Genomic DNA, 72,089 nt, shown 5'->3' on the forward strand with positions numbered 1-72,089 from the left:
ATTCCTTACCGACTCCACTGTCCATAGTGATTTAATACTACATTAAAGTCAAACCTGGGAGGACATCATAAACAGCTCTTGTTTAAAGGGCATTGTGAAGGAGAGCCTTTAATCTGATTGATGAAATAAATGGAAAGTAATCTATCCTCTATTCAACAGCTTGTTGATGATATGAAAGAATTCCTACTCAAGCAAGCACGGCTTTAAAGAGAAAGACCTCTTTCATCCTGTCAGCCTCTCATTTTTAGAAAAAAGTTAAGTTTTTCATCATGGTTCAGGGGAGTCCTTGTAAAACGTTCATTGAAAATTTAAGAGCAATTACAGTGTCAGACAGCTAGAAAAATTGCTTTTACTGAGTGAGAGTTCTCTGACAGATGCATTGTGGGAGAATTGATTCTTTCTAAGGGATAAGTGAATTGTCATTGTTAGGCTCTTCTCATGACATCTAGCTAGATGTCATCTGCTTTGTAACAGAAGATTTGAATCAGACAACTGTACTCAACACTAGACAGTGTCTAGATTAGTTCTGCAAAGAAATAAGGCTTTGCTCTGCATGGCATCAACTGAGCTTTTAAAGATTACAGATGAGCAAGGGTTTCAAAAAAAAAAGTTAGAAAAATCAAAAACAAAGCTTTATAGCCACTTCAGAAAGCCTGGATGTTTAACCTGTAAGGAAGTCTGTCAAATCCTTGTGGAAACCATATAGAGAAAAGATCAATAGGATACCTACTGGCTCCATTAGCTTGATGTAAAAGGGGGAGAGGGAAGCTGCTTTTCCACAAGAGAAACTACATTATTCCAGGGATTATGCGGGATCAGTTCACTTTGCAGAGAAGAAGAAGAGAAAATGAATGAAGATTCTTGGTGGGCCAGGACTGGAGAGAAAGGGCTTGTCAGGTAATATAACTGGTGATAAGAAAGTGGCTTATTGACTGGGAGGTGTCTCTAATTAGATATTCATTTGCATAGGGGAAGGTGCCCGTTCTAATCTGGAGTGAGGCTGGAGGAGATGTGCAGAAAAATGGCTGTCACTCAATCTGCTGCAAGCTAAATCTAACATAATTCGTGAATTTTGTACTCGCTCGTTATTTACACTGACTTTTAAGAGTGAAGGAATATACTTGCTGTTGAAAAATATGCATTTTAATGAATAAAATAACTCTCCACATGTCATATATTTTACAACCTCATGCACGTTAACCCTTGAACTAGGACTGAAATATTTGGTTATGTACACACGAATAGAAATATTTAGTACAACTTGATGTTATAAAAAGAAAAAGTTTCAGTGTTTTTAGAAAGGTTATTTCCAGGAATTTATTTATTATTTGTTTTTCTTCTTTTCAATTGATGTTTTATTATAACATTTTATATTTTAAAAAGTTCATTTTAACAAATATTTTTCACAAAATTAGTTTTTGAATATTTTCAGTTAAACTTAGTTGAACATAAACAATACTATTGAGTAGGTAAACCGTGAGTAATTTCAATTTGGGGGACATGGTTGGCATTAGCCAAAATATATCTAGTAATTCATAGAATGGTTCAGAAATTCTTTAATTTTTGTAGAATTGTGTTAATAGTTCCCAGTAACACTGTGCACTAAAAGTCCAATAACTTTAAAATAATATTTTTAGACATTTACCTCAGCTTTAGCAAAATAGCAAGAGATTAAGTTATTTAACTTCCTCTTTTCTTTATTGAATTAATTTTAACTTTTTATGGATTAAAACATTCATAAGAATCTGTAGAAACACAAACCATCAGCACACCCTTAGCGAGAAAAGCTTTGTCTTCCCAAAACAGTGGCCTGTGTCTGTATTCCTGTTCCGAGCATTCTTGCCATTTATGTTTCCCTGGAGCCCTTTATCAATGTTTATTTGAGTCCTCAAATGAATTGATAATGATTCAAAGGGCAAACTTGAATTCTGCTAGTAGAGTACAGTTAAAATTAAAGAACACACAAATCTGACTGCTTTCATTTCTGGTATTTTCCTTTTAATATCCCCACACATTTGTTTCACTCAGGTTGGCAAAGTGCATTTAAGTAGTTTACTAACAACTGAATTATTTCATGTGTCTCCACCCTAAGCAGTAATACATTATTCAGTGAATTGCAACATGGAGAGGAGTATGTTATCCAGTCAGTGGTGTTACAATTCAAAGCATTTGGCATGATCAATATCACAATATACACTAGGTTTAAAAGAACTTAGTTGATTGCATAGAATTTTATAAGTGTAAATCTGACAGTAAGATAATGTGGTTAAACTGAATGCCACAAACACACAAATGTTGCATCTATCAGTTATTTAAAAATGAATAGGCAACAGAAATTATGTTTTTCTGGCTTTCATAGAGCACGCTCTGATAGGATGCTTGTGTATGAGTCATTTACAGTTAGCAAATGGCAGAAACAAACTGAATATAATATTTTACAATACATAACAAAAGATAAACCATTCAAAAGTGTATAAATAGAAACATGCAATTCTTGTACATAAAATGTGTTTTTAACTTGTTAGAAAACATTGCAAGATATTCTCAGCCCCAAAGTACAGGAACTTGAAAAGGGGTAGAGCTATATTTGGTCATGTGACCTAAGTGCTCCTTAACTCAACAATGTGAAATACGGAACAAGCACAATCAAGAGGCATTTATTAATCAACAATTGAGCAATCTAAGAGAAACTCATGAGAAAGCAGATAAATGAATTTGTGAAATCTATGTCATCAGTGATTTTAGTAATCCATATAAAATGTGACTATACGTTCTGTTAAATAATTTCAGGCTATTTTCCAGTGGAAAGTAGATTTCACTTCCATTTTGCCTATTGGCTCCTATTACCCACTTATTTCTGACTAAAATTGACAACAGTTAAAAGAATATTATTTTTCTCCCTTCAGGTGTATTTAAATATACTTAAGTGTATAGAATTCTTAAGTTTTAAGTACTTTATGAGGAAAAAGCAAATTTTTAATTAAGAAAAAATGTAACAGAAGAAAATTGTTTTAATAAGAACTTTTCAATTTTCAGAGAAATGTAAAAATTGTTTATTTTAATCTGTCATACTTAAAATATGGAAAGAATCAATTGGTATCGGTTGATGAGTCATTCCCCTGTAAGTCCAATGCCCTACATTACAATGGTCACCATTGAGATTGGTTACATGTTACAGCTTACCATTGTTATTAACAGCCTGTTGCATTCTATGGGGGAGAATCTTCTGCAATTTCTGAGAGACGTGTCAGAAAAAAACAAAATTTCTAACATTTATTGTTTATTTTTGGGGTGGCTCCATGTTTATAAAGAAACAAAATAAAGGCTGTGGAATATTTATGATGGAATGAATGGCTTTACTCAGCAATCAGCTGCCCAGTTGAATATGAAATAATTTGTCTCTATCTATGCTTGTGTGACTCTACCATATGTGGCAAAGTCTATTTCCTGGTGTCATATTATGAAAGACTCAGTAGAGCAGGCTTTTTTCTTCCCCAATATGAGTCCAAGAATTACTTTAATCTTTTTTCTTCTATGAGAAAAGATAAATGTTATCTGCTGTATATACCTGATGAAACACTTATCTATTTTGATAATTAATGAATCCATTTTAAGCACATGTTATACTATCCATCTTTCGTGGTTCAAAAATGGATGACAGTGTGATTACGTCTTTGTGAGATAAGTAAATGTGTATATTCTTAGATCATCTGGCTTTTAAAATACCAGCGAAGTAAAACTGTGGCAATTTAGTTGTTTTTCTTAATCTGGACTTCCAATTGGTAGTGCTGTCTATTTCATCGAATGAGAATAAATTATATCATAGTTGATAATTTAAAAACAATAGAGCTACACTGAAGTTGAATATACTAATCATTTACTATTATTTTATATATTTATATATTTTCCAAAATGTGTGACATAAGATGTTCCTGGGCAGTGTTGATGTAGATATGAGCAAAAGATACAGTCAACCCTATTTACTCCACGGGAAAGAAAGTGTCGAGAATGGAAGACACATGGACCCCTTCAGAGCGCCACTCATGTCAGTGGTTCTAACGAGCAGTGACTTAGAACAGTCAGCATTTTTTAACAATGTGGCCTTCACTCTAAATGCAGCTAAAACTTTATGGTTAGCCAGCACAGTTGTGACCTCAGTTTTGAAGAGGCGTGATGAAACTAAATATCATGTTTTTAAGAGTTAGAAAATTTGTATTCTTAAACGTAGAAAATTAAAGGTAAACCTAGGATACTATTTTATATTCCTATATTTTACCACAATTAGAATGTTTAGAAAACCTGTTTTATATATTTAAGATAATAAAGACCCAAAAAAGTATTTTTCTAGGATACTCTTTCTCCTCATTCCATTCAGTTAGGCACTGTCCTATCTAAAATTTTGAAAATTCTTCCCTAAATCCATTGAAACACATTGCCCCTGATCATGTTACCCAGTATTTGCAGTTGAAAAAATATTAACCACTGGAAAGCATTATCATAATGTTCCAAAATATAGTAAAACTAGATGATATAAGAGGTAAATATATGCCAAACTAAGAATTGTACCTAGAACTGGACATCAAGGTTTGGACAGGTAGGAATTAATAAATTAAACTTTTGAAAAGTACTTTTTTCCTTTTGTTTCATATTTCTTGGTGTGTAATCTGCAAATTTCAAATGACATAGCCACTCCCAGGATGGAATACTCATGTCCACAGCACCTAACAGAACAGCATTCACATAAATCAGTTGAAAGCAAAGACAAAAGCTAAAATATGCCCAGGTTGTCAATTTGTGTTTAATGTGTTATGGAAGTTGCAATGTCTTTTAATTGAAATATATTTCAGGTGGGGAGAGCAGAGAAGAGGACTTAATATAGACTAAGACTTACTAAATGTCTCTTTCAAGATACTTATATTGAACTCATTCACTTTGTGTTTTAAAAAAAATTGTAATTTTAACTGGTGTGATGGGTTCCTTTTTCTTGAATTAATGAGTTATTTTAGCAACATTTAGGCTATAGTGTGGGAAATGATTAGAGAAAAATCAGGTTAAAGTTGAGCATTCCCTACTTGAGCCTTTTTGTTATCATCTTCTGTTGTAATGGCATGCTACCATTGGGATTTGCTTTCCCAAAGTGATTGAAGAAATAGAAAGATAGAAAGAGGGAACTGGTTACAGTGGTGATAACAGGCTATCTCTACGGGTTATATTTAAAGCTGTGATGACACTCAAGTCTTCTCTTAAAAATACATCGTTCTCTGTGATGTGTGTTACAGACATTAAGAATGACAGCGCGCCATATCAAAAATTCCTTATATAATTGTGAATTAATATTATTCATTGAAAATTGATCTCTAATTAAAGAGAGCTTGGTATAGTTTTAAATTATGTATATTTTCATATTAGAGAATGTCAAATATTTTTTTAAGTTTATTTATTTATTTAGAGACACAGGGTGGGAGAGGGTTAGAGGGAGAGGGAGAGAGAGAATCTTAAGCAGGCTCCATGCTTTCAGCGACAGTGTGCTGGATCTCATGAGTGGTGAGATCGTGACTTGGGCCGAAGTCGAGTCAGATGCTTAACTAACTGAGCCACTCAGGTTCTCCAAATGACAAATATTTTAAATGCTGATCAACAAGACCTTAGGTTGGGGTGCCTGTCAGCACAGAGTCTGCTTGGGATCCTCTCTCTCCTTCTCCCTGTGCCTCTACCCTGCTCATGTTCTCTCTCTCTCAAAATAAAATAAACTTAAAACAAACAAACACTAGAGCTTCGGTTAGGCAGCATTTCTCAAAGTCATTTCACTTAGAGGCTCTAATCAAAGAATGTCTAGCTGGACAATATTTCAATGAAACACATGTTGAAAAATACTATCCTACTATAGCAGTAGATAACAAGGTCTAGATCTTTCAAGAGACACATTATACATATAAACCAACTTGGGGAAAACCCAAAGCATTAGATCACACTGCAGATGGCTCCAAACTTTAGAGAAAATGCAAAAGAATTTTTCAAAGACTTGACTTTACTATGGAAAACATTCTAGAAGTTAGTTCTGAAAAAACTGGTTGGCACGTTTTAAATTCTACATTTTATAAATACCAAGAATTCATAGAAGTACCCTTTTTCTCTCGTCTTCCAATTCTCTTCATCAGGCACTAGGCACATATGTTTTAAAATAGTCTCTTTGCTTCTAATTACTCCCCCATCAAAAACTGTCCTACTTTGATTCATATTAAATTTCTGAAAATACCACATATTTTAAGGTAATAGATATTCAAGGACGAAAGCAAGTAGTGAAGATTATAAGATCTCTATGGAAAATAGAAATCACTGTGTCCCAGAATGCTTAGCAAAAGTCCCCAGGAAGAGTGTGAGTTTGAGTGGGAGTATTTCCCAAATGCTAAAGTAAAAGAATACAATGGTCAGGAACATGCATAAGGAAGTGTTCTCTAAAGACTATCAGTACATAAACTAAAATGATATGACAGTGTGTCCACAGTGTGGTCTTTGGTGTTAATTTTCAATATTTCATCGTGAAAGTGATCTTGAAAATCTGAGCTATCTATGGATGAGAGGAATGTCTCTATGTTTCCTGTTCCCTGTTATCTTTCACATTTAACACTACTTGTTTCTTGTGTTCTCTTTTATCAAAGAATATTATAGGTTGCTATTAATCTGAGCCTTGAATGGTGTCAAGAACAAGACATCCAATGGAAAGGATTCTTGTCTAAGACTGCAAATGCCTATGCTTGAACTTGAAGTCTGTTGCTATAGCCCTTAGCCTTGCCTATGTCTGCCCCAGAATTATGCTGAGGTATGACAATGTATGCCTGACACTAGTTGTTAGGAGTGATTTATAGAGTGCCTTGCTTCTTAGGAGCAGAACACAATCTGTACTGAACCTTACATCAAAGAATTTTTCTGTATTAGTCTCTTTATTTACTGTATCACATTTTCAAATGCTACTCACCATCCACTCCACAAATCCATTCGTGGTTTGTGACTTTGTTGATAAACTGTCCACCTTAATTTATACATTATTTTATAATCACAACATTGCTTTACACTATTGGCAATTAAATCATGTTTAAATGAACCACATAAATAAAGGTGGTAAATAGTTTCCTGGGATTTAATGAATTTAATTAATTAAGACCTGAGTAATCTTAGTTTTAAATCCCTAAATTTCCTCATTCTTCTTTTGCTATGCCTTTCATTTACCACATACACACACTCACACACACACACGCGCGCACGCATGCACGCAAATAGCTTGCTGGCTAGCCTCAATCTTCAGAAATTCTCAGGTTTCCAGAATTATTCTGACATGGAAATAACCTAATAAGAGTCTTGATGGTTGACATGGTTCTAATATATCCAGTAATTACAAATATAGTTCCAAAATCGTTGAAAAATAAAGGCTATATTTAGTGAACTCTGGTCTTTACTCTTATGGAATAATGTAGAACTTCGCATTAGGTGGTGACATTCACAGCTCATGTGCAAAACTGCACATTACACAGTAGAGTTTCAAGAGTGGAGAGAAGTGATCAATTGGTATGGTAATCTACAGAGCTGAGAAACAGTGGTGGCAGCAACGACCACAATGAAAGGGATTTACAGTAGGGTTGGGGGCAACAATAGCAACAACTGTTTCTTATTCCAACCAGTGCCAGGCAGCAAATTGCAGACACTCAGACAATGGCAAGTGTTAAAAAGATAAAAGATAGAGCAGCTTGGCACTTGAGTAGATAACTGGATGCTGGGGAGAAGCAGCCAATTGCAACCTGATACATATCCCCTAAAAGGCTTCAATGTGTCATCTGTAAGCATGCCAATCACTGGAATTCAGAAGCCCTGAAGATACACAACGGTGCAGTGAAAGCATCAAGTACTTAGTAATGCAAACCTGGGTTTGGAAATGAGACTCGGTTACTTTACTATCTTTGTCACTTTGGGCCAGCCTCTCAAGCCTCAGTTTCCAAATCTTTAAATTAAACTGAGCATATATGCCTCTTATGTTTATGATAAATATTAAATGAAACCACATAAGTATAGCACCAAGCAGAAAGCACATAATAAATACTTAGAAAACAGTACTGTGTCATTGAGCTCTGGGCTCCCTGCCATTTGTTAGAACTATTGATTTTTATTATAGAAAATACTTTGAAAAATCCAACAATAAATTACTGTTAATAGATGCTTTAATGAGAAGTTATGTTGAACATGTATAATGTAAATTATTATTTAAACAAAAACTGCAGAAATTCATTTATCCTCTCAGTATCTGGTAGTAGGGATTCAGTGTGAGTGATTTAGAGATAATTGAAGGTTATTTTTGAATATTTTTAATATATTTTGGTCATTTGGTATGAAAAACCCTCATAAAAATGAACCCTTTCACATTTTCTTGGAAAAAAGTCAACATAATGAATTAGATGTCTGTTTTGGACAGATACAATCCTGCTATAAATGGCTACAGATTACGGCCATTTGAAAGATTTTTTCTTTTTTGGTGTGGTTTCAGGATTTTTTTCTTTGTCTCTAATTTTTGCTTCTCACCTGCCATCAAGTACTATTTAATCTATGCCTCCAAAATGAGCCCAATCAAACTCTAAAGCCCACATACAAACATCCCCCTGCCACAAATACGCTCAGTCACAGTGTCATCGATCATCTACCGTGACTACCAAACTTGTTTAGATTTTTGATAACATACAAGTCCACAGGATTTGATGAACAGAGATGTGAAAACATTTTTAGGAAGTTACACAAACTTTGATGTGGAGACTTAGGATATTTATTTGACTTCTCACAAGACATTTTTCTCTTTATCTGTGAGTTCTTAGCTGTGTTCCAGAGAAGCAAGTATGCCAGATGAATAACCTTCAGATGAGTGAATTATAACTATCTCCTTGCTTTGGTTTAATAAAAATAATTTGCTTGTCTGAAAAACACATTACGTGTTCATTAGAGAAAACAGTTTTCCCTCTTAAATTTGTAGAAAAGGCTAAATAATTTGCACACATTTTCACACATCAGCTTGGAGGTATGTTTTTCCAAGTGCTTTTTTGCATCACCATGTGATCACCCAGACGATTTGGGAATTTATATGATTCTTCACAGTAGGTCAATTGTGTCAAATTGAATAGAACAAAAGATAAAGTCAGTATCTTCAAAACTGACTAGAGGGCACACGTAGGTTACATAATATTCTGCTGAACTCTTAGAGTTTCCATCTGCTGCTTAGAAAGTCTTTTGACTTTAGGATTTGGCAGCCACTGCAAATACGTTTGTACCACATCCATATTGAGTCGTAGAAATTGAACCCGTACAGGTAGAACATGTTAGTGCCTTCAACTGTCACAGACACGCTCTGTGCATCCTGAGTAATGTGGTGCAAATTTGTTGTTTCTAGAATACCAATCTGATCATGTCATTCCCTTTCTTAAAATTTTATAAAGATGAAACATGGTAGAGGAGTTCCTTCATTATTCTAGACCCGTATCTTGCTGCAGCTCCCCTCCCTACCCACCTCACACATGGTCACACAAACACCTTACTCTTCAGTTACATGCAAGGGCTTAGAGTTCCCAAGCACCGAGCAGTATGTCTCAATGCTTTCAAACATGTAGCTTCCTATTCCCAGAAATCCTTTCCTCCCCAACCTCTTTGCTTCCTAATCTCATTATGCTCCACTTCTGTACCCCCTACCCCTTCTACCTATGTTTGGCTATTCTCTATTTGTCTTTTGACTCTTATCTGGAATGTCATATTCCCTAAGAAGGCTTTCTAACCTATTCCCAATTGCTAATTGGATTCAGTGATTCTTCAGTGTTCTGTAATTTCTTACGCTTACCTTCATCATAGCACCTAGAACAATAAAGTACATCTCTACTGCTCTTTATTGATTTTTTCTCTATTAAACTGTGAGTGATCTGCAGTCAAGGACTACATTTCAGTATGTTTGTGTCCCCAACACAATGTATGAGTTTTAGTAACTGTTCAATAAATGTCTGTTGAATGAGGGAGTGAATCAAGATGGAAAGAGATATTTGTTAAATGCAGTTGAAGATGTCTTTCATTTTTTCCTTCTCATGCTTAACCCAATCAGATTTTCTAAAACAAATTAACATGTGAATCACTGTCTAGAGTTTATATTTCATTCAAAATGGCCAGTGGTTATTTTCTAAACGTTTGTTTTCTGTCTCTCCTTTTAAATGTTCTCATTTTAATAATTATAAAAGAATTTCAAAGATAGTGTTCTGTTTCTTCTAGAGTGGGTTAGATACAATTCTGGGGAAACATAAATTATACCTACAGGAGTCATAACCAAGGTGAACAGTGAGAAGTGAAAAATATAATCATGCTGACTTCACAGCCAAAGCTAGGGCCAAACAAAGTAGTAATTAATGTAAGCAATTGTATGTATATATCCTTCTATCGTTATATTTTTCTCTATGAAAACATCAACCTTTTAATGAGACGGGCAAAATTACACTTATTGTAAGACAGTAAAACAAAATAAATTTAGATGATTTTACATACTAATGGTACTTAGAGTGCTATTGAACCATTTTAGGGAAAGAATATAGGGTGCATGTGTTTCCTGAAATTTTATTAAAAAGTTTCAATTTTCGGGGGCGCCTGGGTGGCTCAGTCGGTTAAGCATCGACTTCAGCTCAGGTCATGATCTCACAGTTCGTGAGTTCGAGCCCCGTGTCGGGCTCTGGGCTGACAGCTCAGAGCCTGGAGCCTGCTTCGGATTCTGTGTCTCCCTCTCTCTCTGATCCTCCCCTGCTCATGCTCTGTCTCCCTCTGTCTCAAAAATAAATAAAACATTTAAAAAAAAGTTTCAATTTTCAAAAAAGTGATACATTTCTTGAGTCATACCTATGTAACCCCATAATCAATATTTAGAGAAATTCTGCACTAGATTTTAAAATTATCTTTTCTGAGCATAGAGAAAGAACTATGACTGCCAGGAGTCAGCAGGGGCAAACAAATGGACAGAGGTAAATCTCATTTTGTACCGAGTCACTATCCAGGCAGAGACGGAGACTTCTATAGATTTAGCATATCAGAATTCTTGTAATACATTTGACAGCATTTCTGATGGTTTCTCTAGTAGTAAAGAGCCATACATGTGGTGGTAAGGAAACATTTAATAAATCTGAGAGCAAGACCATACCAGAAGAATGTTTATTTACAGTTGTTTTTATCCTGAAGAATGATATTTTGCAAGGCTTTACCCTCAGTCTTGTCCTACTCAATTTCTTAAAAACGGTTTGGATAAGAATGTGCACTGATTTTGCTTTTTGATCCAGCTTCTTAACATTAAGTTAGGAAAGACAACAAAATATCTCTGCAGATTTGAAAGTGGAAAGGCTCAGGTATAGTAGTGTACTGTAAGCCTAATATGAATCGACAATGGAAGAGACTTGCAAAAATAGCTAAAGAAACATTTATCTGCAATAATCACCCTAAACCATCTGTCAAGATCCAGTGCCATACTCTTTATGACACTGAAACATCAGAGCACGTCTAGGGGTAGTGATCAGAATGGAAACATCTTCAAATTTGAATATATCAAAAATTGATTTCCCGGATCTGGAAGCCAGAATGATTGCAGCCTTTCCATGCGTGAAGAACTGTCGCAAGGAAAGAGGACTATAACCGGTCCATGACACCCGCATTCAGTTGAACTGAACCCAATGGGTGATGTCCACAGAAGGCACATACGGTGGATATGCAGAACACATAGACCCATATGCACATACATGGACACACTTTCTGTTAGTCAGAACTATCCAAAGATAAAATGAATGTTCATAGGAATTAAACAGTTCCCAGTTAGGGCAGGTTTCAAGTCAAATTTGACAAGAAGACTATATGGGATAGTCATGTATCAGGGACAGTGTAGAAGAAATTTAAATATGGGATGGAGTAGAAAACAGAAGAGTTGAGTTAGGTGACCTCCAACAGCTTTCCAACCTGAGATCATGTTTCCCTAGAAATAGCAGTAGTAAGAATATTCGCCATAATAGCAGCAATGGTGGTAGTGGTAGTCACAGCTCTCTTTAATTGAGTATTTTCAATTTTCCATGCTCTGTACTTAGCATTCTATAATCCTCACAAGAAACCTACGAAGTTTGTATCACTTGTTGTGTTTAATCCATAAAAGGAACGTGGAGGTTCAGGAAACCCTAGAACACATGGAGAGTGGATCAAGATTTAAACACATGTATGCATGACTGTAGACACCTCCCTCTTACACACTATTTAGTGCAATACAGCTGAATCAGTGAGAGTTGAATAATTCAAAGTCAACATTTGTGCAGGAGAGAAAATCCAAAGTTAGTTATGTCTAGGAAAACATTTCCGACCCTCATCAGTTTCAAAAACTGATCTCAACTCTGCTGCACTTACTAAGTGGCAAGGCATAGACCACTAGGTAGCAAGGCATATGTGTCCCATGTATATATGGATGTGAACAAGTTACTCACTTGAGTACACTGAGCTCTATGGAAGGTCCATTCATCAGCCCTAAGAGTCTTAAGAAAAAACTAGTGAATGAATTATTGCTAGAGTATACTAATATACCATTGTGTACTAGTATAACTATGTGGACTCTAAAATTGAATTTCTTTCCCCTAGAGATTAACCTCTCTTTCAAAATAATAGATACAATGTAAGAGTCTTAGTGTACTTTTCCTCTCCAACCCTCACTTTTACACATATCCAAAAGGGTAACATATTGTTAGAATAAGCATCAAGTTTTATTTGGAAGGTAATTGCCAAATATTGTATGGATACACAGACAGGATTCTGGAGAAATTAATTAGTATTTCCTGCTTCACAAAGCAAATGTCTAGCATATTTAAGAATAAGATACAGGTTTGCATATGCATTCAATGAAATTTTATAGGATATTCTCTGTGCTGTAGACATGTGAATAATGAACTAGGGCATACTCCCTGCTCTCAATGAACTACCCTCACATACACATACAAACAAAGCAATACTTGTATGTCCCAAATACCCTTGGACTTCTTAGCCTCAAGTAAGAAAATAAGAAAGACTCTTTGGAGAGGATGATTCTGACCCACTTCTGAAGAGGAAAATAATTGCTGCTAGGAGAAGAATAATGAAGTTTTCTAGGCCAAGGAAATTAAACAAGCAAAGATTCTAAAAAGCTGAAGGGACACGGTCCAGAATGAGATGAAATTAGTTGCATGATGAAGGGGGGTTGAAAATTTCTGATCTTTTACATTCTATTTCCATTCTTCTAGAACTCACTACTATTCGTCATGTACACAATGCATATTTCACTAGATTACCCATACTCATTCTCACTCACATTCCTATAAAGTTTTTAGCAGTAATTTGATATATAGTTTAATGATAAATACTTATTCTAAAATGAGAGCATAGAAAAGGAAGAGAAAATATCATGTTATTGTTTTTATCCTGGGGCAAAATAAATTTCTGTAACTTTAAGGTCCAGAATACTAAAGGCACTTGATCAATATACAGAACATTTTTTACACAATAGGCATAAGATGTGTAAAAGCCATCACACTCATATCCTCTCCCTTCCCCACCCTCACATCACAATCTTTTTGAAAATTAAGAGGTTTGAATTTTTGCTTTCTGGGGCGGTTCCACTGTATGTATTCTTGGAAGAGTGGAAAGTCCCCTTAAATCATAAATTCTGGTGGCTCCCTCCACCATGACAATAAACTGCCTGTGACATTTTCCTTTCTATGTCTGATCTGACTGGTTTCAAGTGGCTGCTTTCCAGAAACTCCCTGCCAGAACAGGATCCCCTCACAATCAAGTCAGGACACAGAACCACCAGACCCAAAGTTGCTCAAGAGAAATAGTTATCTGGTATAAGCGCAGGCAGAGGAGATTGAGCAGTGTCTTTCATGTCAATAAAAGAATATAACTAGAGAGATGTAGTAAAATGCTGTAGAATCCAACTGATGCTGCGATCCATTCCACGTGAAAAGAAGTAGATGGGTAGACTATGGGGCACGGAGCGGAAATCTCCCCCGAGAGAAAACCCAAGATAAAAATGAGTATCCGTGGTGGCCTTGAAGAGAAAAGGAAATCTCAGAACAGAATCTCCTGGAAGCAGAGAGGAAGTTCCTCCTCTAATAAGCACTTTGGTAGGGTCAAATAGGTATTTGTCTGTATCCTCTAATAGACCAAGACCAGTCTTAGTCTAAGATGGCAGCAATAGTGTTCATTTATTCCCTTTTGTACCTTTGTTGCTTAGCATAGCACCCAGCATATGGATGCTCTGTGGTGAATATTAAGTGAATCCATGAGTGAATGAAGGATTTACATTAGCCTGGAAATCCACTTTGGGGGGCTCTGTGATAAAACTATAAGGGCAATTATAAATGATCACCAATACTCATTTACTTATATTGCCAGGCACAGTGTCAAGCATATTAAATCATTATTTGATTTGCCCCCACAACTATAAATTAGACTACTATTATCCCCATGTTCCAGATGAGAAAATTGAGATTTAGAGAGTTAAGACAAATTCCCTATATCACACAGCTTAAGAAATTTGGAAAATGGTATCTTGGTTGAGGTTCATCTAATTTCAGAGGCTAAGGTCTACTTTAATTTAATACAAATTGTTTCCAGCAATTTCTTGATATTTTTAGGATATACTAATAAAATCAATTATTTATTGAGAACTTCCTAAGTTTGAATGCTTGTGCACAAAATTTTATTCTAGCAACAATAATTGCCTTTTTTAGATCTAAATACCTGCCTTATTTAGATTTACTATTGTACAATTAGGAACTGTTGTCATAAACCTGGCTACAGGATCATCAGCGTGAAAATAAAAACAGTCCACAGTAATAGAAATTAAAGGTTACGCTTTTATTCGTTAAAATGTAATTTAAGATTAAACTTACAAAACGCTGAATCTTTTTACCAATGAAGGGAAGACACCAAGTGCGGGCCCCTTTATGACTAGGTCCTGAGCAGCATTCCAGTGGTATGTGTAAAACCACTGTTTTAAAATACTGGAATTACAGGCAAATCTGAGCTCAAAGGGAAGAGGACAGCTACACTCCATATGCAACCATTCACGCTGGTGTCAGAAAGATGGCATGAGAGCAGGGCACCTGGTAGGTCTCAGCAGGAAGGACCCCCAGCCCCGCTCAAGGTCGGTACTTTCAATGTTGTGGTCCGAGGGGAAGTACCTTGTAAGGGCTCATCTACCACCTGTTGTCGGGCACAATAAGTGATAGCGAGAGCCTTCGGGATTCTGATTACCAACTCCCTTTGGTAGGAAGTATTGTGAACAGAACTTTTTTGTTGTCTTCACAAAGAGATCTGTTCTGTCGATTCTTACTGAAATATACAGAAGAGCTTGGGCATCAGGACTTCCAAGAAACAGAATCTTCCGGGCTGGCTAAAATAGGTACTGGGATGAAGAGAAAGAAATCTCAGAAAGCAAAGCTCCTTACTCCAATTCTGGAGTTTTAGGCATCCAGAATGTTAGTGGCTATGCTAGAGTCACAGCCTCCAGCCACAGGTAGCTCTTGGAATCCTGAGATGTAGCTTGTTCGAATTGAGATGAACTGTAAGTGAAAAATACACACTGAGTGCTGAAAACTTTTTATGAAAAAAGAAAAAGGGAAGAATTCATGGAAATGTTTATGTGGATTAATGTTAAAATAATATTTTAGGCGCATTGAGTTATGTGAAATGTTACTAAAATGAAGGTCACCTGTTTCTTTTTAACTTTTAACATGACTGCTATAAATTGTAAATGTACATCTATGACTTTCGTTTGCAGCTTACTTTACAGGTCCATGAGATAGCACCGGTTCACAGGATGGTTATATTGGTTATATATAGAATGATGTATTACTTTTATTTAATCTTCAGTGGGATCTTTAATCCTCTTTAATCTCCAAGTTTTGATTTAGGGAGTCTGTAAATCTTTAAGTGAATTGCAAATAGCGTTATCAGTCCTTAAAAAAACCCTATTTTTTAAACTTCAAAATGTCACATAAGATGGTTTCTCTTGTATTTTAATATTTTTCAGTCAATGTAACTTTTAAAAACTAAACTCAGCAATCCTAAACTAAAGGATGAACAGCGTGAAAAAGCTGAAAAAGTAATAGTGACCCTGAACACCAGCAGCTTTTTGTTTTCTATAAAAAGAAATGGAACCAAAATGGAGGTGAAAATACAGGAATCTATGAAACCAATTATCGATCCCTTGCCTCTGCTAAAATTTTCTTATAAGAAGTATTTTATCTGAAAAGGTATGTATTATCAACATAAATCAATGTGAAACACAAAGTTTTTGTGAATATATTTGCACATGATGTACATTTAGTTTGAAAATGTACACATTAGCAGAGCCTGGGTGGCTCAGGTCATGATCTTGGGTTCGTGAGTTTGAACCTCACATCTGGCTTGCTTTTGTCCATGCAGAGCCTACTTCAGATCTTTTGTCTCACTCTGTCTCTCTCTCTCTGTTACCCACCCCACTCACTCTCTCTCTCTCAAAAATAAATAAAACATTTTTAAAAATTAAAAAAAGAAAATGCACACATGGACCACATATTATCAAGATTTTTTAAATTAAAATTACATTATTATAACTTACAACAGTGTTAATTTTTTTTTAATTTTTTTTAACGTTTATTTATTTTTGAGACAGAGAGAGACAGAGCATGAACGGGGGAGGGTCAGAGAGAGAGGGAGACACAGAATCCGAAACAGGCTCCAGGCTCTGAGCAGTCAGCACAGAGCCCGACGCGGGGCTCGAACTCACATACCGCGAGATCGTGACCTGAGCCGAAGTCGGACGCTTAACCAACTGAGCCACCCAGGCGCCCCACTTTTTTTTTTAACTTTTATATATCAATCTGGGCTCTGGTGGAAGTGGAATTTTCCCTAGATGGTTTATAATGAAAGGCGAAGTTAAGAACAAAACAAAACAGAAAACAAACAGCAGCATCAATATGTCATTACCATCCTCAAGACTAATGGAATAAGATTGTCACAGAGTTTTACCAGAGTGCAAAAAAGAGCTCGAGCCATGGCAAAGGGTGTCCTCTAAGCTACCTGTGGTCAGAAATTAGGTGCCACCCAGGGAAGGAAGAAGTATCCTGAACTCTTTCTCTTCCTACCTTACGATCTACCATATTGGTCAAGCCCAACTGGAAGATCACCACCTTCATGTGCAAGCATTCAAACGAAGGTTGGAGAATGAGCAGCAGATGGGGATAGATTAGAGAACAGTTAGCAGACTTGTAAAGCATTTTTTACCCAAGATAATATTGTGTAAGGTCTAAAGCAGTGTGAGTAGGCATAGTGAGTGATAGGAAAAATAGAATGGTGTGATAAATCCTAACAGAAAAGCAATTAATTCGCTAAGGACACTAGCTACATCAGAATGAAGGGCATTAATGTGGGATATGTTATGTAGTGGCAGTGGAAATCCAGGAGAGTCAAAATGTTATAGAATAAGTGTTAGATGTGGGGAAATTTCAGTGCTTAAGTTTCTCTCAATTAATTTATGAATACAAATTATAATTTCTTGCAATAAATTAGAATTAAAATAAAAGATAATGAAGATTAATTATATATCTTGAAAATGGAAATAAATAATTTGGAAGAAACTGACAAAAGATTAAAATGTAATAGTTAGAGAACACTATTCTCAACATCTGCCACTGGACATCTATTTTGATCATAGTAGTGATTTGGGATTAGTTAAAAGAGAAGAAAATGTTAAATATCAAGTATGAAATTGCATAGAAAATTCAGTGCTTTATCACATACCAGTACCCTATATAATCTAATTTTATAGATTAACAAAATGAATTCAAAAAATAAATATGTATATAATATTGTGTTTACTAGTCTCTAAACATTTCTTACGTTGTAAGCAACTGAACCTTAACCTGAGACTGGTCCTTCTCTCCCATTCTCTCCAGTGAATTGGTAACTTTCTTCAGAAAACCTTCCCTCATGCCTTCCCACGTTAGCCCATTCCTACTCTCAGGTGGGGTTAGACCAACAATATGTGCCATAAATTGTTGAACTAAAATGAATACTTAGAGAAGTGGATGTTTTATTTTTTATTTTTATTTTTTAAAGTTTATTTATTTATTCTTGAGAGAGAGAAAGAGAGAGCGGGAAAGGGACAGAGAGAGAAGGAGGGAGAGAATCCCCAACAGGCTCCATGCTGTCAGCAGAGAGTCCGATGTGGAGCTCGACCTCACAAACTGTGAGATCATGACCTGAGCTGAAATTGAGAGTCAGATGCTTAACTGACTGAGCCATCCAGGCGCCCTGAGAAGTGGATGCTTTAAAATATGCTGTTTCTGCCAGTATTTGTTTGAGATTTTGTAATCAGTTATGGTTCCTGACTCAGAAACAGCAGGGCTACCATTCTATATCTTTGAGTAGGGAATATACATACCATGTTGATATAACACAGAAAAGTGAGGAAGATAACATTGTATTCTGACAGGTCTCATCTTTGTTCTCAGTCTGCTAGATGATCCCAGTTATACCTTCTGGCAAGACCACCCTCTTCCTCATGGTTTGCTTCAGGTGTCCAAACAAAACTCCACTGGACCCTGCAGTGTCATCACATTATGCACGAGGAGGTTGTTTCAATTTGGGTAATTTCAGTACATGTACTGGTAACAGCCTGTCATATATAGAAAACCTCAGTTACGCTGTATGGAATATCTGGCTTAAAGCAACTTCACAGATGTCTGATGTGCCTGCCAACTTTGAAATATAACCCTGAAAACTGAGACAGTTGACCCATTGGATTGAGTTATTTAAGGTAAGAGTTCTTGCCATTTCTGATATCTTTTAAGAAAACCTTATAAATCATCAATTCATAGCTACAGCCACATTATCTGGGTATGCTTTTCATTCAATGTTCCCCAGACTTCCCTAACCCTAAAACATTGTAGGAATACACAATCTACCCCCCTAAAAAAATAAATTTATAAACTTGGACCAAGCATCTTAAGATTCTTCTTCAGCAAGTCCAGGTGGAGTTCAAGACTAGGTACTTCTAAGAAATCCACTTGTCCCCAGCCTAGAGGGATAGCATGATCAGGCAAGTTTGGGGAAAACTGCTTCAACTGAACTACAGTTGGAAATATTTTGAATTCTATTATTTTAAAGATATACTTTGAAACATTTAATTTTATTCTTTATTAAATAAAATTACTAACTTCCTTTTTCATTTCTTTAATGTTTTATTATTTATTTTTGAGAGAGAGAGAGGCAGAGCATGAGTGGGAGAGGGGCAGAGAGAGAGGAAGACACAGAATCTGAAGCAGCTCCAGGCTCTGAGCTGTCAGCACAGAGCCCGACGAGGGGTGCAGACTCACAAACTGCGAGATCATGACCTGAGCTAAAGTTGGACGTTTAACCAACTGAGCCACCCAGGCACCTCAGAATTACTAACTTTCTTAAATACAATTTGTAATATATTTATTACAAATTCCAGAGAAAAATTATATGCATTTAAATTTTCATTTTCAATATAAGATTGCATACATGTGCTTTCAGTTAGACAAAATTCCTGATTTAGAATTTTTGTGTTTATATGCAACCAGTCTTAGAAAAAAATTTATGGTTTTTCTTGCATTTCATGGAAAAACCATCAAGCATCTAAGTCATTCAGAGTAGCCACCATTCATTGAACATGTACTATATGTAAGATGCTTTTTACACATAATTGCTTTTATTCACCATAAAAAGGTGTGCATTGTTGTGCTTATTTTTACAAATGAGGAAAGCAAGTTTCAAAAATTTAGTAATGTTTCCAAAATCCCACCATTGATATTAGAACATTAGTCTAAAACAGACACTTCCTGGGTATCACATTGTTTTACAGAGAAAAATACTACAAAAAACTAATTTACATGCAAAACCAAATCAATAAGGAATTTTTCATTCGTGCATTTCTGTGGGCATTCATTTTCATTATCTAACCATTGTAAATTTGGTATTTAACTTAGTTACATAAATATATAGTTCATGTCTAGAAACATGACAACTTAGACAGCTTTTTAAAAATTTTCAGTCATCCATAAAGAAGAGATGCTGATATCACTGATTGTGAATGGCTATTAGGATGTACACACCAAAGAGAAAAATACATACTTAAATAGATTCTTACAGGAAAAATTTTACAATATCTTCCTAGTTAAATAAGAATATCCCCAGGGTTCATAACCAAATCAATGAATCTGAAATCCTCTATCAAGATGTTTAGAAATACAAGGAAGGAACCACACTGTTTAAATAGTGTCAATTTTTAAAAATTACTATGCTTTTCCGACTCTGCTTCTGCTAGCTATATAACCATTCATTTCATAACAAAGTAAACAGAGAAATAGTTTCAAGAAACTTTTGACTTGTCAGCACAATACTTCCAAAAGCATACAATAACTGATAATACAAGCTTACACACACACACACACACACACACACACACACACACGCAGGGTAGGTAGGAGAAGAGTAGGTGACAAGATCTGGTCATTATGTACCTATTTAAACACAGTTATTTGATTTTAAAATGGTTCTTGAAACTTGTCAGCTGAATTGTTCTATTATTGATTTAGAAGATCTTTTTTGTGGAAGATCTTTCTTGGGACTAACCACTAGAAAAACATTTTTTGGCATACAAATAAGCTAATCCTTCTGTGAGAGAAATTTCTGGCTAATTATATAGAAAATACAAAAGAAAGCCAGTCTCCCTAATTTTTGTAGTCTATCCTATCCTATCCTGTCCTATCTTACCCTATCCTATCCCATTCCATTCCATTCCATTCTATTCAGTTTTATTCTATTCTATTCCCAATAAAACATATGAAATGTAGAGAATTCATCTGGGGGTTAATTTTACTACCTTACTAGGTCAAATTCTTTTTTCATAATTTTATTCAGTATAATTTAAATTGCTGCATAAATCATGACCATTAAATATGTCTGGACTCTATACAGAAGCGAAGGATTTTAGACACAGAAGAAACTTTAGCATTCAGTTAGTCCAATCTCCTCACCTTTGATCTGGAAAAACTGAGAGATTTGATATTAAACTATTTACCCAAGGCCATGCTACTAGTCAGTTGTTCACAAGATCAAGCACTAATTCCAGAATCATGTCAACCCAAAGATCTTTTAATGTAATATGAAAGTACTCAGACCAAGACTGAACTGAAAATTTAAAATCAATCTTTTTAATATGATTTTATATTATTTTTATATTCTCTAAGAGATTCTACTGGTTGAATAATGTCTCGCAAAGTTTATGCCCACCCAGACCCTCACAATAGGAATTTATTTGGAAATAGGGTCTTTGCAGATATCATTAGTTAAATTTTAAAATGGTCATTCTGGATTAAGGTAGATCCTAAACCTAATGACAGGCCTCTTAAAAAGGCCATGTGAACACACAGAGACAGAGAGACACAGAGGGAAGAAGACTATGTAAAGATGGAGGCAGATTTGGGGATGATGTTGTCACAAGCCAAGGAAAACCTGGGGCCACCAAGAGTGGGATTAGACAAAGAAGGATTCTTCCAAGAGTCTTCATAGGGGCATGGACCTGCTGACATTTTGGTTTTATATTTCTAACCTCCAGAAATCCGAGAGCATCAATTTGTTATTTTAAGTCACTTTGTTAGGCAACCCTAGGGAAGCAATACAGAATATCACACAAAGTAATATCTAAACATGGTAGATAATGCCAGGAATTCTGTTCACTGAATGTATTTTCATTTCATGTGGTGGTTTTATTGTGGTATTACATATATGTCTATGTGTGTGTGTGTGTGTGTGTGTGTGTGTGTGTGTGTGTGTATACACAAAAAAATATATATATTTTTTCTCTTTTTTAATTTGTTGCTGTAGTCTTTGGGGATTTGAATTTTGAAGATTCCAATACATAAGGACTGTTAAAATGACCCTCCTTCCAATAAACTGTAGCTTATTATTTACAATGAAGTATTTCTAGAATCAGACTCCAATTATATCTGTGCAGCATAATTATTCTCTTAAAAAAAGAATAGCAGTTAGATGTTAGGTGGCAAGCATTACAGACCTATACATGATAGCACATTGAGAACTGTTGGGTAAATTTCACTAACTTAGAGAAAAAAACAAACCTAATGTCAGACTTGCAAAAATTTAACATAAGAAGCCACAAAAATATATTGTCATATTGATTTTTTACATTGTTATAATAATTAATAACTTTTAATTTTATATGTATATTTACATTTAACCTAATTATTATAGCTGTAATTTCTGTTGTATTGTTATTTAGGGGCAAGTAGACAAATACTGTTGTTTCTCCACAACCTTATTTTTGTGCTGAGGTAGTTCCAAAGAACATTTATAAATTTAGTACTTTATCAGGGAGCCTCTTCATAAGTCTTGTTCTTCATGCTTGAGCAGTCCCTCCAAAAAGCAGATTCTAAAATGAATGACTTAAAATAGTCGGGGTGGTTCAGTCTGTGTTAGAGTCCAGAACTATAGTTGCATCTCAATTACTCTCCAATTAAAAAATTCTATCTAACACCTTCTATATAAAAAAAAAAACTTTTATAAAAAGATAATAGAACAAAACAAAATATTAAAATGAAATCACATGGAAACAAAAACATAAAATTTAAAACAACATTGAAGGAAATAATGATAAGCTTGATAAAAATAAAATATCAAGTCATGAAGTAAAGGTAGATTCATGAATCTAGTACTGAATCAGAAGCTGAATACAAAATTGCTTTTGAGTATGCATGTGTGTGAGAGAGAAAGGAAAAGACAGAGAGAGATAGAATTTTTCTTGAATTTCCACTTAAAAAAAACTCTCTGGAAAAAATGTTTGTAATATATCTATCTGAAAAAAATCATACTTAAAATCAATAAAGAATTTCTACATATCAACAATAAAAAAGTGAACAATCATTTATAAACTAAGAAATAACTTGAAAAATTACTCTGTAAAAGAGGAAATATAAGTAGTAATAAACTTGAGAATGTGGTCAATATTATTGGCATCAGGGAAGTGCAAATTTAAGCCATAGTGAGAGATCATTCAACACCCATGAAATGCCTGAAATTCAAAAAGACTGACATGAAATAGTGATGGCGTTGAACAACTGGAACTTTCATACACTGTTGGTAGGCGTGTAACATGGCTCAACATTTTGGAGACTTTTTGGACAATTTCTTATTAAGTTAAACATACGTCTATGTTATAATCCTGCAATTCCACCCCTAGGTATTAATCCAAGAGAAATAAAAACATAAATCCACCATAAAGACTTGAACAAAAAGTTCCTAGCAGGCTCAATAATAACAGTAAAAAACGATAACCTTTTATATACCCATTAAGAGGAGGAACAAACCATAGGGTAGTCACACAATGAAAGACAACTCAGAAGCAAAATGGAATGGGGTGCCTGGATGCTTCAGTTAAGCGTCTGACTCTTGATTTCAGCTCAAGTCATGATCTCACAATTTGTGGGTTCAAGCCACACATCAGGCTCTATGCTGACAGTGCAGAGCCTGCTTGGGATTCTGTCTGTCTCTCTCTCTCTCTCTTTCTGTCCCGCTCTTGCTTGCATTCGCTGTCTCTGTAAATAAACTTAAAAAAAAAAAAAAAAAGAAGTAAAATGCAATGTCTTACTGATGTATGAATCAACAGCACAAACATGCTGAGTGAACGAAACGTGTCCCAAAAGAATACATTCTGTATGATTCCATTTATATGAACTTCTAGAATTGGCAGAAGTAATCTATGATAATAGGTGTAAGAAAGAGGAACAAGAATTTTTGATACGTATTTTGGATGACAGTTAAATTGAATTGAATACTAAACAACTGACCATTTTAAAACATCCATATGATACCTCGATAAAACATATTAATTACAATAATAAGAATATTTAAAAATAAAGATAAAATGAATCAAGTATTAAAAATATAAAGAAAATTAATTGATCATATCTTCAAAGAAAAGACCTAAGATGTGGCCTAAACTTTCTCTTGTTTATTGTGCGAAGAAAAAAAATAATAAAATGATTTTCACTTTGTGTTAACCTAATTATTTAACATTTAAAGTTAAAAGTTTCTCTGGTAGTCAACAAAACAAAATGGTGACTCACAAGGTAAAGAAAATGTCAGGCTGGCTCCCAATTTTTGGTCCATATTAAACACAATAAGAAACCGGAGGGAAGCCTGGCTGGCTCAATTTGTAGAGCATGACTCTTCATCTCAGGGTCATGAGTTCAAGCCCCACATGGAGCATGGAGACTGCTTAAAATAAAAATTAAAAAAAATAAATAGAAAAAGAAACTGGAGCAGCACCAATACAAATTTAACAGTAATGTGCTTTATATTCTATATTCAGCCAAGGAATAATTCTTATATGAAAGCAGTGCAAAGATATTCTCAGTTGTGTCTGAACTCAGAATGGACTCCATCCAGATGTTTAAAAAAAAAAAAAACATAACTTTCAAAAATGTTCCTTACAACATTTTTTTTCCTTCCAAATAGGTAGCAATAACAAAGAAAAAATTGTTGGGTCTTATCTCCCGGTTGAATTACTAAGGATAACATTAGGCAAGGGTGGAGTTTGGGGTGGAGGAAAGTTATATTCCAAAAGGTGGATAAATTAGTACAGTGTTATTCTTAACTTTGAGAAATTGATTTAAGAAAAGTTCACAGTTTTAATATAACCACATATAAATAATTACCTAACTGGCCATATTCCAAGATAGTTAAGAAGGTAAATGAAAAGAAAATAGCATCAACAAAACCCAAACACTTGAAAATTTTTGTATACATCCTTATAAATAACAATTAGTCAAGGAGAAAATTGGATTAACTTTAACAGAATAAGTAAAACGACAACAACAACAAAAACTCATATCAGACCTATGAGATGCAATCAAAGTCATATTCAAAGCAAATGTTATTTTCATTATTTTTAAAATAAGTGAAATATTCTTTTAAAGGTTTACTCAAGAGATAGCAAGAAAAATAAACAAAATCTAAATAATTCAGAAGAAAGTAAATAATGGAGCTCCAAGTAGAAATAATTACATAGCAAAACAAGGGAAATGATAAACATGAGATTTTTATAAACAGTTATATGGAAAAGCTCTGGTTAATAAAATTACTTTAATATTAGAAAGGAAATATTTTAACAGCTCTAGAATACATTTTAAAATTAGAACAATTGATACTAATATATTTAATAATCTCAAGAAAATAAACAACTATCTAATGAAAAACTTTAGGTTCAAATTCAACAAGGACAAATTCAACAAAGACTTTAAAAGGAAAAAACAAAGCAAAAAAACTAGAAACTGTCAAAAACAGCACAAACAGAAAAAACATCTCCAGCAACCAATACTTTTACACTTGACTTATTCTAAGTTTTCAAAACATGGATAATGTCTGTGCCACAAAAATTACTGGGAAACAGATTACAAAAAGGAAAGTTGCCAAATTCACTTTATAAAATAAGAACTATTCTAAAAATAAATGAATGACAAAGATACAGAGAAATCTGTATATCCAATTCTTTATGACTGCAGACACACAAAGTCTTTAACAGCCTACAACAAAATGGTCTTTAGTCCCAGAATCAAACAATTCATCATTATGAAATCTATTAATAAAATTTATCACATAGACAAGATGAATATAAAAAATAATAGAGTCTTTCCAATTGGATACCCAAGACTATAGCAAAAATCCAAAAACCATTAACTAGTATAAGTTTTTAATACAGAAAAATAAAAATGTTTCCTCAACATGATGAAGACTATCAAGCTTGATCCAAGAGACAGTGTGGGACTTAATCCAAAGCTTTAGGAAGACACTGTTACTATTGAACATTGTCCTAAGTCTAGCTAGTGAAACCTGGAAAGAAGAAAGCAAATAATTATTTGCAGATGATATGATGTTAAATCTGGAAAACCCAAATGTATAAAAGATGTAAAGCAATGTAACACTTGAGCTCACTTAAAATGAAATGTGCATGGAAAAGCCTAGAATACAAAAGGTATCTTTAGATGGAATTGTAGTCTGTCCTTTTTTGCCACCTTTTGCTGATTTCCAAAATTTCTTTTTTTTTTATTTTTTTTTAACATTTTATTTATTTTTGAGACAGAGAGAGAGAGAGCATGAACAGGGGAGGGTCAGAGAAAGAAGGAGACACAGAATCTGAAACAGGCTCCGGGCTCTGAGCTGTCAGCACAGAGCCCGACGCGGGGCTCGAACCCACGGACCGCAAGATCATGACCTGAGCCTAAGTCGGACGTTTAACCAACTGACCCACCCAGGCGCCCCGAAAATTTCTTAATGCATTTGTACTGCCTAAGCAATGTAAACAAAAACAACAAAATTATCTGTGAACGATAACATCTGGCAAAAGGGGTAAAAATTTCCCATGAGGCTGAAACTATTAACAGCCTTATGGGGCGCCTAGGTGGCTCAGTTGGTTAAGTATCAAACTCTTGATTTTGGCTCAGGTCATGATCTCACAGGTTTGAGGGATTGAGCCCCACATGGAGCCCCACATCAGCCCCTCATCAGGCTCTGTGCTGTCAGCATGGAATTCTCTCTTTCCCTCTCTCTCTGCCTCTCCCTTTCAAAATAAATAAATCAACTTTAAAAACAACAACTAAAAAAAAAAAAACAAACAAACAAAAACAAAAAAAAAGCACAACCAGTGGGCTCCTGGATGGCTCAGCCAGTTAAGTGTCCAATTAGGGCTCAGGTCATGATTTCAGGGTTTGTAAGTTCAAGCCCTGCATCAGGCTCTGTGCTGACAGTGTGGAGCCTGAGCTTGGGATTCTCTCTCTCTCTCTCTCTCTCTCTCTCTCTCTCTCTCTCTCTCTCTCTTCTCTCTCTTTCTCTCTCTCTCTCTTCCTCTTTCTCTCGCCCTCCCCCACTTGCACATACAATTTATCTCTCAAAATAGATAATCAACTCTTTACATCATTTTATACAAATATATATCCCAGTCATTTCAACAGACTTATGTGTTATAGATTTTTATATGGATTTGCTACAAATTACTTGTCCCTTTCTAATGGAATTTAAATTGTTCCAGGTTTTAATTTTTATAGTTAAGGCTTTAATGAGCATTCTTGTATATATGTCTTTATGTACTTATGTATTATAGTAATCAATTACTATATAACAAACTACCACGAAATTTAGCAGCTTAACATCATAATTTATTTTGTCTCAAGGTTTTGTGTGTCAGAAATTCGTCGGTGATTCTTCTGTTTCACATGACATGAATGTCAGTCATTCAGCAGAAGTTAGGTGCCAGATGTGCTGTCTGGGGTTCAAGGCAACTTCCCTCTTATGACTGGTGCCTTGACAAGTACCGTTAGAAAGCTGGACTCAGCTGGGACTATTGACAGAATTGCTTATACATAGGCTGTTCTACATAGCAGACTCAGTGGATTTGGGCATCTATGTAGCAACTCAGTGCTCAAAAAAGAGTGTTCCAAAAGGCCCAGATGATAGCTAGCTGCAAGGTGTCTTATGACCCAACTTTAGAAGTTCCATGACATCACTTTTGCTACTCTCTGCTAGCCAGGGAATTTACTATGGCCAGCCTGAAGTTAAAGGGCGAGAAAGAAAACTGCTTCTCAATAGAAGTAATAAATAATTACAGCCATCTTTCATTTAACACAGTAAATAAATTAGAGTTCCTGGAGGTGTAATTGCAGGGTCAAAGGGTACGTACATTTTAAATCACATGCAAAGAAGTTTATACCAAACAAATTTTTAAAAATTTTAGTATGTACTTTTTTTGAGAGAGAAAAAGAGAGCACAAGTCGGGGAGAGAGACAGAGAGAGAGAAAGCATGGAGCCTAATATGGGGTTCCATCCCACAACCTTGGGATCATGACCTGAGCTGAAACCAAGAGTCAGACATTCAACTGACTAGGGAGATGCGACCCACATACCTAACATTCTCCATCACACAGTATCAATTAGAAATTACATCTTCTATAAGTAATAGAAAACTCAACTAATAATGACTTGAAACATAACACTTACTCTTAACAACAAACCAATTCCAAGATAGTCTCAAATTCAGTTTCTTTCTATCTTTTCACTCTACTATTCTTAAATGTTGGCTCATTATCTTCATGATGATTGCCTTATGGGAAAGAAATGGCTGCCTTAGCACCAGACACAATGTTCATATTCAAAACTTTAAAAAATGAAGAATGAGCTCTCCTGTCACATTATTCTCCTTTGTAAGGTAGCAAAAACTGTCTTAAAAGTTCCCCCGTAAGCATCTTATTGGTCGTACATGGTCACCCTTTGTGCCCAAGGAGGCTGGGAGATACTTTACCTGACTTTCCAGTCTCTATTTTGAATTTTTAAAGGAGAAAGAGATTGGGAGGGCATGATTTTTCTGTTAGTGAATCAGCAGCTCAGCCATACAAGACAAAACAGAAAGCAGACTAAGTCTTGGGAAAAGGTTGAAGAAGTTTATCAAAGAATGTTTCTAGAATAGAAATAAGAAATTTTTGTGGGTTACATATGGTCCAGCTTAATTTCCTGGTATAAGGCTAACAAGTAATGGACCCCAAGATTTTCTTAGTCTTTATTCAAGATCACTTTTCTTGTAGACTCCAAAAGGGTAGATTTTAGTGAACTTGCCATGGACTGTGGAATTTAGAATTGTCTTTCTTTTTTTCCTCTTCCTCTTCCCCCTCCTCTAAACCTGGCCTTAGTATCTGCTTTCCATTTGTGTAATTTATGTTTTCTTTTTTAATTTTTGGAGAAAAGGACAAAGAAAGTTGTCAGGAAAATAACATGATGTAGAGGAACAAACAAGAACTTTGGAGACCCTGAATAAGGACTCAAGGTTTTATTCTTATATCTGCTGCTAATTATAGAATCTGGGGCTCCTGTCTGTCTTATTGAACTTTCAGTTTCTGGATCTGAAGCGAGGAAGTGGCAAAAGACTGCATTCAGGGCTATACTCTATTATTTCATCATGATCCTGTCACATACTGGCCAAAAGCATGATTAAGCTTAAAGAAAGCTGGCTTCTTACTAACTGGAGTCACGTCAATCATCATCGTCATCATCTTCATCACCATCTTCATTGTGCATGTAATGCTGGGCAATATGCAAAGTACTGTATGGAGATTATATCATATTCAATCCTTACTATAACACAGATGCCGCAAATTTTATTCTTATCCCCGTCTTTAGAACTGATACAGTTGAGACTAGGAGTAGTTATTTGCCTAGAAGTGCTTGGAAATTTACAAGTTCTGGAATTAAACAAAGTTATCATCGATCACAGTAGCTAACTATCATTGATTAACTGAGGAAGATCTCAAAGAGCTATAAGATTAGTGTAATTGTTTTGACTTTCAAATAAAACTTGTTTATGAAAATAGTACCAAAATACAAACATACAAACTCTTGATATTTTGCCAACATAATCTTGCCAGAATGATCCAACGACAGGACCTGTGTTCACTTTGAATGTTTGCAAGCAGTCCACACAGCTTCAGGAGATGCAAGGGCACTCAAGAACAGCCATTTACAAAGTTGCCTAAATATTGATGAGGAGTAAACAGACTGATTTTTTGATAGTTTTCTAGCTCCAAATCCCAAGAGATAAACTTTAAAACAGAAAAAAAAAAGTGGCAGAACAGCCTGTGATAAGATAAAATAATCGAAGGATTTGTTATATTGCCCTCATGCACTAAGTAGATTAAAAGGTAGCCGTGGTCAGAGCAGAACGATAGACAGCAAATCGAATAGAGCAGATACAACAGGAAGCTTGTAATAGCCTTAGGTTGAGAAAGAAACAGATCCTTTGCCAAAGCAAACTCCTGCCAATGCTACTTCTACACAAAATGGTTGGCAGTCAGCCTGCAGTGTGCTGCTTGGGGCCAGGCGCCCATGAGGGGACAGTGTGGAACTGCTATTTACATGCTCAGAAGGTAGAAAGGCAAGACTGTTTCTTTCCCCTTTTTCTTTTGTTGCTATAACTGAATAGGAAAATATTTTTATTTTCTGCACAAGGCTTGGAAGGGTGCTCCAGACAGCTGTGCAGAAACATTTGCACCTGAACAAAAAAAGAAACCAACTCCAAAGAGGGAAGGGGTGCTGACGTGAATCAAAATTTATCCTGTATTTAATGACAGTTTGGTGAAAATATCTGTTTTCAGAGACAGAGTCTCCTGCAAAGCTTAGAAACCAGCTGTGCCCAGAAGTATACACCTGAAACCTAACAAGCAAAATAGGAAGCTAAACAATTTGTGAATAAAGGTTTTTCTTTCCTGTTTAAAGCTAGATTGGCAAATATTTGTATTTTCCATGGGGAAAAAAGAAGTATTCATTGAATGGTATTTCAAAACATACTGGATAGAATTACAAGTTTAAAAGCCATTTATACACTTGTACACCAACAAAGCAGTTCATTTACAGCAAGAACCACAAATCTTTAATGAGTTTAAATTTGAGGATGAGAAGACAGAGAATAAAAACTGGTATCTCCATAGGCATAACTACGGTGTAGAATCTGACAATGCCAGCAAATCAGAGGCATGTCTAAACAATGACGTCACTTGCCAAGGCACACTGGAATTAGATGTAGGATCTTTTGTGTCAAGTAGCCACCAGATGGGCTATGAACAACCATCAGAAGGAAATGGGGAGACAAACATATAAGAAGGGTAGTACTGGACACTTTCTCTTCAACTTTCGTCAATGCTTTGTTTGCTTACTTGGAATCCCCTAGTTGGAAAGAGAAATAAGAAATGTGTCATAAGCTCACTTTCAATCATAAAGATGACAATAGTCATTATCTTTAGATCGCAAGCTATTCTGGCCACCACTGCATGTGATAGAGATGTAGGACAGGGCATTGAGGGCAAGAATGGTGGTTGCACTGCATTCCGAGATGTTGAGGTAGAGTTAGCCCACTAGAAAGATGATGCTATGTCGGTGACCCACAGTGTAGTAACCTTAATAGGTATTTTCCTGAAATGGAAATCCTACAAACCAGGATTACGTAGATAATTTCCAGTGGTACTTAATTTTTTACAACCTGCATTGACATTTTCTAGGACTTGTATTTTACAACCCTGTTGGGAAACTGAGGTGATTTCTTTTTCCAAAACTAGGCCCCATACATTTTAAAACAACTCTGAGTTCATTAGTTTTTTCCAACTATTAAACCACATTATTTATTTGGTGGAAATGACCCTATGTCTCCTTTTTATTGGAATGTCTCAACTGGAGAACCCAAATCTGAGCTGGCCTTTTGTATATATTAGGCAGGTAATCACCCAAAGGGTATGATTTGAGGAATGCCAGAAGACTCCCTAAAGAAAAATTCTACCTTCCGTGTTGCCCGAGTGTCCATTATTTGGTGATTCAATGACTTACATAATCCTCTTTAACAAAGCAAATACCATTCCTGAGATAGGTAAAACCTCGGCATGAAAGAAGTTAGCCAGTTGTTTTGCTCCCTATATTGTCAATACAGAGACAGACAGCCTTTTTTCGCAGCACTCCAGCAGACAAACTCATTTTTGTCTTTTAAAATCCAGTTCAGTTGTGTGACTTTAGCATTTCTGCCTCAAGGGAAATCAACTGCTCCTTTTTCTTGGCCACCACAGACTTCATACACAGCATCCTCACAGTGTGCGTCCACATGTTTTATAATTTGTTGTTCAGTTGTGTCTATTTTCCTACTGGATTGTGAGTTCCTATAGGCTAAAACTGGGTGTGGCTCTTATTTATCTTGATATCCCCAGGATCTATTGTAACACTAATGAATCGCAGTGTTTCTTTAAAAGAATCAATGACGTAAGAAGTGCCAAACACAGGTAATTCCTACATTACTCTCTTGTTTACAGTATAAGTCAGTCCTACATCTAACTTTGTGTGAGTTCAGTCAAAATGGCTGATTTGTTTATTCTGCACATATTTGCTAGGCCAAATTTAAGAAAACACATTATCCAGATATTAGATAATCAAAATACAGTTGTGTACCAAAAGAGGAGGGATGGAATGGGTCTGCCTGGGATCTACCCATTAAGGGTTTGCATTATCCATAGAGATTGTAAAAGAGTGATAAACTATCTAACCACAAGTCTGTCTTTTATTATAATTACCATGTGTTGGTAATTCTAAGCAATCTTATTGATAAAATTATGCTCCTCACTAGGGAAGACTATGCCCTTAACTCTTTCTCCTGGGTTCACTACTGCCTAAATGTATTGCTATCATTTATATTCATTTCATTCCATATATTCTTATGTTCCAAGGCAGACCCTGATTTCTCAACTTCATCACTTGTATAGTAATTTCGGATCAGGCTTTTAGGTATTTTATTGGATTTTCTGTTCCACAAGGTATAAAATTTGGTTGGGAGATATTCCGACTCTCTAGGCTCCATTTCCTACTAAAACTTGAACAAATTATACAATTAATTAGAAAACGTGAGTTACATTGGTTCTCAGCAGGTCAGGGATTATGAGTCCAACATTTCTTCAATTATATTTTTATTTATAATCTATCTTATTTTTTTATTTTACCATAAAATTGTGTAAGTCTCATTTATATTGGCAGGACAAATCAATTAGTTGGCATAAATAAATAAATGTAGGAAACATTTGTTGTTAGTAGCTGCTCAGCCAACTCAATTTGGACAGTCATTTCTCTAATGGTGAACACCATAGGAGAAAATGTGCAAAATGTTTTCAAAGACCTACACATACTGTTGCTGGATTACATATTTAAAGGAGACAAAGCAATGTCTCTTTACCTTCAATAAATGTATGTCCTGGGGTGCCTCGGTGCCTCAGTCGGTTACGCGTCCAACTTCACCTCAGGTCGTGATCTCAAGGTTTGTGAGTTCAAGCCCCATATGGGGCTCTGCACTAACAGCTCGGAGCCTGGAGCCTGCCAGATTCTGTGTCTTGCTGTCTCTCTCTCTCTCTCTCTCTCTCTCTCTCTCTCCCTCCCACACTTGCCCTCTGTCTTTCTCAAAAATAAACATTAAAAAAATAAAAAAAAAAGAAACGTATGTCCTAACAGTACAAATAGAGAACATGTATTTTTCCAATAATCTCAAGTCCAAATCTGAATAAAAGGAACATGTGTAGCTTATAAGAATTGCCAAACTGAAGTCACCCAGACATTTGTATAGTTGCCAGCTAAGGATGTTTCGTGAAAAGATTTTGGCATCTTCACTGAGAAGAATCTTATGGGTTAGAGACATCCTGTTTCTATGCGAGCCCTTCACGTATCTTTTCTTCAAAAAGAGTTCAAACACTGGCAGGTTAATATTTTGATATATTAGCCAACAGGATCTCTCTCTGTAATTACGTGTACCTCATGACCTTTCCCAGAGCTCTTACAACCAGGGTCTTCCAAGTTCATTTCTCAGGGAAGAGATATAAGAAGAGAAATCCAGAGCCAACAGAAGAGTCAAATTACTGGCTTTTGAGGAAGCCTGGATTTACGGATGGGAGTGAGAGGCAAGAGTCCAGAAACTTCAGAGAAGTAAGAAATGGCAACTAGTTTTGTCCAGCTGAAACAGAGGACTTGCTCTGGAGTAATCAAAGCTGTACGTTCAATACATTGTGTATCAGTGTTTGAAGGCTGATGTAGGTAGATTTGGATTTAGTAGGAAGCAAGAAATAGTATTCTATGCAAGGGCAAGTGCATTTATTTACACAAATTTTCTAGTTCTGAAAAAGTTTGAGAGCAGCTGGAGTACTCATTCTTGGCCAACTCTCCCTCCCAACAACCTTCTGTCACTATTCTATGACTAACATAACTGTCATGAAATGCTGGAGTATGCAGGAAAGTTCAGATATATCCAAAACACAGGGTCCTCAGGAAGAGGATGTACAAGTTGGGTTTTACTGTTTATACTTAGGGGAAGGTCTGAGAATAGGTTTCTGATAAAATGCTTTATGTCAATGAAGGAAGTTACCTGTGCTGAGAAGGGTATCATGGAGAAGAGCTAGTTCAGGCGGAGGATAACCTTTACCTGTTTCAACTTGTGAACAGGGTAGTCTTAAACCAAGATGCCCAAGCATTTGCCACTGGCCCATTTATGGAAGAATCCCACATAATTGTACACTGATTGTTAACCTGTCTGCTCTAAGGAACCATAACAGCTTGAAAAGAACAGCACCCACGAGGCAATACAGCAATGTTGTTAACTTGGAGCCTCTGGAATCTAATTGCCAGACTTAAAATCTGAGCTGCTCTCTAGAATCACAGTAGTATGATCATAGGCAAGTTAATTCATCTCTCTGTGTCTCAGTTTTCTCATCTATGAAACTTTAGAGTGTCATTGTGACAATGAGAACTGTGAGCACTTGGGAAGGACTTTGGGACATATGAGCATGAGCTCCTGCTTTTCAAATTATCATTACACAGCCCTTACCTACCGTGAATAAGATGGAACATTGTAAGCTCTTTTATGGGCTGAATAATGCCCCTCAAATGGGTCATGTCATAATCGTCAGAATCTGAGTATTACCTTTGAATTAGACTTTGTAGATGGGATTAAATTAAGAATCTTGAAATGGGGAGACTATCCTACATCCACTGAGTGGGTCAATATAATCATTATGATCCTTAGAAGGGAGCACAGAAGTCAGAGTCAGAAAAGTAAGCAATAAGATGACAGATCTGAGATTGAAGTGATGGTCTTCAACACGAAAAGACAGCGCATAAGCCAAAGGATAGAGGCAGCTATAGGAAGCTAAAAAAATCAAGACATAATTATAAGTTATCATTTTAGTGTTCCGAACCTTCAAATGAAGTCTGGCAAGGTATTTTTATGCTCATTTTACAGAGAAGGTAATGAATTTAGAGAGCACTTGTAACTTGCTCAAGATTAAGTGTCTACAAAGTGGGGAATGAGAACACCACCTTGGGATTGCCTGATTCCACACACAACACTTGTGATTCCAAGGTGTTCCTATCTCAAGGTCCCATCTTAGGGAAAACCAGTTACTTTATTACAACATATATGTACAGGTACAACGTATCTGTACATGGAACAGTATCCACTCACTTCCAAATTCCAGCTTATTTTCACCAAATTTAAAAAAAGACAGCAAGAGGAAGTCTTTTGTTAATACATGCACAACTATTATCAGCAGCTACAAGGATGAGTGGCTATAGTCAAAAGATTTGAAGTCAGAAGAGATTTGATTCCCAAATTGGCCATACCCCTGCTATGTGACCAATAATTTTCTTAATATCTCAGGTACTATAATTAACACACAAGATTTCGAGAAAGGGTGAAGGATTTAATCAATATTAAATCTGTTTATGTGACGTGCATATAATTGCAATCATGCTTAACCTTTATTGAAAGCTGATTACACGCATGAAACTTTTCTAACCACATTACATGGACTATCTCATTTATTTGAACACTATTGGTAGCCTGCAGGCATGCTTGAAGCAGTATAAATAATGACTTAGAGCACAAAATCACAGGCCAAACTATGGACTTAGACAACTTACTTCTCTATACCTCAGCTTCCTCATCATACATTGACGATAATCATTATTCACATCGTAGATCTGATATAGAAGAGAATGTGTGTATGTGTGCATGTATTCAGTTTTAAGAACTGTATGTCTGCCACAGAGTGCTTCCTGTCTAAGTATTTGCAGTTATTATCAAGCCCACACTTTACTGATGAGGAAATTACTTGCAGTAATTACTTCTCCCACATGAAAGAGCTTGTAGGGACTGGGGTGCTGAAACCAAGTTTCAAACCTACAAACTTTCCATGTTGTTTCCTAGTATTAAAAAAACACCTGATGTTCATATAATATATGTTATATAATAAAAATTATATCAAGATTTATAAAAAGGATTTTAAAATGTTGTTATTTACTGGGGGAGGAGCCAAGATGGTGGAACAGCATGGAAGCTTTTTGTGTGTCTCGCATCCATGAAATACAGCCAGACAAACACTAAACCATCCTACACACCTAGAAAACTGATTGGAGGATTAACACAACAATCTGCACAACCTGAGCCACAGAATTCAGCAGGAATTCACCCCAAAAGAAGGAGCATGAAGAAACGACAGCCAGGGATTTAACCAACACAGATACAAGCATGATGTCTGAACCAGAATTTAGAATCACGATAATAAGAATACTAGCTGGAGTCGAAAACAGATTAGAATCCCTTTCTGCAGAGATAAAAGAAGTAAAAAATAGCTAGAATGAAATTAAAAATGCTATAACTGAACTGCAATTGCGGATGGATGCAGTGGCAGCAAGGATAGATGAGGCAGAACAGAGAATCAGCGATATAGAGGACAAACTTATGGAGAATAATGAAGCAGAAAAAAAAGGGAGATGCAGGCAAAAAAGCACGATTTAAGAATTCGAGAAATCAGTGACTCATTAAAAAGGAACAACATCAGAATCATAGGGGTCCCAGAAGAGGAAGAGAGAGAAATAGGGATAGAAGGGTTATGTGAGCAGATCATAGCAGAAAACTTTCCTAACCTGGGGAAAGACACAGACATCAAAATCCAGGAAGCACAGAGGACTCCCATTAGATTCAACAAAAACTGACCATCAACAAGGCATATCATAGTCAAATTCACAAAGTACTGAGGCAAGGAGAGAATCATGAAAGCAGCAAGGGAAAAAAGTCCCTAATCTACAAGGGAAGACAGATCAGGTGTGCAGCAGAACATCCACAGAAACTTGGCAGACCAGAAAGGAGTGGCTGGATATATTCAGTGTGCTGAATCAGAAAAATATGCAGCCAAGAATTCTTTATCCAGTAAGGCTGTCATTCAAAATAGGAGAGATAAAGTCTCCCAGACAAACAAAAATTAAAAGAGTTTGTGACCACTAAACTAGCCCTGCAAGAAATTTTAAGGGGGACTAAATAAGGGGAGAAAAGATGAAAAAATATATATATTTTTATATTTATATATATATATTTATATTTATTATATAATTATTTATCATATAATTTATTATATAATATAATATATTTATATATTATATATTTACATATATTATATATATTATATATATATATATAATATATATATAAATACCAAAAGCAACAAAAGATTAGAAAGGACGAGGAACACCACCAGAAATTCCAACTCTACAAGCATCATAATGGCAATAAATTCATATCTTTCAGTATCACTCTAAACATCAATAGACTCAATGCTCTAATCAAAAGACTTAGGGTAACAGAATGGATAAGAAAACAAGACCCATCTATAGGCTGTTTACAAGAGACCCACTTTAGACCTAAAGACACCTACAGATTGAAAATAAGGGGATGGAGAAACATCTATCATGCTAATGGTCAACAAAAGAAAGCCGAAGTACCCATACTTGTATCAGACAATCTAGACTTCAAAATAAAGACTGTATCAAGAGATGCAGAAAGGCATTATATCAAATCAAGGGGTCTATCCACCAAGAAGACCTAACAATTGTAAACATTTATGTGCCAAATGTGAAAGAACCCAAATATATAAATCAATTAATCACAAACATAAAGAAACTCATTGATAGTAATACCATAATAGTAGGAGACTTCAACACCCCACTCACAGCAATGGACAGATCATCTAATCAAAAAATCAACAGGAAACAATGGCTTTGAATGACACATTGGACCAGATGGACTTAACAGATACATTCAGAACATTTCATCCTAAAGCAGCAGAATATACATTCTTCTCCAGTGCACATGGAATGTTCTCCAGAATAGACCATATAGTAGGACACAAATCAGCCCTAAGTAAGTACAATAAGATTGGGATCATACCGTGCATATTTTCAGACCACAATGCCATGAAACTCGAAATCAACCATAAGAAAAAATTTGGAAAGGTAACGAATACTTGGAGACTGAAAAACATCCTACTAAAGAATGAATGGGGTAACCAAGCAGTTAAAGAGGAAATTAAAAAGCATATGGAAGTCAATGAGAATGATAGCACCACAACCCAAAACCTCTGGGATGCAGCAAAAGTTGTCATAAGAGGAAAGTATATAGCAATCCAGGCCTTCCTAAAGAAGGACGAAAGATCTCAGATACACAACCTAACCTTATGCCTTAAGGAGCGGAAAAAGAACAGCAAGTAAAACCCAAAAACCAGTAGAAGACAGGAAATAATAAAGATTAAAGCAGAAATTAATGCTATCGAAACCAAAAAAAAAAAAAAAACCGGTAGAACAGATCAATGAAACCAGAAGGTGGTTCTTTGAAAGAATTAACAAAATTGATAAACCAGTAGCCAGTCTGATCAAGAAGAAAAAGGAAAGGACCCAAATAAGTAAAATCAAGAATGAAAGAGGAGAGATCACAACCGACACAACACAAATAAAAACAATAATAAGAGAATATTATGAGCAATTATATGCCAATAAAATGGGCAACCTGGAAGAAATGGACAAATTCCTAGAAACATATACATTACCAAAACTGAAACAGGAAGAAATAGAAAATTTGAACAGACCCACAACCAGTAAGGAAATCGAATTAATAATCAAAAATCTGCCAAATAATAAGAGTCCAGGACCAGATGGCTTTCCAGGGAAACTCTACCAAACATTTAAGGAACAGTTAACACCTAATCTCTTGAAACTGTTCTGAAAAATAGAAATGGAAGGAAAACTTCCAAACTCTTTCTATGAAGCCAACATTACCTTGATTCCAAAACCAGACAGAGACCCCACTAAAAAGGAGAATTATAGACCAATTTCCCTGATGCACATGGATGCAAATATCCTCATCAAGATATTAGCCAACCGGATCCAACAATATGTTAAAAAAATTATTCACCACAACCAAGTGGGATTTATACCTGGGATTCAGGGCTGGTTCAATATCCACAAAACAATGAACGTGATTCGTCACATCAATAAAAGAAAGGATAAGAACTATATGATCCTTTCAATAGATGCAGAGAAATCATTTAACAAAATATAGCAACATTTCTTGATAAAAACCCTCAAGAAAGTAGGGATAGAAGGATCATAACTCGAGATCATAAAACCCATATATGAACAACCCAACGCTAATATCATCCTCACTGGGGAAAAACTGACAGCTTTCCCCTTAAGGTCAGGAACAAGACAGGGATGTCCACTCTCGCCACTGTTATTCAACATAGTATTGGAAGTCTTAGCCTCTGCAATCAGACAACCCAAAGAAATAAAAGGCATAGAAATCAGCCAGGAGGAGTTCAAACTTTCACTCTTCACAGATGACATGACACTCTATATGGAAAACCCAAAAGATTCCACCAAGGAAACTGTTAGAACTGATTCATGAATTCAGCAAAGTTGCAGGATATAAAATCAATGCACAGAAATCAGTTGCATTCCTATACACCAACCATGAAGCAACAGAAAGAAAAATCAAAGAATCGATCCCATTTATAGTTGCACCAAAAACGATAAAATACCTAGGAATAAATCTAACCAAAGAGGTGAAAAATCTATACACTGAAAACTATAGAAAGCTTATGAAAGAAATTGAAGAAGACACAAAGAAATGGAAAAAGATTCCATGCTTCTGGATAGGAAGAACGAGTATTGTTAAAATGTCGATACTACCCAAAGCAATCTACATATTCAACACAATCCCTATCAAAGTAACACCAGCATTCTTCACAGAGCTAGAACAAATAATCCTAAAATTTGTATGGAACCAGAAAAGACCCCAAATAGCCAAAGCAATCTTGAAAAAGAAAACCAAAGCAGGAGGCATCACAATCCCAGACTTCAAGCTATACTACAAAGCTGTAATCATCGAGACAGTATGGTACTGGCACAAGAACAGACACTTAGGCCAATGGAATAGAATAGAGAACCCAGATATGGACCCACAAATGTATGGGCAACTGATCTTTGACCAAGCAGGAAAGAATATCCAATGGAATAAAGACAGTCTCTTCAGCAAGTGGTGCTGGGAAAACTGGACAGCGACATGCAGAAGAATGAACCTGGGCCACTTTCTTACACCATACACAAAAATAAACTCAAAGTGGATGAAAGACCTCAATGTAAAACAGGAAGCCATCAAAATCCTCAAGGAGAAAGCAGGCAAAAACCTCTTTGATCTTGCCTGTAGCAACTTCTTACTCAACATGTCTCCAGAGGCAAGGGGAACAAAAGCAAAAATGAACTACCAGGACCTCATCAAAATAGAAACCTTCTGCACAGCCAAGGAAACAATCAACAAAACTAAAAGGCAACCGACAGAATGGGAGAAGATATCTGCAAATGACATATCAGATAAAGGGTTAGTATCCAAAATCTACAAAGAACTTATCAAACTCAACACCCACAAAACAAATGATCCAGTGAAGAAATGGGCAAAAGACATGAATAGACACTTCTCCAAAGAGGACATCCAGATGGCCAACTGACACATGAAAAACTGCTCAACATCACTCATCATCAGGGAAATACAAATCAAAACCACAATGAGATACCACCTTACACCTGTCAGAATGGCTAACATTAACAACTCAGGCAACAACAGATGTTGGCGAGGATGCAGAGAAAGAGGATCTCTTTTGCATTGTTGGTGGCAATGCAAGCTGGTGCAGCCACTCTGGAAAACAGTATGGAGGTTCCTCAAAAAACTAAAAATAGAACTACCCTACGACCCAGAAATTGCACTACTAGGCATTTATCCATGGGATACAGGTGTGCCGTTTTGAAGGGACACCTGCACCCCCATGTTTACAGCAGCACTATCAACAATAGCCCAAGTATGGAAAGAGCCCAAGTGTCCATCGACTGATGAATGGATAAAGAAGATGTGGTATATATATATATATATATATATACACACACACACACACACACACACACACACACACACACACACAATGGAGTATTACTCGACAATCAAAAAGAGTGAAATCTTGCCATTTGCAACTATGTGGATGGAACTGGAGGGTATTACGCTAAGTGAAATTAGTCGGTCAGAGAAAGACAAAAATCATATGACTTCGCTCATATGAGGACTTTAACAGACAAAACAGATGAACATAGGGAAGGGAAACAAAAATAATATAAAAACAAGGTGGGGGACAAAACAGAAGAGAGTCATAAATATGGAGAACAAGCTGAGGGTTGCTAGAGGGGTTGTGGGAGGGGGGATGGGCTAAATGGGTTAACGGCATTAAGGAATCTACTCCTGAAATCATTGCTTCACTATATGCTAACTAATTTGGATGTAAATTTTAAAAAATAAAAAGTAAAGTTAGAAGCAAAAAAATAATAATAAAATGTTGTATTTACTGAGTAAATGGCGTGAAGTTTTTGCATAGGATTTCTTTCACTAAAGACTTTAAATCCCTCTAATTCATTTATTTGTGAACATTAGATATTTTAAAAAGAAAGGCAACTGCACACAGATGTTTATAGCAGCTTTATTCTTAATTGCCCGAACTTGGAAGCAACCAAGATATCCTTCAGTAGGTGAATGGATAAATAAACTGATACGTCCAGACAGGGAATATTATTTAGCACTAAAAAGAAATGAGCTATCGAGCCATGATAAGACATGGAGGAACTTTCAATGTGTTTTTCTAAGTGAAAGAAAATACTCTGAAAAGACTAGGTAATGTATGATGCCAACTATATGACATCCTTAAAAAAAGACAAAATCATGGAGACAATAAAATCAATGGTTTCCAGGGACTAGGGGAAGGAAGAAGCATATAGGTAGGACATGGAGAAATTTCAGAGCTGTGAAATGATTCCATAGTATACTATAATGTTAGACATATGTCATTATACATTTATCAAAACCTGTAGAATTCACACCAATTGTGAACCCTAATGTAAACTGTGGACTTTAGGTGATAATGATGTGTCATTGTAGGTTTGTGGATTTTAACAAATGTACCACTCTGGTAGGGGATATTGGTAATGGGAAAGGATGTGGGTGTGCTAGGGTAAGGGATTTATGGGAACTCTGTATCTTCTGTTTAATGTTTCTCTGAGTTTCAAACTGCTCTAAAACAAAGTCTATTTAATTTTTTTTAAAAAAACATTTTCCATCTGACATCTGTTCAACTTTCCTTACTTTTAAATGATAATTGCCCTAATTTAGGGCTTTTGTGTTATGATCTATAATAATATCAGGTCAAATGCTTGTGATTCTTCTTAAACTGTATTTAGGGTATTGACAGACCATGTTGAGTTAATGAAATATTACTTACACAAAAATTGTAAAAATTAAATTCTTGCATCTATTTCTATCATTATCATTCTGGAATTTAAACAATTCAAAGAGAATATTAATAATTTGAAAAGGCATCCAGATGTACCTTCCCCCAAATCCGACCTAATTTTACTTCAAATTAAAGTTACATCCTGAGTCCTACATCTAGAATGTTAGGTTTAAAGGGATTATCATTTTCACCAAATTCAACCATGTCTTTGCTGTGTAAACTCATTTGTTTCATGATATCACACCTCCAGAAAAAAAGAAGGCCAGTGACAGTCAACTCTATGCTTTATTGCCATCATTGCTTCATCTGCTATGAGTATCACCTCATCACAAGACCTTTCTTCCTTCCGTTTCACTGTCTCAAGATACTATCAAATCTCTTAGGAGCATCTCATTTTTTTTTCATTAATTCTGCCACCCTCTCAGAAACATCTGCTCTCTGCCAACCCTAGACTAGGGCTAAGAAATGTTATCATTTGTCCACTCAATCTTTGCCAATCATCTCCATTGGATTTTGAAGAAATGCATAGGATTTGTTTTTCTATTGTTTGTTTTTAATTCACAAACTACTTACTGGCAGGGCGAATGTCAAAGCAAATTTGGGTCTTTTTCCAGCACTGATTTCTGTAACTAATTCTTTTTTCCTCTTCTTTCTTCCTTTCATCTTCTTATATTTCACACTCATCTTGTTTTTCTACCTCTGCTTTATTTCTACAAGCTTTTTCATCATGTGTATATTTAGGAGCCATTGAATTAAAAATCAGTTTTTAAAATTTACTAACTCTAATGGAAGACTGTTCAGTGATTCCAGGGACAGAACCCTCCCCATAAAGATTTTCTGCAGTGTGGTTGTATGTGTGTGTTGCTGTGCCCCTTGGGGTGCTCAATAACAAGACCAACACAATTACATGTAGTTGATGTAAGACTTGATACAGAACTTGGGAGAAATAATACTTGTATTCCTGGGTGATGTCATTTTTCCAGTTGTTTCTTGAGTTCTTCAAGTGTAAATAAAAGAAAAGATACACAAAGTTATGTCAAGGTGTAAAGAGAAAATTTACCTTTTTTTTTTTTTAATAAAACCAAGTACCAAGCAGGGGAACATTCTTCTAAGGTGAGATGGGGCTATTTGGAACTGAAAGTGGCAGCATTCCTCAAAACCCAAGAATACCTCAAATTTTCAGAAGACTTCATAAAGGGACAACTTGGGATGATAGGACATTTGTTGCACCAGTACCTATTTTCATTCAGAAAAAGTTGACAGGTTGTTACCATTTTTGACTCAGACAGGGTTGTATGTCTCTTGTTGCAGCCGACAATACACAAAGATGGCTGAACAAGATGTTTAGTTCAGCCATTCACCTGTAGTAACATGTCCGGAAGCATCACTTCTGACTGAAAGAATCACTTAACCTGAAACATTTAGTGGAAATAGAAATCAAGTGGCTAATTCGTGTATCAGCTGAGACCACCCACAACTGTTTCTCTGATTGCTATAGTGGCCACCTTAGAATATGAATCCATCAAGAGGTAGTGTTAGTAGCAAGTAATAGAGTTTAATAAAAATGACATTAACTGGAAATATATATATTTTTTAAAGCTACACTTTGTAAAAGGTAAGCAGACTACCTAATTCTTTTCCTACAGCAAATCTGCCTATCATACAGAATGGTAAAAACAAAAATAAAAGATGAAAGATTGTGACTACTGTGAGAAAGAAAAAGCAACAACCAAGTTAATTAAACACAAATTCTAAAACTAGGTTTGTTTTCGTATAGCAATGTCTAAGCAAATGCTGAGTTCACAGTGATAGAGAACTTTCCAAAAGAAAAACTTTAAATGGACATAGGAGACTAAAAAAAAATAATAATAATAAGTGATATTAACACATTTTTAAAAATGGTTAAGTAATAATCATATCCTTGGGTACTTTGAAGTATGAGAGTATATTGTAATTTATTTACAATTTGCAAATCTGCATATGCTGGTTTCCATGTGATGAGAAATACACAGACAAATGAATATTTGGTTCAGTGAACTCATTCATCCACTGTGAAAGTGCACTACTTTAAAAAGTGTGAAAAGTGGAATTGGAAAACATGCAAAACCCATTTTGTAACTTTTCAGAAAAGATACACTTGCCAAGAACATAGAAACGTTGGGCTGCAAATGGCTAAGATTAAAAAGACAACAACAACAACATAAAACCAAGAGGCTGAGTAGGTGCAAAGCTATTTTTCTTTTCCTCCTAAAGCAGATTAACTAGTTGGGTATTTCTTTGAATAGCTTAAAAGGTTCAAGTTATATCTGGCAGAGTGAATAGGTAATGATATATGCCTCATTCAGCAAAGAAACAAATGTTTTGTTTCCCGACTCTAATTCTGTATTTTGTAGTAAGCTAGAGTGATATAATATACACTAGTATTATTGTAAAACAAGAGTTTATTACTTGGCTAAGTAAGTTGATCTTTGGAAAAGTGTACAAGTGCTTTGAAATAAAATAAAAACTACTTAATCCAATCTTCTCTCATACAATTTCTTTCAAGGAGAACAGACACAGCCTGTTAAAATAACAAAGAATGTAGAGTTTCCATTCATGGCCAAAGTGTCCTCATTCAAACTCCCACTCTAAAGCTACCTTGCCCTCCTTCTCAACTTTCTTTCCAGTAGGGAAATGTGATTCCATGAAACCTCCGGGATTTTGTTTTATGTTAACTGGCAGAGCTTTTCACGTCTCACAGAACTGGTGACACCTAAATGACACACACTTTGGATTGTCTTGTTGTGTAGAAAAGGCAGATAAAGGGAGGAGGAGAAACCTAACACAGGTGGGCGAGGGCAACATGGCGGTAACAAAGGTTCCTGAGATCAGGGCCAAGCTTAGGATCGTTTGGGAGATAAAACAATCGCTTCAGTGAAATGATTTCACAAGAAGTGTTAAATTACAAACCCGAGAATTCTCCAAAATCTGGCAGCCCTAGAATGAAGCTTGGCAAAGGAAAAAATTAAACCTTCAAGATCTTTAGCCAGGATAGGAGCAGAGTAACATAATTTCAATGTAATTAGCAGATCATGTCTGGTTTGCAAAGTGAGTATTGGAATTGTGTCCACGTTTTACGCGTGTTAGAGACTTGTGTAAAATGCCAACATTTCCAGTTGTACTGGGGGATAACATTGAGTATTTTGGAATAGAATTATATTTGACCAAGCATCTATGTCACTGCTACGATTCAGCTATAGACTTACTTTGTGGTATATATCTAGTTTCTTTGTAAGAAATCATGAATGATGCATGTTTTCTAGTTTCAGAGTGATTTACAACAATAGATTTCATACTGATGTGATCAAAATATTCCTATACCTTCTGACTTTCTGACTTTACAGCAATGTCTTTAATGTATTCATTCCCGAAAGACTTTTTTAACGTGTGTTCAAATGAAAAAATCATAAAAGGTTGAGATGTGATTTCCACGAGATTACAGAATGTAAAACAAATGTCAAAGTAAATTTTTGCAATTGCTTTTGATTATAGCATTTTGAGATTCTAGAGCATTTTAGGAAATTCTTAAACCAGCATTTTTTTTTAACTAAACATAACCTCCCTTGAACCCAACCACATTTCTTTCCCCTCCTGTCAGTCAGTTCCTTGTACTTCTTTTGAATCACTATTTGTAAGACAGGCCCCTAGGGCAGAAAGCATTTGTTGGGCTAGCTCCCATTATGAAAAGACTTTTCTGAGGGATCCTCCTCAGCATTAAGAAGGCAAGGCCTCTTCTAGAAGCTCTATTTTATCAAACTCCTGTTCCCACTGTCAGTGTGAGCAGCTCACAACTTCTGAGAAAAAGAATGAAATCGAGTGAACCAAGGGTACAAACCAGAGCTTTTATAGTAAATGAGAATATTTATTTCCTTCTGTGAAAGTTCTGTGGTGGCTAGAATTACTAATGGTATCAGTCATTACCAAAACACATCTGTATCATTAGCTGCTTTTTTTTTCCAAGTTAGGAACACAATTGTATTATACTACAACAATAAAATGCCTCCTTTCAGCAAATGAGTTCAAAAACTGAATCTACTCTTAGTAGTTATATGAGTAAAGCACCATGGCTCATTCCCATTTAGAAGAGTGTTTCCGTGTATCACAAAAGAAGGGCCAAGTGGGAATAAAATGCACATCTACTGAATCCCTTCTCAGTGTTCCAGCTACTAGAGAGCATGAGCTCTGAGTTCCACTCAACTGGCTGCTGATTTGACATCATGATTACATACATAAAGTTATAACTTTCTGTTTATCAAACACCATAGATTCCATGAGGATTGTAATTTTGAACTTGGTCTATTTGTGCCAAATTGCCTGAAAATAATAATTAGAGACAATTTAACATAATGAGTATAGTAGTTTCAGATAAATTACCCCTACAGAACATTAATTGTATTCATTAAACAGAAAGGGATAAAATTCCAAGGTCATATCTATTATGGTTTTATTTTTAGAAAGCATCTTCAATGTCTTTCTCTGAACCCATAAAACATTTATTTAGACAGAATGAAGAGATATTTAGCTAGTAAAATGATTGAGTTAGGATGTTATTTTTAATTAAAATTCCACTTAAATTCACCAAAAATCACATTCTAGTAATTTTCCTATGATGTTTCTTCTTGCATTGCTGTGAGTTTACAATCTTTTTAATATCTAAGCAATAAAAGATTATTCAAGTTTGAATCTTTTCCAGTTTTCTAGTTTCATTAACCTAAATGAATGAATATAAAAGTAAATACATGGAGAAAAGCATATGATTTCCACATTGGGAAGTCTAAGGAGAGCATCCTTTTGGAAATTAATGATTAGGAAAATTTAAACAGAATGAATATCCTTAGACATCCATTAAGTTAATTTATTCTTTTTGTTATTGTAATTGTTGAACCTGGAGGATTTACCAAAGTTTAACCAAGGTCAAGGTGTGGCCTTAATGACTAGACTGAAATGTGACTTTTACAGAGAAAGCTGTAAATTGCATTTCTTTTGACCTGAGGTCAACCTGCATTGACACAACACAAGGAGACAGTATATATTATAAATTTAATGTTTGGCACTAGGAAGGTTTCAAAAATTTGGTACTGAACAAAGCTGGTCATTCATGCTTTTCTTAAATGAAAAACCTCATAAAATAATGAGATTCTCTTTTCTTCACATTCCATGTTCAACCTATAGCATTCTTGTTGCTAATTCTTTTACTGTTGCTAACTAACAAGCAGTGTCCTGGGGATTCTCACCACTTGTCTACAGAGTTCATTTTCAATCCATTCTTAGGAATTGAGTTAATTACTACTGAAATGCTTAGTCTTATCAACTCAGATTGACATAGTAATGTAAAAATTGTACCCTTGGCAAATCTGGACCATTTTAAGTCCATCGCATCTCTCTTCTTCTAGTCTGAATATTATATGTATTTGCTTATCCAATAGGTATGGCAAAAAAAAAAAAAAAAGAAAGAAAGAAATTTTGGCTTTCAACTCCAAATCTGTCTCTCCATATAAGAAAGTGGCACAACCATCCCATCAGTTTTCCTAATGAAAAGCAAACATGCACCAGAAACTCTCCTTGATTTCTCTCTTTTTCTTACTCTACATACAACCAAGCAGTCTTGAGTGATTCACCTTGAAAATACAACCTATCTCATCTACCCATCTTCAATCTGCCATCATCTGCTGCCTGGACTCCTTTGATAGCCAGCCAATTAGTTTCCCACATTTCTTTCTTGTCCTCCACTCTACATACTCAATGGAATGATGCCTTTATAACATAAGGCATGTGGTATCTTCCCTCTATTCAGAAATTTCCAGTAGCTCCCGTGTCACTCTCAGCACAGTGAAAGTCTGCCGTGCCTTCTATGATCTGCCACCAACTCTGTCTGACTCAGATTTTACCTCTCTTTCAAGAGCTCAGCGTGCTTCAGGAGCCCTTGTCTCCTTGCTCTTCTCCACTAATGCAACCTCTTGCGTGTTTCCTGTCTGTTGTCATTGCCGTTTTAGCAGTTAAGAATGATCTTTTTCCAGACAGCGCCATCTTCCTCCCTCAGGTTTCTACTCAGATTTTTACCTCCTCAGAGAGCCCTTCCATGATCAAACCAAGTAAAATAGCAATACCCCTTTCTTCCCTTTTCTTTCCCTTGTCCTGTTTCTGCTCAGGGAAACTTATCACAGCATTTATCACTACCTGAAATACGAAGTGTTAATTTGCTTGTTTTTGATCTGTCTCCCACACTAACCATAAGGACTATGAGAGCAGAGACTCAGCCTGTTGTGCTCAATCCTCTATTTACAAGAGTTAGAGCAGCGCCAAGTATAGAATGTAGATGGTATAAATATCTGTTTAATAAGCAAAATAATGATTTGCTCAAATGGACTAATGGTTCTGTCCTGGGCATTAGAAATGCATTTCTAATCCAATGATATCACTTGGCCCACAGAATTATCTGGGTTTTTTTTTTTTTCAACTTTTCTTTATTGTTCATGGTAATATGGAACAATAGGCCCTTATTTAGGTCTAGTGCTTTGGTCAAGCCAGACTGAGTGATTTGTGTGTCCCCTTACTCCTGATGTGGTTTCAGTCCTCTGTGAACTTGCTCAGGAGCTGCCTGCCTCCAGCGCCCTCCTCAGTCTGAGTCCTCCTGGACAACACCTCCCAAAGTATCTCTTGGAACTTAATTCAACAAACTTCTCTCAAGTAAAACAGATGACTCCTCTCTGTAACCTTACAACATCTATACACAGTTTTTTCATACCACCAGAATATGTATTGTTCTTGTTTGTTTACTGGGGCAGTTCTTTCTACTGGGCTGTAAGTTTCTGGAGGTCAGAATCTGTGTGTTGGTCGTCTTTCTTATATTTGATCAAAACAGTACTTCATTTATTCCACAAATAGCCATTATGAAATATGTTCCCAACATGAGTTTTGTGTGTGTAAGTGATAGAAAGGAGGCCAGTGTAGCTTGGAGAGGAGACAACAAAGCAGAGATGATAGGAGATGAGACAGACCAGGAATATATCATGTTGGGTGTTGTAGGCAAAGATAAAAAGTTTGCTTTTCATTATGCTAAATGAAATGGGAAAGCCTTAGAGGTTTCAAGAAGGGAAAGTTATTACTGGATTCTTTTTTTTTTAGGATTACTCTGGCTGCTGGGGCGCCTGGGTGGCTCAGTCGGTTAAGCATCCGACTTCGGCTCAGGTCATGATCTCACAGTTTGTGAGTCTGAGCCCCACGTTAGGCTCTGTGCTGACAGCTTGGAGCCTGGAGCCTGCTTCTGATTCTGTGTCTCCCTCTCTCTCTGCCCCTCCCCTGCTCATGCTCTGTCTCTCTCTGTCTCAAAAATTAAAAAAAACTACAAAATAAATAAAAGTTTGGAGAACAGACTTTAAAGGAACATGAAGTTAGAAGGCCTGCCAGAAGGTTGCTGAAGAAATGAAACCAAGAGATACCAGTAGGTCAGATGAGGGTAGCAGTAGAGGAGATAAAGAGAAGTTGGATTCCTATGTTTTGGAAGTAACATGATAGATTTATGAGAGGAGGGAAAGAAGGGAAACTAGGATCATGGATAGAATTTTTGATTCTATTGTGATGTCATTTACTAAGAGGGGGTGAGTAGGAGAAAGATGCTGGGGCTGTGTGTATGGAATCGAGGGGTGTTGTTGTTTTGTTTTTGCTTCATTTAATTTTGGTTGCCTTTTAACATCTAAGCGAAGCTGTGAGGTAGGCAGTTGGATATACAAATATAGAGCTCAAGATTGATGAATGAATGATTAATGAATGAACACATTATGAAAGGTTCTCGTGCTATTTTTTGTTAGAACAGCAATGTTTTTTGATCGCACAAATTCAATAAATGTATTTGTTATTCAATAATCAGAAAACACATTAATGCAAGGATTTTCTCAAGTGTAAATTTTATCCAAGTATGTTTTTTTAAGGTTGCACTCTCTATAGTAGAATCTAGATACATATACATATATACATCCACACATTTATACACATCATGTTTTTATTCTATGTTTAATCTTTAGTTTTTTAATGACTTTTTTACTAAGACGGCAATGTCTTTCAAGTAATATATCACTTGAATGCATTAGAGGACCACTCTCCTGGGGATTTGAAGAAGTGTCCAGGTACTCAGCTGTAGTAATCTACAAGATTCTGCCTTTCTACTCTGTATTTATCCTCTTTAAAGACTTTGGAAACAAGTAGCACCAGATCCACTATTAAAGACAATGTGCCCTTCTGAATGATACTGAAAGGGAAATGATGGAGACTTTGGGTAAATTTTCAGAATGTCTGTAATGGAACTTTCCATTAAAAGTCATTGCTTCGATCACTAAGATCTTAGCAACTACATGTTACCACCAAGATACAGAAATTATATACAGAATTAGAAATGAAGTAAGGATTTTTATAAAGAACAAAATGTTACCCAAAGTGAAAGTGAAAGTAGCAAAGAGGAGATAGTAGATAGATTTATTTTATGGGCTTATTTGACTACACATTGTTAATTCTCAACAAAGCTGTCCCCCACCTCATAATGTTCACACCTGGTGCTGTAAAAAATTCATAGAATTTTATGGGCTGAGGCTGTCAGTGCTTCAATAATTTTGGCTTATGTATTGTTGATGTTATTGTTTGAATATAATGTAGGGGACCTTTATATCTTATTCAGCAAAATTTTATTTCCACATGAACACTCTAATAGCTTTAGATTATGTTTAATTTGCTTCCTGGGAGATTTCTAAACATGCTCCCTCAAAAAAACAAAAAACAAAAACAAAACAAAACAAAAAAAACAAAGAGCAATTTCAAAACCTGCTAGACATTGACACTGATCTCCTTCAGTTCAGTAAAACAAAAATATAAATCCAGGTAGTTTGATTTTAAAATGCTAGGGAAACAATTTAAAAGCTATATGAACAAAACAAGAGTAAAATTGTGGATTTTATATATAAAAATAGTCCTCCAAATTGAGTCCTAGCTAACATGTCCACATAGAAGAAGGTAAAAGTGTAAAGAAATGCTTGCTTTCTCATGTCCCAAGGAGCAAAATGATGTACTTCATTCTTAGATATATTTTAAATTATAAAAACAATTTTATACTTGTTAAAAATTTTTATTCATGTTAAAAGCAAATCAAACACTAAAGAATTATGAAGATTAATAGTAATAACCCAAACCATTTGTCTCCCCAAAGGTGATAACTCTTAATATTTTTGTGAGCATTCTGCTCAATTATATTTTAGATATTTCATATTATCTATAATACAATGTATGTATATATTTTTATAAAGGGATTATATTATACATATCAGGCACCCTGCTGGTTTTCAGATTAACAAAATATCTTCATTTTTTAATGCATACTTCAATTTTTATATTTATTACACAGCTTCAATGATGTAATTTGAAAGGATACATAGCACTTTTTGCAAATAGTCTCTTGATTCCAAATCGGTGATGTATAGTAAACAAGGCTGTGACCATTTAAATCCCTTTACTTCCTGAGTTACAGAGAAAGGTTTATAAAATATATATATATATATGTTATGCTCTAACTAGATACATTTAGACAAACAAACAGATGGACAGATAGACAAATAGCAGGGCGGATGTCAGGATTCAACAGTTGCCCTATTTGTTGTAAAACATTTCTGTTAAAATTGAGATTATACAAAGAGTCCCAGATGGAGTCGAATTAATCTCTTTTTTTTGATATCTCATTAGATGTTTGCCAGAACAATCATGTTGTTTTCTAGATATGCACAAAAGTTATTAATTAATACTTGGTCTAAACATTTACACTTGCCATGATATGCCCTATTCTTAACCCTCTTTGTAAAGGAAGCATCTGCCTTGCTTAAATGTCATGGTCAATAAATATCTGCCTGGAAGAGCAAAATCTCTCTATATCACTCTACAGTGTCAAACACATAGTGTATACTGATTAAGATAATGTACAGTCTAAAAGGGGAGCATGGGTAGGAATAAGCCATGCAAGATTATTCACCAAGGAAACTCTGATTCAATCTTACTCTCAGAGCAGGACTTTTTGTAAATAAAAATTTAATCCAGAAATTGTTAACAGGCCATTCTCTGCAAATTATGTAAACATTACTGAAATGAAAAAGAAAAAAAAAACAGGCATGATATAGAAACACCTCTTTTTATCTCCAGACACAAGCAATGGTAAACAAATCAGGTTAAAAACAAAAGATGAAACATTACGTTAAAAATCAGGAATAAAGCAAGCATTGTCATTTGGAATGCTTTCTTTATACAGAATATTTTACACTTCATTTATATTACTCATTTAAAAGAAGGTAGTAAGCCATTTGGGAATGTGTTGGGGGTGAAATAATATAGCATCACTATGGACTGAATGTCTTTACTTAAAAATAACTTTTGCTATTTTCCCTTAATGATGTAGCAATCCTAGTCGTAATATCAACATGGACATAAGATTTTTCAGAGCAAGGACTATGAGAATAATATAGATGAGAGTTGTGCATATCATGGCTGACAAAATCCAATTAAGTCATCCGCACCAAATGTGAGGTGGCAGAAAACACAGCAGATGCGATGACTTCCCAAGTAGGATGGTGAAATTTTATTACACCTGCTACCTGGATCATTGAGTGTTAAAGATATAAAAACAAGAAATGGACTCCAACTGTCATAGAGGGATTTATTTAAGACTAATGGCAAAAACTTTTAAATTCTGCATTTCTCAAAAACTTGGATTTTCCTTCCTAAGAAGAATTTAAGTACATGGTGGATAGCTGTTTGTAGTGAGTCTTTTTACAACATGTTTGCTGTGAATACCGCTTCCTACTTTGTCACTATATCACCCTATGATTTCTCTCCTTGCTCTAGGTCCTTTCACCCTGGCAGCTAGTGTGTTTTTTAAAATTTTCTCATATTTAGTATAATCCAACTTTACAGAGTTCTCAAGTATCCAGTGACAAATTACTAGCAGTATCCATGTGTGAGGGAGTGGACATGCTCTAAATTCAGATACCAGGTTCTTGTTTGTTTTGCTAAATGGGTTAGAAGGAAAAAGGAACTGCATTTTAGAGAATGTTCAGAGTTAAAAGACTGGGTTAACATCATCATGTGAATGTTCCTAGTATTCGAATCCACAGATTATGCCTAAAAATTTTGGCAATTACTTATCTTTGAACCGTTAACTAATATTCTCAGAATTTCCTTAAGAACTGCCCATCCATATATACTGTCTTAATCCAAGATCAGAAAGGATAACATTATAAGAAGATATGGCCATAAGCTGCTTTATACTATTTTTGTGTTATTAGAACTACAGATGTATACCTGTTTAAAGAACTAAGAAGGTAGCTAAAATACTAACTAGCCTACAGATGCATAGAGTATCTTTGGAAGAACATCTTGTAAACACAGACTAGTATCATCTCACATGCTTCACAGAGACATTGCATTTTCCCAAGTTTATACACATCTGCAGACTGTTAATCATGAATTTGGTTGTGATCTGGGGGGATTCTAGCCTCAATCTGGATCAATGCTCTTTTCATCAGTTAAATGTATTTATTGTGTGGTTCAGAGGCAAGGGCCATCTTGTTTTTATTATGCTCCCAATAGTAAATAGTATGATTTTCTATAAACACTGGATGTTTAATAAATCCATGTTAAATTGAAATGACTTCAGTTGAATTTAAGAATGTATGAAACTTGGGGTGCCTGGGTGGCGCAGTCGGTTAAGCGTCCGACTTCAGCCAGGTCACGATCTCGCGGTCCGTGAGTTCGAGCCCCGCGTCAGGCTCTGGGCTGATGGCTCAGAGCCTGGAGCCTGTTTCCGATTCTGTGTCTCCCTCTCTCTCTGCCCCTCCCCCGTTCATGCTCTGTCTCTCTCTGTCCCAAAAATAAATAAACGTTGAAAAAAAAAAAAAAAGAATGTATGAAACATACCTCTTGGTATATTTGAGACACCTGGCTAGCTCCTTCAGAAGTACACGTGATTCGGTCTCAGGGTCATGAGTTCGAGCCCCATGTTGGGTGTAGAGATTACTTAAAAATAAATAAATAAAACTTAAAAAAAGAAATATACTTATTTATTTATCATAAACATAAATACTACTAGTTACCAACTTTTCAACACACTTATATTCTCCAATGTTTCTCAGATGTCTGTTTATCTTAGGTTGGGTTTCCTGGGAAGAGTCACAGGCAGAGGGACTTCAAGAGAAATACCAGAAGGAAAGTAAAGTTGTATTTACAACTTTTGAGTAAAATGAGTAGACGATTTGCAATGTGGTCACAGCAAAGACTTCACTGGGTATCACTAATGGCTCTCAAGCTGGGATGGTCCCCCACAGCCATCCCACTTTAAGGCCTTCATGTCTTCTCATTGACTTGTTTTGGATGCAACCTCTCAAGGTCATGCTGCCTTCTCTGAAGGCAGGTTGCATCCAAACGCCTTCAGAGAAGGCAGCATGGCCTTGAGAGGTTGGGCATTCTTTAGCCAAGAGCAATTTGGGGAGAGATTCAACTAAGAACTGCCAACCACCAACATTGTCAGTAGCTGGAAGAATGAGAACTTCTCTCCTGAAGGAGATTGTGGTGGTATACCCATCATCTTCTACACTATTTTTTATCTTAATCTTGTTTCTTCACTCACTAGAAAGAAAGAAAGAAAGAAAGAAAGAAAGAAAGAAAGAAGAGGAAAGAAAGAGAGGAGGAAAGGGTAAGAAAAAAAAGATTCAAAAATCATTAATTTTGATTCCTTCTCTATCAATAACCAGCCTTTAGATAGCAATTCTTTCTCTGTAATTCATCTCTTCTTTGTTGTGTTCCATTACCTTTTGTCCACAAGATACTATAAATCACTATAACACACTCCTAGGTAGTCTTCTTTTCTTAAACTTTTGCAACTTTTTAGCATTCTATGTACTCAAACCATAATTTGGGAAATCAGTCTTCCCATAACACATCTTTAGCATAGCTTTTACTGTCAAAAAAACTTCCATACTCTTCCCAAATCCAAGCAAACACAATTCTGTCTTTGGCCTACTGCTCAAAGCTTTCAAAAAAAATTCAAAATTAATGAATATTTATTGAGCAATGACTATGTGGCATGAGCTCTTTTAGGCACTGGAGTATATCAATGAGCAATATGGACAAAAATTGTTGCTTACATCTGGCAAGGGGGTAAGACAATAAGCCAAATTAAGTAATAAATTTATGCAGTGTATGTAAATGATATCTTTATAGTGAGAAGTGCTAAAAGGAAAAATAAAGCAGGGAAATGGCTATTAAGTGTTGAGATGAAGGTTGAGATTTTATGCCTGGTAGGATTTACTGATGTGGTAACTACAAGAAAAGCCCTGAAGGAAATAATAAGAGCACATGTCTTATGGATATCTGGCAGAAGGGATTACAGGTAGAGGGAACAGACATTACAAACATCCTGATGGGGGACCTTGTCTGCATGTTTGGAAAGGGGAAAAAAATGGCAAGAAGAATAATGTGAATGGAGTAGAGTGAACAAGGGAGAAACAACTAGGAGACGGGGTCAGAGAGGAGCAGGGTGCTACATTAGTAGAACTTTGTGGGTCATTGTGAAGAATTCAGCTTTTACTCTGAATAAGATGGAAGTCATTGAAAGATTTTGAGCAGAATTGTGACATGATCTGGCTTTCATTTTAAAAACTGTTGGGCTGAGAATGCACTGAAAGGTAGAAGCAAGAGGGCAAGTTAAGAGGCTGTAGTTATCTAGGAAAGAGATAATGGTTGCCGGGATCATGGGGTGGTTGTAAAGGAGTGAAGATGGGTTGCATTCTGAATGTATTTTGAGGATAGATTCAACAGGGTTTACTGATGCATTGAAAGTGTGACAATGAGGGGAACTGGAAATCAGAAATGAATCTAATTTCTTGAGCAATTGTAATCATAGAGCTATAATTTAATGAGAGGGGGATACCTCAAGGGAAAGAGATGCTGATGGGAGATAGAGTAGACAGCAGACATTCAGTTTGGAGCATGTTAAATATATGAGAGATGATATCAATTAGGCAGTTTATAGATGAATGTGAAATTCAGGGAAGTACAAGGTGGAAGTATTCATTTGGCAGATATCAGCGTATATACAGCATAAAGCAATGTTATTGAAATTATATTACTGCTGAAATAAGTGTAGAAGAACCAGGAAAGGAAACTAAGAAGGAACATTCAGAAAGGAAAAATAAAAACTTGGCATGCATAGTGTTTTGGAAGACAAGTGATGAATCTGTTTCAAAGGGGAGGGAGTGATCAACTGTATCAGTGGCTGGTGATAGGTCAAGTAAGATGATGAGTATAGATGTATCATTTAATTTAGACTGTGGAAGTCATTAGAGGCCATTAATGACAAACCAAAGCTCTCCTTCCAAACAATTATTTCACAGACATTTACATATACAGTTGTTCCTCAGTCAGATTTGCCTACTTGGTGTCTTATGAAAATGACATCCTTGCTTATGTTTTTTTCAGTACTCTTAGACATACATTCTCAGTTGAAATAGTTTCTTTTCTGCCTATTCAAAAGCTATCCATCTTTAAAATTCTAAGTTTATCATCCATTGGTCATTCTCTCTAGCATATTTTATATTTAATGTCCAGAACAACAAAAGGCTTTACTGCCAGAGTCATATATGTATCAATTATCATTGAAAATACTCTTTGATGGACTATAAATTTATAGAGAATTATAAGTAATAAACTTCAAGAATATTTAGGTAGGTTTCCTGCACACTGTTGACCTAGAAGTCCTTTTTCTCCCTAAGTTTGCATCTAAATCAGAAAAACAATTTAATTTTAGAATTTTTAAATTTAACAAGTTTATTTGTATGTCAAGCCCTGCTTCCTTTGAACTTAATCTATATTACTAGTGAGTCTCTTTGTGACCAAAAAAAAAAAAAATCCTCTTTATTTTGTTGGTCCTGTAAATGTTTAAAGATAGATGGCTATCATGTTCCTCCAGCCAATCCACAGCCCCATCATTCTTTCCTTTTGCAGACTAAACATTCCACTTTTTTCTAAACATTCCTTATGTGACACCATGTCTAGCCCTTTTACTATCTTGGTTGCCCTATGTATTAGGTCCAATTTGTCAATGTCTCTCTTATAGAATGGCAAACAACACTAAACCCAGCACTCCAACATGCCTCTGGTCACTGTGTGCCAGAGTGGGACTGTGCACATCAGTACTCCAATCACTCAAACTGGTTAAGGCAGCCTCACATTTAGCTTACTATTGGCTTGCTAATAACTTTCTATTAAATCTTTCCACTGACATGTAGTCAACTCACATAATGACTACATTCCAATACAGATAAAATTTCATTTTTAATCATAGATGGAAGAAGCTACACTTACATAAACCATTAAATCTCCCTTTATTTCATCTTTACTTTGTGGTGTTTAACAATAGATGTTAGTTAAATTCACTGAGTCAAAAATCGGAAAAACACTGTAAACTGAAATGAGTTGAAAAACAAATTAAATTAAAATAATCATTCTTATAGTCATATAACATGAAGTTTATATAAAAATAATACCTTAAAGAGAATATTTAAAATATCAAAGTGATAAGATGTAATACTCATAATTTAGGTTCAAATCTGAAAGTCTTTTAGTGATAAAGAGAGAAGAGGAAGGCAGAAAAATATGTAAAATTCTTATCTTTCAATAAATGGAGCACTCTATACTGGCATCTATAAATATACTTAAAAATCTTGATTTTTAACTACAAAATAATAGTAATAATAATAATAGTCCTATGGCTTTAGAAATTTAATAAGAATCATTCAGTTCTACACTTATAATGAGTAAATTATAGCACATAAAGCTACAAAAAAAGCATTTTTGACAAAGGACTTATACCCAAAATATAAAAAGAACTCTCGAAATTTATAATTAAAAAAAGACAATTGAAAACAAGCAAAAGAGATAAACAGAGTCTTCACCAAAGAAAATGTACCAATGACAAACATATCAAATGATGCAGTCATTAGTCATCACAGATATAAAATTTATAAAACAATAAGATATCACTACAAACCTATTAGAATGATGAAAATAAATAAAAACTGAAACCAAGCACTGGAAAAATTGCAGAGCAAATGAAATGCTCATAAACTGCTGATGAGAATGCAATATTGTATAAGGACTTTGAAAACCAGTTTTGTACAACGTATGTCTACACACAAACCCATACATGAAGTTAAACATAGCTGTATCCTGCAATTCAGCAATTACGCTCCTAGGTATTTACCTAACTAATTTGAAACGTACGTCCACACAATACCTGCACACAAATGCTTATAGCAACTTTTTCTAAAACTTGGAAGCAATGAAGATGTCCCTCAGTCGGTGAATTTATTAGCAAATCATTGTGCATTCATATAATGGAATGCTATTCAGTGATAAAAAGGTATGAACTCAGAAACCATGAAAAACATACATGAATTTTAAATTGATGGTACTAAGTGAAAAAAGCCAGCCCTAAAACACTGCCTATTGATTTATTCCATTTATATGACATGCTAAAAACAAACAAACAAACAAACAAACAAGCAAAATTGTAGAGATTATAAAAAGGTCAGTGTTTGACATGGATTTGGGGAGCTGGGAGGATTAAATGGAGGGGCCATGGAGGATTTTTTAAGGTGGTGAAACTATTCTATATGTTACTGTAATGATGTATACATGACAGTATGCATTTTTCAAAGCCCAGGAAACTGTACAACACAAAGTATCAACATTAATGTTTGCAAATTTGGAAAAATGAAATCATTTAACAAGTCAGACGATAACAGGATGGAATGAAGAATGGGGCAAAAGAATCTAATTGTATCATAAATTATATAACATAACCTCGCTAAAGGGGATGGAGAGAAATTGCTGGCCTAAGTAACTTTGGAGAGGAGTGGAGATGGTAAGGCTAAAAGCAAAAGAAATTGTACATAAAAACTGTATTCACTTGATAATGTTGTTTCCCACAAGCATACAAGTTAATAGTTCTGAAACTGCTAGGCATGTATACTGGAACCCAGTTAAGTAGATGGATGGAGGGTGGTGGAGCCAGATTTGTCACTATGGGAGTGAGTGGGTACAGATAAAAAAAGGAGAGGAGGCTAGAATCATCCATGAAGTAATGGATTACAGTAGGAGACATCACTATGTTGAGCTAAATGAACTATGTTTACCATAATATAGACAAAGATAGTTACACGGAGAAGTATTTATAGACATCTGTATACACAAGAATTAGTCTATATACGTATATCTTCTTGCTGTCAGCTGAGGGGACCTATAAACAACACTACCAGGGATAACTAGATTTTAGTTTCAAATGGCATTCTCTAATTAAAAGAACTATGGTTCTTTGGGGCAATAGCTAAATCTAAGATGGGATAGGGAATATACAGAATAAACTGGGAGCATTTTGTAGTGCCAGAAAGCAAGTAGGTACCAAAGTAGGGGATGTAAAAATCCAACAATAGGAATAGGTCAAAGAAGCACAGAACCAGCTAAAAATGTTCCCATTGGCTCCATCCGGTACAGTATGAGAACAAGGTAATGTAGTATTGAGTTATAATCCAAAGTATAAAATAGATATTCATGAGCCTATATGACATAAATAAATAATTGATAAGTAAACATATCAGAGGAAATATCTATTTCTAAATCTCCTATGGAAAGAAATTGAAATAATTTACATAGATACTTCCTATCAGAGACTAAGCATAACTCCCTGCCCCTTGAATGTGGTCTGTGACTTCTTTCCAAAGAATACTGCATGGAAATCAGGGAAGAAAAAAAAAAAAAGAAAGAAATTTTATAGTGAAGAAACTCAGCAAGCCTCAATCAGGTGATCATCAATGATACCATGTCAATAATCTGTGCCCTTGATATAATACGATGAAAAATGACACTTCACTTCTTCCTCAAAACCTGGTAACTCATATTTAATGAAGAGAGAACCATCAGACAAGCAAACCTGAAAGACATTCTGTATAATATCTGACCAGTACTTCCCAAAACTGTCAAGGTTATAAAAAAACATGAAGTCTGAAAAATTATCATAGTCTAGAGGAGCCTAAGGAGACATAATAATTAAAAGTAATATGATGGTCCAGATAAGACCATGGTCAGGAAAAGGACATTAGGTGAAAGGGAAAAGGAAAGGTTTGATGGTAGAAAAAGGATGGCTGCGAGTTAATTATCATTAGTGCTTCTTAAACTTCATAGTTTTGCCTCTAGAATCCCTTTGCCATTGTGGGGAGTGGAAGGTGATATTTAGGAACTGCATGTCCTTTTTTGCCAGCAACTCTTTTATAGCCAGATTTCAAAAACTCAGTCCGTATTTTTTGATATATTCTGTATATACCACTTACACTTCAACTAGAAGGAAAGAGAGCAAATGTTACTGTCCAATGTTCTCAACCCAATGTCCTAGCATGATTGAAAGTCAAAATACTCCATTCCTCTCACATTCTCGTGGTTTTACAAGTGTCCTGCAGTTAGAATCCTTGTAATTCCAGAAAAACAGCATAAACGCTGAATATTTGATGTCTTCATTGAAATGTCACAGGGAATCGGATTTTGCTTGCCTAACTATGTGAAAATCTGTCCTAATCAATTTTTAAGTAATTTTGTTTCAGTGAAACAAACCATTTCCATTTGACTACTATAGAGAAGTTTTTCAAAACTATTTAAAAAGTTCTAGATGACTTACACACTATTACGCAGTGCAATAGTTGAGAAGCATTAACCGGGAGAAACAGATGTTGCAAAGGTTGCCAGTTTCATTCTATTCGCTACTGAAACTTCTTGATCCCAGAATCACCTCCCTAGTGAAATAGCAGGACTTCTTGATTCACTCTGTAATGCATTCCCATAGCCTCATGATTAAGAAAGCCCACCAGTCTATTTTGTTTACAATATTGCACTCACCCAAGCTAGTAAATACTATATTCATGTGACCTTTCCAAGCAAAACCTAAATTTACACATGTTTTTCAAATAAAAAAATATCCATCTTTGTCTGGGATATTTTGATTTGGTTTTCATTGTGATTAACAGAAGTTGTATTCCAATAATGACATGTGGTCCTAGATCAGAACCACTGCCAGGAGCAAGCAGAGACCAAAATAGTGCAGATGGGGAAAAAAATGGCTTTTTTCCAAGTCAAATCTCCCTTAGACACATACTCTCAGTGCATGTTAAAAAGAACTAGAATGTCTGATTAGTGTTCAGATCATCTTATGAGATCTCACTTGTAGGCTTCAGATTGTGTGCAGTAGTGGCCCTTTAATTAATCGCCTGGCGATTTTAACCTTGCTTACATTCATTCTCTTGCCCATCATTCAAAGGATCTCACTTGATTATATTTGTAAGGCTACTGCGGAATCTCTTCCTTCTAGATGCCTCATATGGGTGGAGCTGTTCAAAAGCCAGGAAACAGCAGTTATGTGACAAGAATCTCCTGTCCAAAGCCTTGGAAAACATAACACTACTATGATTGTTAACTGCCAGACAGATATCTGGAACATTTTCAAATTTGATTCCTCTATAGTAATTTTAGTTAAATTTAGAAAGTATTTTGTGAAACTTGATTATTTCATAGATACGAGTGATAAAATACTGTAATCAGTCTGTATTTTGGTATGGCCATGAATTGTCACCATAATAAAATAGATAATCATTGAATTTTTCTAAGTTTATCTATTTCAGTGTAATAATATTTTGCCCATTTTCCAAAGGTAAGGAAAGCCACCATTTCTTTCTAAATGAATTATTAAACTTGTTTTCCTAATCTTTAAGTGAAATTAGGTACAGAATCTTCATACAAGTTAGCGTGAACTTTTAGATAAAGATTTAAGTCCGTGGGGTTTTATCCAAACTTACAAATCTTCAAAAGTTCATGTATCACCACTCTTTAACTTGAGTTGGGACTTCCAGCTGGGAGCAGCAGATGACAAGATCCAAGTGAATTATAATAACTAATAGTTATTACACGGGGAAGAATTGGATAAAAAGCTGGGCCTGGAGTCAGGCAGCTTTTAGATCCTAACAGTATTCACACGAATCATGGTCCATATTTTCAGCATAGGCTATAGAAGTATGCAGTAGAGCTTAAAGATAACTCCCTTGAAGAACTAAATCAAGGTGGTTTATCTCTAATTAGAACTTGACAGAAGTCATTCTGTTTCACCTGCCAGTTTTCACGGTATTTTAGGAAAGCTTGTACTGATGATTATTAGCTCTGAAGGGTGGAATGTTGTACCTAAGAAATTTTCATAATAGCTCCAGCTTCCCATCCCGAACCATTTTACTAGCAGTAAGCACCTATTTACATTCAAAGCTTCTGGTTTTAAGTACAAGTGTTCTTTTATGGACAGAGTTATTAGTTGAGTATCAGACAGCTACAACTTGGAATACTGTAGGTAAATTAAAATACAGTACTACATAAGTGATTGCATAAACAGTGATACAGTTAGATGTGAAGTACATTTTCCCCATTGAATTAAGACCTCACTATTACCTTTAAGCAGGCCTAATAAGATGTATGAGATCTTTTCAGTTTTATTTTACATATGTTTGGCTTCCCACCTCATTTACCAATAAAGCAATCACAAGAATTCAGGCTTTCCCCTAAAAGTAAAACTAAAAAGAAAGATCAACCTGCAGAGTTGATCAGTCTCTTATCAGTCATTAAGCAAAGTAAAATCTTTCAATTGTTCAAGGAAAAAGAGTAGCGAGTGCATATTAATATTAAAACATTAGAAGTGATTTAGATAAAAATATTTAGGCCACAATGCATTTGGATTCTATTCAATTCTCATTAAAGAAAAATATTTGGCTTATTTTCTTTATCTTGATATTGTGATAGGAAAACTGTATGTATAAAATGAAATCAGAATTTTGGTGCTGTTTGACCTTGAAAAAAAAATCCTGAATGGCAAGGCTTTTCCAGGAAGATATTATGGGAACGATTAAAAATTCATTACAAATTAAAAAATGTTTCTTACTGTGTATGAAAATGGAATAAACAAAATAAAAAGTAAAATGATGATCAGGTAATAATATTTTCAACTCATGAAAGGCAAAGTGCTACCATCCTTAATTTTATTTTATTACAATTAAGTGCACTTGGTAAGAATATAATGTGCTTTTGAAAGTTTTATAAGCTTGGGCTTTTGGAGTCATGCACCTTGGTTTACAAGGCTTGTTGCTCCACCCCCTAGACATCTCACTGAGCCACAGTTTCCTTATTCATGCAATGTTTAATCACTGAGTGCTACTGTGCATCAAGCATCTCATAATTACACTTTCTACACAACTTTATTTGAGGTATTAAGTATCAAAAAGTTTATTGAAAAATCACTTTATATAGTGTCTGGTTCCCAGTCTGCATTATACATGGCTGATACTGTAATTTTACTGTAGAAAGTGATTTCATACTTCTTGCCGTCAATTTTACCTACTGTATATGGCTCCAAAAAACCCCATCTTCATTTCCTTTACTAATAATACAGCATGGACCTATTGGGCATAAATATAGCTAAACGTTTTTAAGTTAATCTGTTTTCAGTCTACTGTCTCTTTGAGCAAGGAATCTATTACTCACTCTATAGATCTGTTTTCTCCATCAGATGATTTAGTTCCCCATGATCTACCACTGGATGTTTAGAATAATTGAATTCAGGTCAATAGATGGTTGTTATTGACTAATGCTTATTGAGTACAATATGCCTCTCTGTAGGCTTATACTTTCCATACTATGTTTTAAAGACTTGAAACTTCCTCTGTGTGAGTGTGAGTGTGGCAAAGCCTAAGACAATAGAGGGGGTAGGTTCAATAAAGTGGCATCAGCTGACACTTTTGATGAGGTTTCTTATTATATTGGTCCCAAAATACACTTTGTTACACTTTGAAAGTAAACATAAACCCTGAGCCGAGGCCATGATGGTAAAGATAGCATTACACAATGGCAAATACTTGGCGTTACTAGGAATAAACTGTTGGCAGAGTCCTAAATGGGAAACTAGGTCATCATATTAGAAAATACTGCAATGTTTCTTAGGCACTGGACTGGACATCAAGACATCTGAGGTCTAGTCCTAACTCTGGTAGTAATCATCTGTGCCTTTTTTGTTTTACCTGATCCAGAGATATTATATCCATGAAAAGAAAGGTTTGGATTAACTGAATTTGAATGTTGCATTTGGATTTAAAAAAAAATTCTCAAATCCTTAGAGTGAGCAGTGTTGTTCTCTGAATTCTTCAGCAAATAGCTAATACCATCTGTAGACTTAGACTCTTGAAACTGTGTCTATGCTGCTTCAAGAATTTCTGAATAAATACAGAACTTAGCAAAAGCTAAGTCTTTATAATGTGTAGAAAGCTCTAAGGAAGCAGCTGCACCCCCATTTATTCCTATCCCTCCCTGACTATCCTCTAAGACATTCAGCCTTGTCAGACGGGCACCAAGCTGATGCATGCTTTGAGGTCTTTGCTCCTGCTGATCCATCTTCCTAAATACACTTACTTCCGGCATCTCCATAGCTCACTCCCTTATATCTCTTCCCAGGCCTTTATTCACTTTTCATCTCCATTAAGACTTCCCTAACCACCCTATCAAAAATGGCAAACCCTGTCACTACCACCACTCCCTACGCCCTTTCCTTGCTTTATTTTTCCCCATTACCACTCACTACCATCTAACCGCTTTATATTTTATTTACCGTCTTGTCTATTTTCTACTTTCCTTCCTCACAACATACACACAAACCATTAGGGCTGAGGTTTTTGCCTCCTCCAACCCCTGCTATTTAGCCCTAAGGCCTATAACAATGTCAAGCATATAAAAGAGGATTCATAAATATTTTTAAACAAATAAATGTTTTGTTCAACACTACATAACTAGCACCTAGAATAGAACTCACCATGTGCAAGGCAATAAATAAATTCTGGTCAAATAATTATAGTTATCCAATATTGGATATATGTTGAAAATGAAGGTAGAAATGTAAACCCTGATGCAAAGTGCAAAATCAAAATCATTGGAAATACTTATTTGTCACAAACCTAAGCTTCAAGTTTAATCAGAGTATCTGATAAGTTTCTATTATGTTTGAGTTCAGTTTTAATTTAGGATGGTTTATTACTATTTGGTAACAAATTGTAAATATTTTATTTGTTTTAATATTTATTTATTTTTGAGAGAGACAGACATAATGCAAGTGGGGGAGGGGCAGAGAGAGAGGGAGACACAGAATCCAAAGCAGTCTCCAGGCTCTGAGCTGTTAGCACAGAGCCTGACCTGGGGCTCAAACTCACGAACCGCAAGATCATGACCTGAGCCGAAGTCAGACGCTTAGCCGACTGAGCCACCCAGGCACCCCCAAATTTTAAATATTTTAAAGATCTGTGTCGCTATTTTTAAGTTTGTCTTTGCTTTAGGTTTTATTTTCTATTCACTGATAAATTTTATTTTGCCATATCAATATTTCACTTCTTATAGATTGTATTTCTTAATGAAAGAAGAAAACTCTTTTTATAACATGTATATGAAGGGCTAGTTTTCAATGAATGCATTCTGCATAATAAAATAATTCCAAAAAATAGAATTAGTATGTCAATTGTGGTTACTTGCGTTTTAGTTGCATCCTAAAAGCTAGTAGACAGTATGTAAGCCTAAATTTTCCTAACATCCCCTTCTGGCTCCATTTTAGTACTCTCAAACTTGAACTAGACAGAAGGAGGAGAAATATATGTTCCCTCATGATACATTATAATTGCCAACTTTTACCTTTTAGAGATGGGCAATGAATAGACTACTCTTCAAAATGATTCCACTCTGAAGGAATATTTTAAGACCCCGTAATAGATTCATGACAACTGAATCCTCTTAGATATTAAGTACGCTCACACCACACGGCCAGACAGGAACTTCCATTTTAAAGTATTTAACAGGGAATCAAATATCACAAAACAAATAGAGTATCGCTTTCATGGATTAGACAGTTATAATGCACACTCAGGTGAACTTGATTTACTACCTCAAGGCTCATGCCTGAAAGCTTTTAAAGAAGATCATATATTTTTAAAAAATCAAAATGCTCAGGACAAGAGCATCCAAGTGATATTTCCCTGCATACAGAGCCAACTTACACAATTAGAAATATATGACTCTATGACCACATAATTTCCCAGGCTGAGAAGATACTGCTCATGCTTAATTCACTTGTCTTCCTTCTTGCTGTATAAAGAACAAATCTGATTTTGAGATCCCACAGGAATAATTCTTTGTCATATTATGTTATAGTTATTTTCTTATTTGCAATGTTTGTAGATTAAAGAGATTATTCTGCAAATGTGCATTTCAAATAATGAAGTAAATTTTTTAGAATCAAGCACGGTTTTGCAGAAAACTTTGAATATCAGATTTTCCAATAGCTATGTAAATCTATAAAATGAGAAGATCTGTTTCCAATTCTTTCAATTTTTACAATAAATGGAAATCTAAAAATTCTTTGTGTTTTTAGAGTATGCATTGGCCACATCAATTTTTTTTTACTTGCCAATTCATTCGTTCAAAAAATATGTAAGATTTTTATTTTTCCCACCCCCACCATTGAATTTTACCTGTTTTGGAAGTAAGTGAGGAATAAATTATACGTTAATTATATAGTCACCAGCAACCTCTAATAGCAAGATTTAAATATATATAATTCTTTCCCATTTTATGGAACAGACAAAAACGATGTGGTAGGTTTAAATAACTTACCCAAGTGAAACACACTGAATTAGTTATTGTTATAGGACTATAACTTACTATTGATTTTGTGATATTAGAAGCATCTCATTCAAGGTGAGTTTATTTGTTTCTATCAGAACTTTTACTTTCAGACACTAGGAAAAAATAAGATGGCATTAAATTATTCATTCTTAACAGCAATAAATTTTAGGTGTTAGGATAAGCAAATTTAAGCATGAAGTAATTCTATCGCTCTTTTACTTTTTTGCATTCATCAATATATTCAGTTTCTATTAGCAGAAGCAGTGCAGGGTATTTGTAACTATTATATCAATTGATATAAATTAGGTTTTTTGGGGGGGCACCTGGGTGGCTCAGTTCGTTAAGTGTCCGACTTCGGCCTTGGTCATGATCATGCTGTTTCCAAGTTTGAGCACCGCATAGGACTCTGTGCTGACAGCTCAGAGCCTGGAGCCTGTTTGAGATTCTGTCTCCCTCTCTTTCTCTGCTCCTCCCCCATTCACGCTCTGTCTCTCTCTCAAAAAAAATAAAATAAAATAAACATTTTTTAAAAATTTCACCTTTAAAATTCCTTTTGTCAGCAAAGCCCTTCATACAATACATAAGTGTAACCAAGTTCAAGTTTGCTCTTTATGTGAAAAAACACACATCTTCATAAAGAATGTGAAATCTTTTTTCCTGAATTATATTTCTCCCCATTTTGCTAAAGGAAAAATGACTATTTCTATAACATCACCCCTGTCTAACTCGTCACAAGTACTTAAATAAATTAATAAGCTCTGTAAGATATATTTCACATACATTAAATAATATGCTGAATAAGACAAAAGGCTAATGGAGACTGTCAAATCACAGGAGAAAGCCAGAAACTACAAACTGGAATAATAAACAGAGAGGGCTGCTCTTGATCTAGGTTCTGAAGTTCTAGTCTACATAAACTAGAATCAGCAATGCAGGGCAAGGACAATATGTCTGTCTTCATTACTATACATCACAGTTTACTGTAAAAGTGATCTATGCAAAGCACTAATGACGATAAGGTAGCAAAATACCGAAAAGAACAAATTATATACTTAATTCCTATGGGATGGATGGTGAAGATAGTAATTTAGACAGACTCCAGAAATGTTTCATGACATCTACCATGAAATTATATTTTTTAAAAACCTACTATTTGAAATTTTGACTTAAATTGGAACAGTAATGCCAATCAATTAATAGATACTTAATAAAAGCTTGTGCTGTACATTAAATGTAGGAGATTCATGAAGTATCAGATGCATAGAAATCTTACAAACTCTTTGCAGATTCATAGTCACACACACACACACAGATATATATATATATATATATATATATATATATATATATATGAGCAATAACTCTTCCAGAGTCCTGTTAATGCTGGATGTATTTGAACCAAAAATATTAATACATCTTTAAAAAGCGAGAATATGTATGTTCTACTTTTGCTTTCCATACAGAATTAAAAATCAACATGACCAAAAATGTTCCCTTTCCTCAAGCCCTTGAATCATTCTAAATATCTCTTTGTCCCTCTCAGAACTAATCACTATGTTCTGTAATTCCTAAGAAATTTTCCTGTATGGCTATCCTTTTTTTTCCACTCGCCATCACCATGGCCCTGGTTCAGGCTAGTCTCTCTCATCAATACCCCCCAAACTGTTTATTCATTCATTTATTCAATCAAATTTTACGGAACGCTTGCTTAGTTTGCAAGTGATTGTGCCAAGTAATGAATGAGATGTGTAATTTTCCTGTGGTCCCAGAGCCTGGAATCTTTTTCCTGTTACTATCACAGACCAACAGAACACTGCAGCTAGACATTTAAAATACAAATAGAGTGGCTTGTGCATGGCTCGGTTGGTTGAGTGACCCACTCTTGATTTTGGCTCAGGTCATGATCCCAGAGCTGTGGGTCAAGCCCTGCCTTAGACTTCATGCTGAGCATGAAGTCTGCTTAGGATTCTTTCTCTCACCTTCCGCCCACCTATAAAATAAATAAAATAAAATAAAATAAAATAAAATAAAATAAAATAAAATAAAATAAAATAAAATAAAAATTAAAAAATACACTACCATTATGCTCTAGCCATACTGAAAACCATTTAATATCTCATTACCTAGTGTCCTAACTCCAAACTCCATAAGATGGATATAAGCCACTCTCTGTTTTGACTGATCCCTGTCTGGCTTCATAGCTTCAACTTTCTAGGCTCATCCATCCACTTCATATTTGACACTCTAAGAATTTTAAACTCCTTGTGTTCCTGAAACACCACAGAAATACCTGCTTTTTGCTTAGTCTCTTTCCACCAAGGGTATTCACTATTTATTCTTTTACACTGAGCTGAGTGGGACCTCATCCAAAAAGTCCTGCTTAAATTCCTGGAAGATCTTTCTCTGTACTCCTAGGCATCCTGCATGAGTTGTTTCTTTCTTATAATTTACCTTAGTATTTTCAAATTATCTGTTTCTTTCTCTATGTTGGGAGATCATAAAATCCTGAAGGGCAATAAGCACATGTTATCCATATGTGTACCCCTGACTGCTGGCTCTTAAAATGTATTCAATCAATATTTACTGAATCTATTAGAACCATCTTGTGTTCTCTCCCCCAAGACCGATTTTTAAATTTTTTCTTTGAGTATAGTTGACATGTAATGTTACATTAGTCTCAGGTGTACAACATGGTGATTCAACATCCCTATACATTATGCCGTGCTCACCACAAGTGTGGCTACCATCTGTCACCATACAATGCTACCACAGTGCTATTGACTATATTCCCTGTGCTGTGCCTTTTATTTCTATGACTTATTCATTCCATAACTGGAGGCCTGTACCTCTCAGTCCCCTTACCCATTCTAGCCATTCCCACACCTCTCTTCCCTCTGGCAATGATCAGTTTGTTCTCTGTATTCATAGGACTATATCTGCTTTTTGTTTATTTGGTCATTAATGTTGGTATTTGTCTTTCTTCATCTGACTTATCTCACTTAGCATAATACCCTCTATTTCCATCCTTGTTCTGCGGCAAATGGCAAGATCTCATCCTTTTTTTTTTATGGCTGTAAATGGCAAGATCTCATATATACATATATATATATATATATATATATATATATATATTTATCCATTTATTTGTCAATTAACACTTTAGGTTTCTTCCATATTTTGGCTATTTCAAAAAATGCTGCAAAAACATAGCGGTGTATATATGTTTTTGAATTCATGTTTTCATATTCTTTGGGTAAATACCCAGTAGTGGAATTATTGGAACATATCATATTTCTATTTTTAATTTTTTTTAATTTTTAAAATTTTTTAAATGTTTATTTATTTTTGAGAGAGAGACAGAGTGCAAGCAGGGGAGTTGCAGAGAGAGAGGGAGACACAGAATCAGAAGCAGACTCCAGGCTCTGAGCTATTAGCACAGAGCCTGACTCAGGGCTCGAACTCACGAACCGTGAGATGATGACCTGAGCCAGAGTAGGACACCTAGAACTGACTGAGACACCCAGGCGCCCCTCTATTGTTTATTTTTTGAGGAATCTCTTTACTGTTTTCTACAGTGGCTGCATCAATTTACATTCCCATCAGCAATGTACAAAGATTCCTCTTTCTCCACATCCTCACTAGCACTTATTCACTTTTATTTTGATTTTAGCCATTCTGACAGGTGCAAGGTGATATTTCATTGTGGTTTTGATTTATGTTTCTCTGATGATCATGATATTGAGCATCTTTTCATGTGTCTATTGACCAACTGTGTGTTTTCTTAGGAAAAAATGTCTATTCAGATCCTCTGCCCAGTTTTTAATCAAATTGTTTTGGGTTTTTTGGTGTTGAGTTGTATAAGTTTGCAAAAATCTCCCATTCAGTAGGTTGCTTTTCTTTTTCTTTTTTTTTTTTTTTGACGGTTCATTTTGCTGTGCAGAAGATTTTGATTTTGATTACATATCTCCTTTATGTATAGTGAGTACAACACAAGAAAATAAGAGAACAAACAAGGGGTATGTTTCTTTTTTACGTCCAAACTTTTAATTCAACCAACGTAAATGTTCTGGCTTTTCTTATCCTTTGAGTATAACATCAACACATTTATCATTTCTACTTGACAGTTGCAATCTCTGGAATATTTGGTTCATGATTTGGTATGTTTTGAGGGACACGAGACAATCAAAATGAAGAACACAGTACTCGAGAACTACTTGGAATATGTACCAATTTTTTAAAGTGAATAAATTCATAAAAGCTCTTTATGATATATCCTGAGCCTTATCCCTCTAAGATGAAGATGCTGTCTCCAGTCATATCAAAATACTCTGTGCTCCCTGAATATGTCATCCTTGCCTATGCCTCTGGATCCTGATTTTCATTTTCCTGTTATCTGAATTGTCCCCTATACTCACCCTTTACTTGGTTTCTACTTGGTAAATGTCTACCTTTCTTTCAAGACACAACTAAGGTATTATTACCTCCAGTGCCATATCTTCTTTGATCCACCATGCAAAGTTGTTCCATTTCTTAAATTCTTGTGCCATGTAGTTCATATTTTTACTATTGCACAACTCATCCTGTCTTCATTATTTACTTCATTGTATATCTTTCACATTAGATAGGAAACTCTTCATACATGTTTTTAGCCCACATCTCAGCACAAAGCCCATTCCCATAAATGTCTATTAAATCCAGGAATGAATCGATGTTGTATCTTAACTTGTTAAAACAGCTACACTACATCTTTGTATATCAAAATATATTTTATATATCCCAAGGGAAAGAAGATGTTTAGAATAAACACAGTCATATAACAAAATGTCCTAGGTATGTATGATTGTTATTCTTACTCAAATCAATGCATCAGCATTAATAAGC

Source organism: Lynx rufus, unplaced genomic scaffold (genome assembly GCF_022079265.1).
Source record: "Lynx rufus isolate CCGP_SWC_20201006 ecotype Redwood Valley unplaced genomic scaffold, mLynRuf1.p SCAF_1, whole genome shotgun sequence".
In the NCBI taxonomy this organism is placed as follows: domain Eukaryota; kingdom Metazoa; phylum Chordata; class Mammalia; order Carnivora; family Felidae; genus Lynx; species Lynx rufus.